A 67,921-nucleotide genomic window follows, 5' to 3' on the forward strand; every position below is an offset into this window, starting at 1 on the left:
GGCCTTGAGGGTAGCAGAATCACCCAGTGATTCCTGCCTGGTTTCTCTTTCCTTCTTCTCCAAAGCTGAGAAAGCCCCTGTAAAGCCAAGAAAGCAAAGCTGTAGGAACAGTCGCAGTCAATACCTTTTCAATAAACAGTCTCCAAAAGAGCATGCTGGAGGCATCTGTGCTTCTCATCTGCCACAAGTGCCTCCAGCAGCCTCATCACCCCACCCCACCCCCAGAGCTGGCACATAGACATTGCTGAGGGATGGGGATGTTACAGGGCCCGTTAAATGGCGGCACTCACCTGCAATTAGACTCTTTGGGAAACGTCTTCACAAAGGGGATAATTAGCATGCCCCTAATTGCCCCCACTCCCTCTGGTGCTGAAAGTGCATTGCTAAAAAATTTAGTTTTACTCTGCCCAGGAAGAAGACAGTCTGCAAGTGCCTAATGGTGCTTTCTATACCTTCAATGCCAGAGGTTGCACAAGCAACATGGGGCAAAAAGAGAAAAAAAACCCAGTGGGTTTAAATGATGTTAATTTAAGAGCAACTTAAAGCACTGGTTTGTATCAGGTGGGGCAGGGAACAGAAAGAGCCAAAGTTGGCTTCGGGTACACAGAGGTCAGGTGAGACACGCTCACTCTTCCTGCCTGGCCTTGCCATCCCCGAGTGTGTGGTGGCCGTCACCGGTCCCACTGGTATGGTGAAACTGTGCCCAGGGGCCTCCTGGGCTCCTCCCTGCTTTTGCAGTTCTCTGCTGGGGAATGACCTAACCCTATTGAGATGGTCTACAGAGCCCCAAAAATCTCGGGAGATCAGTTGTAGAAAAACAGGTTGCAGCTGACTTTCAGGAGAAAGGGCCCTTCTGCCTGAAGCTGCTTTGAGTTTGAGTCTCTCTAGGAGGCAGGACTTGATACTGGATCAAATCACCGTCTTAATGCAGAGACATTAATTAAAACAAGCAGCCAGGACCATGCTTACAACCACTCAAGTCATACCTGCATCTGCATGTCCCAAGTTCCCACTTTGTCTCCTTCATTTACCAGCACATGTGCCAGGCACAGAGCTTGCAAAATTGCTCAGTCCCACTTTCTCCACAGAAATCCACAAATCAGGCCACCTCCTCTACCAACTGCTAAATAGTTGCAGCCGGAAAAGGGAACGAAACTGAAAAACCCCACGTGGTTCATTTTGATGACTTTTGAACTCACATTTCTCCACTTCTCATTGTGACAAAGTTCTCCAGGCTTTGCCTAAAAATAAAACATCCACGAGGACAAAAGGGTTGTTTCTTGTAAAAGTATCCCCTTCCCTTTCAGGTTTGTGCATAGCCAAGAAAAGCTTAAATATCTATATGGGTGGGTGTGTATATATAGATACTAACTCTTTGTCTATTTATTTATTGACATGATATATACACATTTTTTCACCAATGCTAAGCAATTTCCATGCTTGGGGCTGGGCAGCAATCCAAGCCACCACCAACCGCTGGGCAGCGCAAGCCCTGCTTCCTGTAGAATACCTCGTGCTTTTCCAAGTTTAACATCATTCTCAGGTGATCCCCACAAGCTCTTAAACTCATATTGCTCAGTGGTTACAATTTCTGTTCGCTGAGTAACAGTCTCTGATTCCTCCCAACAGGAACTTTGCTGCAAACTGATATACTTATCAGTAGCCCTTGGGCATTTTTCTAAGGCAGAGCATTCAACTGCACTGCCTTCCCAGCCCGATTTATTCTTCACTTTCCAGTGCCGTGAACAAGTCGCAGGATGAGGCTATACAACCTACCACTGCAGGGAACACCAGCCCACAGGAAGCACCGGCACAATGATGATGCACAAGCCTGACACACCGGGGCATCATGTCCTTCGGGCTGGAGCCCAGGTGGCCAAGGGTCCCCACCAGACCCAGCAATGGGGCCAGAAGTCAGACCTGGCACCCAGTAGCCCAGAAGTGGCATCAAAAAAGGTTTTCCATTGCCTGTATCCATCCCAGGCCCTGCCGACTCAGGTTGCATGCGCGCCGTGGCTTGCCAGGAGCAGCACAGCCCAGCCTTTGCCCCAGCCCCAAGCATTTAATGGCTCTGCTGTTTTCTGGGGGAGGTCCAAACCACATTTCCTCCTCCTACTCCAGCACCTGCAGCTCTGCTGGTGGCCATCCTCCCTCGCTTCCCCTTCCTCATCCTCTGGATGGCGGCAGCAGCAATCCTGCTCAGGGCTCTGCCTCTCCTCCCAGCACCCACCAACTGGTGAGCATGGTTTGCTCTCCTGCTTTGGCATTTGCTCATTCCCTGTGGTTGTTGGGAAGGAAATTTATTCTTTCTTGTCCCCGAGCTGGGTGAGGCAGACAGGTTTTGCCTTGCTCTACCACATTTTGATCACCATGGGACAGGATGGCTCATGGCACCAGACGCAGCACAGAGAAGCCCTGGTTTCCATTTGGGAGCTGCTTCTGCCTGGTGGAAAGACAAGGCAGCTCCTGTCTGCCCCACGGGGCTTCCCTCCCTCCTCTGATCCTGGTGGCTGCAGCCATTGCCACCCATGGCTCTCCACTGAGGAGCCACTGCTTAGGCATTGCAATTGGGTGACAGAGAAATGCATGGCTAAATTTTAGGTGAGGCAACCTCACAACCTGGTCTGAAATGCAGATGACTCCAGGTTGGTGTGGGAGCCTCCAGCAAGGGGCTCCACACATCAGGGTTTTCCAGCTGCTTTTGGGCCCAAGCCCCACAGTGGGACCAGCAAGGCCGTCCCCAATGGTGTTTCTGTGGTCTGTTCTACCTACACACGCCCCCCCCCCCCCCCCCCCCCCATCCCCCGGTATTATCTTGGCAAAAGCACACACGCATCTACAGTTGCCCCATCCCCCCTCCCTCACAGCTCTCGCTTCAGCCTCATCCATGCCAGAACCATTCTGGGAAGAGGAACTAACCAGCGAAAAGAGGGGAAATGAGCCTGTGCACATGGAAAGAGTCACAGCTTTCACAGCAGAAGATGCTTTAACTGTTTATTCCCTAAAACACACAGCAGCTGCCGTGTGCCACTGAAAGCAGGGCCCAGCCATGCACCAGCATCCCTGGGCAAAGCCAGCTCAGTACCACTGGGACCAGCTTCCTGTGGCTCAGCAATCTCCAGCAGGAGGTGCTTTTCCCAGCTGGGGGCACTGTGGACCCTAGGGGAAGGACAGGTATGGGGTAGAAGAGGATGCAGAGGGCCCTAATGTAGATGTTGGGGGCAGGGGGGGAATGCCTATGCCATGGGCTGAGCCCCAGGCGGGGAACCTCCAAACCCACCAGTGCCTGCCACAGGGTCTCAGGCAGCCTCTTCCCCAGGAGAGAAGGGAGACAAGCATTGCACTGTCCTCCACACTGAAACCACACTGCACCACCTCCCTGCTTCCTCTCCTCACTTCTGTCACAGAGGAAGGCCTTGGAGTCAACAGCAAAGCCCATGCGACCAGGGCCAGATCTCACCTCATCACGTGAGCAGGATCCCAAGGCCACAGGGCCAGGGACAGGTCCCTTGTACAGAACAAAGGAGCCAGGGTCACCCAGGGGCAGGGGGAATTCATCTGTGTGGAGTCACCCAAGCATGGCCAAGGGAGATTCACACAGTGAAACTCCCTGGGCACAGTGAAGAGCTGAAAGCAAGATTTCTCCCTGCCCCATCCCCAGCAGAGCAGCTTTAATGGGGAGAGGGAGCTTTTACAACATGGAGGCAATGAGCTCCAGGCACCTCTGCGTTCTTCTCCCCACCCACTTGTCTCAACTCCACTTAGTCATTTCTCATATTCATCAGTTCTCACTTCTCCTTTCCCTTTTGTTAATTCAACCCCCAAAAGGAGGAACCGCCCAGCAGCTGCACTCCCAGACAGCTCATTTCCCCAGCTCCCACCTCACTGCTCAGACGTCTGGTGAGGGTCCTGCGCCGGTTCAGCCATGGGCTGGGTGCTGGGGGGGGTCCTGCTTGCCTGGATGTCAGTGGCTTGGGTGAGAGGGGCTGAGCAGTCCCAGGAGCTGTCCTCCTCTGTGGGGTTTCTGGAGTGCAAGAAGGCCCTGAAGCTCCCAAGTCTGGAAGTCCTGCCGGGGGGGGGCTGGGATAACCTCAGGAATTTGGATATGGGGAAAGTCATCAACCTGGGCTACTCGCTGTGCAAGACCACTGAAGACGGAGCTTATATCATCCCAGATGAGATCTTCACCATCCCCCGCAAGCAGAGCAACCTGGATATCAACTCTGAGATCATCGAGTCCTGGAAAGATTACCAAAGCATCACCTCCGCCTCCATCAACCTGGAGCTGTCCCTCTTCTCCCCCATCAACGGCAAGTTCTCCTATGACTTCCACCGGACCAAGACCCACCAAGTGAAAGACCATGCCGTCACCACCCGCGTACAAGTCAGGAACCTGGTTTACACTGCCAAAATCGACCCAGGTGCAGTCCTGGACAAGGGCTTCAAGAAGCGGCTGCTGACCATTGCCAGCCATCTAGAGAACAACCAGACACGAACGGCTGACTTTCTGGCCGAGGTGCTGGTGCTTAACTATGGCACTCACACCATCACTTCCGTGGATGCCGGAGCCAGCTTGGTGCAGGAGGATCAGATCAAGGCGACCTTCCTGAAGGACAGCTGGGCCAGACGGAGTGCTGTTACTGCCTCAGCTGGCATGGCCTTCCACAGCATCATCAGCATGAACAATGAGGAGTCCCTGGATGTCAGCTCTGGCTTCACTAAGCAGTATCTGGAGAACCGCACCAACTCCAGGGTAGAGAGCATTGGTGGGACCCCTTTTTACCCAGGCATCACCCTCAAGACCTGGCAGGAGGGGATCAGAAACCAGCTAGTGGCTCTTGACCGCTCAGGGCTTCCCCTGTACTTCTTCATCAACCCCAGCACCCTACCAGAGCTGCCTACCCCCACAGTGAAGAAGCTGGCCAGGCGAGTGGAGATGGCTATCCGCCGCTACTACACCTTCAACACCTACCCGGGCTGCACTGATGCCGCCTCACCAAACTTCAACTTCCATGCCAATGCCGATGATGGCTCCTGTGAGGGTGCCATGACCAACTTCACCTTTGGGGGAGTCTTCCAAGAGTGTGCTGGGCTGGCTGGCCCTGATGCAAGCACGCTGTGCCTGGGGCTCGAGCAGAGGAACCCCCTCACTGGAACTTTCTCCTGCCCCACTACCTACACTCCAGTGCTGCTGGGTGTGCAGGAGCGGGAGGAAGGCCACAGCCATCTCGAGTGCCACAACAAGTGCATCCTGGGCATCTTCTGCCACCGTGAGTGCCGGGACATCTTCTGGCTCTCCCGGGTGCAATTCAGTGCCTACTGGTGCGCCATGAGTGGGCCAGTGGCCCCAAACTCAGGATACCTCTTTGGGGGGCTGTTCAGCACCCACAGCGCAAACTCCATCACCGGTGCCCAGTCCTGCCCCTCAGGGTACTTCCCACTGAAGCTCTTCGATGAACTCAGGGTGTGCGTGAGCCAGGATTACGAGAGGGGTGGCCAGTATGCAGTGCCCTTCGGGGGCTTCTTCAGCTGCCAGGCAGGAAACCCCTTGGTGGGGGGGTACCAGGGCACCGCCGAGGACCATCATGCCAAGAGTTGTCCCCCAGGCTTCAGCCAGCACTTGGCGCTCATCAGCGATAGCTGCCAGGTGGAGTACTGCGTCCAGGTTGGCATCTTCACAGGGGGCTCACTGCCACCCGCCCGCCTGCCACCCTTCACCCGGCCCCCCACCAACGTGCCGGCCATCGATACTGTGCTGGTGAGCAGCGAGGATGGAGATAGTGCCTGGGTCAAGGATGGGCAGAGCCACATGTGGCGGCTGGCCCAGCCAGAAGAGATCCAGCACATGGTGGAGACGGTGAGGGGCCAAGGGATGACAGGGGGCGAAGTGGCTGGTGTTGCTGCGGCAGTCCTGGCTGGGCTGGCCACCATCCTGGCAATGGTGTGCTACAGCCACCGAAGGTACAAGGCGAGGGGGTACCACGCAATGGGCGAAGCAGACAGCTTGGCCCCCGCAAGCCCCAAGGACAGCACTGTGCTGAGTGTGGGTGAGGGGTACCAGCAAGAGCCAGAGGGGGTGATGGCATGAGAGTCTTCCCCCTACCCTGAGTTGCCAGGCAATGCCTTGTGCCCCAAACCCAGGCAAAGCCCCCTGCCCACCCCCGCTTTCCAGGGGCAAAGCTGCACAGCGCCACCAGCCCCCTGGCCACCTTGCCCTGGAGCTAAGGGTCCCTATCTCCACAGAGGCCCCAGGCTCACCACTCCATGGGGCGATGCATGCTCTTGCCCTCCAACAGACCCCTAAGCTCCAGCCTCGAGCACCTGGGAGGCTCCATGACCCTTCAGACATCCCTTCCTGGCTGACCTCAGAGGCCAACTCCCAGGGTCAACCTGACATCACTACCCACCACAACATCCTTCTGCCAGCCCCTGCACCTCCACGGCTGCATCTCCCCCTCCAACCAGTCCCACAGCCCTGCCCCTTCAGAGATAAGTGAGTTTCCCCTTCACTGCAGACCATGCCCCAGTTGTCCCCCTGCCCCAAAACCAAAAAAGGGGACCCATGTCTCTTCAACAAGCCACTAGGAACACTGGAGTGCCCGAGGACAAAGAAACCCTGAGCACAGCCATCTTCTCCCCCCCGCTCGCCCCCAGTTGGCCCATAAAAAAGCCAGGGGAAGCTGTGTAACCTCCCTACTCTCCCCGAATACACAGGAACACCAGCAGTACTCAATTGTGTCCATGGTGGAGACCTGCTACTTGTAAAATAATTGGGTCAGGATGTGCTGGGGCCTGACTCCTGAGAAAAGACCCCCAGTCCTCCAAGCCCAGAGCCCCCCCCCAGCTACTGCAGGCACCCAGGGCCAGCAAAGACGGCATTCGCAATGCTTTGCCTCACGGGAAAGGAGAAAGTGGAGGTGCTGCATGGAGATGTGCGTGGGGTTAGTCACAGATTCCTGCCTGCTGCAACCAGAGGGCAACCCCTGTCTCCAATGTATATCTATCAGGATAGATATACACACACATGCAGAGAGGCATGGATCGGTTTTATTTCAGCCAGCAACTAATTCTGTACGCAACACAGCATTAAAACAGAAAAAAGAAAAAAAAAAAGGTCATGTTGTGAAAAGACTGCATCACATTTAGAGCTGTCAGGTCAGCACCTGTGGAGGGTGGGGGACTCCTGCTTCCTTCCCCAGATCACGGGAGGGTTTTGCATAGCTCCAGCCAGGGTTTTTCTGCAGTGGAGGAAGCCCAGGACTCAGGTGGTGAAGATATCACGCTGTTGCAGCTCTCTTGGCTGCAGAGCCACCCACAAAGGGATTTTTCCTGGGTAAAGAGGTTTTCTCCCTTGAGGTAGAAAGTAACTCCCCATGCTAACAACAGCTGGGGACAGACTAGTGCAAGGGGGCATCAGGGGGATGAGAAGTACTTGGCCCTCCCCACAGTGCCCTCTCACTCGCCTGGCCACAGAGACGACAGACAGAAGACAATGAAGAGGCCAGGCTGTGCAGGGACAGCAAGTGTCCCCTGCCATCCGCTTTATTGGCCCCCACCCCCAACTATATGGGGCGGCCGGCTGAGGGCAACGCACTGCCCCCAGGCCGGGGATATGAAAACCAGCAACAACAGAACGATGCACAGCAGGACAGGTCCCCCTCCCGCACCAGTGTCCCCTGGGACAGAGAGTGAGGTGATGCTCCAGGAAACCCAGGAGGGGAACACAACAAAATGGACTAGGAGGCCCCAACCCCCCCCGCCCAGGGAGTAACAGCGCACGGCTGCGGGCAGCCTGGGCAGTGAGGGGTGCCACCCCTCACTCCCCTCTGCAACCCCGGGGGTCTCTCGGCACATGGGCCTGAGCGCAACCAGCCCCCATCAATGGCAAGAGTGCCCCCAGGGCAGCCCTCAAAGCTGTGGGGACCTACCGGCATCCCGGCACAGCTGGCTCCGAGAAGCCCTATGAAAGTCCCCCGGGGGCTGGTAGGGACCCCAAGATGCCATGCAACCCACACGCACCCTTATCACCCACGCACTTCGTGACAACCCCCCGTTGCCCCAGCCCAAAACCACTGTGCCAACCCACTGCCAGCCAGGCACCTCCACCTCTGCCCCTCAAGGCCTCCCCAGGGACCTCTGGGGATGCTGCTGGGATCCAGCAGGACTTTTAACGGGTCCCACCCACACTGCATCTGGCCCCACGGGGACCCACAGCTGACAGACCCACCACAGGCACTGATCCCTTCGGGGCAGGAGGCCCCCACAGTAGGGAAGTTGTGCTGCCACCATCCTGTCCTGTAATTCGCCCTGCTCCCCCACACCGCAACCAAGCACCACCAGGCTCAGCCTCCAGTTTGACCACAGCATCGCATTCTCCCAGGCCACCTCCCAAAACAGCACCATATATATATATATATATATATATATATATATATATATATATATATATATATATATATATATATATATATATATATATGTGACAAAACCCCAAAACATGAGGTATATAAAAATGAAACACAGGGACACCCCCATACAAAGTTCAAGGAACCCAATAACCCAATACTGGGGTAGGTGGGAGACAAGATATCTGCCCCCCACTGGCCCCTCCCCCGCACAGGGTGGGGGGCAGCCCAGACAAAGGGGACCCTGCAGGGCACAGCTCAGACACAGCCAAGAGGAGAAGGGGGCACAGGCCTGGGCGGCTGGCTGAGGCAGACTGGCCCCTCCTCCCCCCCCTCACCTCCATGGACACAGGAGACCTGTGGGGAGGTACCAGACAGGACAAATGAACAAACAGAAGGCTGAGGGTCGAGGTGGAGTGAGGGGGACTCCCATGGCCCCCACTCCCACCCCAGGCCAGTTCCCAGCCCCAGGTGGATGTCAGGGACATTGGGCCAGGCTGGGACTGTCCGATGGAACAGGAGGGTGGGTAGTCTAGCACCTCCCAAGCCCTCGGCATGGAGGCAGTGGGGACAGGACACTAGTCAGACAGGACAGTCAGGCCAGCGTGAAGCCCCATGGCTCTACTGGGGGAGGCTCCCTCCCCGTGGGAGTGAAGGGGATGGCCAAAAGGACCTTCTCCTGCATTCCTAGCCAGCTGGGAGATGCTCCCACTAGGGGGGTGTCATGGGGAGTGGGGGGCTCCAGGTGCCCCCTGCAAAGTCCCCAGGCAGGTTTCTCCAGCAGCTTTATCCTCAGGGGGCAGAGGGCGGCAGTGGGGCACAGGTGCCCCTTCCCTTGCCTCCCTGTGGTGGTCTCAGTCCTTCTCCTGCGCCAAGCTCTCCTCTGTGATGCCCTGAGCCGCGAGCTCAGCCAGGACATTGTCCAGGTAGTTGATGTCAGGGTAGCCGTGGCCAGTGAGGTTGGAGCCGAACTCTGTCTTGTGGTGGATCTCATTCCAGATCACCGTGTCCGACTCGCCTGTGGTGCTGGAGGTCCCGATGGCAAAGATCAAGCGCCGGTCCCAAGCTACCAGCAACAACTTCAGTACCTGTGGATGGGCGAGATGGAGCAGGCAGCAAGGTAAATGCAGGGAGGGAAGCACCCACTTCTGCTCAGTGCCTGATCATCCTGACATGCCCCAGCAATGTGGGCAACCCACAGCCAAGCCCTTCAGGGTGCTTGGGATCCCAGCATGAGGTCCTACCCCAACCAAAATAGCGGGACCGGGCTGCAGAGCTCCCCCAGCGCATGGGAATGCCGCTGGGCTCCTGCAGAGCATGCAATATGGGCTATGGGGAAAACCTCCACCCAGATTTGCCTGCATAATCCCCATCTCCTTTTCCCCGTGCTCCAAATAGCTGCTCACCCCCTCAATACACCCTTGAGCATGCCTTGGGCAGCTTGAGCTGCCTGGGTGAGCCCCTCACCTTTCTGCCCTTCTCGCTGTCCGGCAGGTAGCAGTGCCGGGGGAAGCCGCGAGCGGTGAAGCTCTTCCCGGGGTTTGGATGTTCCGGTCCCTGCAGTGTGGAGTGGGAGAGGAACAAAACCCTTTTGGAGCTCAGGATGCTCTGAGCACAAGGTAACCCCCCAACCTCAGTGGGCACAGAGCTGCTCACTGCTGTGCTGGGCAGCCACGCTCCAGCACAGTGGCCCTAAACACCACCATCCCCCTCGCCACTAAGCAGATGGGGCCAACACTTTCATGCAGATGTACCCCAGACTTCCCACATCCCTATAAACACGCAGCTCCCAAGACATTGTTGAACCTGGTGCCCCGAGTCAAGGCATGAGCTGCATGATCCAGGGGTGACAAGGGCCACCAGCCCCCACAGGGGACCACCCACGTACTCCCCTGGGCATAGGGCCAGGCCGCACCTGCACCCCCGGAGGGATATTGTAGATGATGCGGATGGTTTTGCAGTCAGAGTGGCCAGGCAGCGCATGAGGGATGATGTGATACTCCATCTTCCCCGGGGGCTGTGTCCCCGTCTTTACTCCATAGATGGTTTTGCAGGTGGGACACTGCAGGCTCCCATCCTGAGAGCAGGAAGAGAGGGGAACATTATGAAACCAGCATCACCCAGCACTGAGCCAGACCAGGCACTTGTCCCTGAACAGCACTGAACGCGGTTTTCATCATGAAAACAGTCATTTCAAAAACACTCAGAAAGGAGGGGGTAGAGCTGGGAGAATTTGCTAAGCAACCCAATTCTAACAGAAAATGTGAGGTCTGCATTTCTCTTCCTCATCTGTTTTATAGCCCTCGTTACTTTCCCTACCTCTGTTTTGGATATTTTGTTTGTTTCATCAGAAAAGATAATAGATTAAAAAAAAAAAAAAAAAAAAACAGGCAACGTGACATGCATTTTCCTGGGAATGCTGAGCACAAGAGCCATTTGTGGGGTGCTCAGGAAAGCCCACATAGCTCTGTCGAAACATGCAGGGATCGAAGTTCACCACCACTAACCCTGGGAAAGAAAGCAAGGACGTAAAACTGGGCATGGTGGGGGAAAAACACACCCACACGACCCTGACGTCTGATTCAGCAGTCCCAAAATGCTTGCTGCTGATAAACTCTCTGTCTGGGCAGGGAGGTCAGAGCCCTCCAGGGCAGCAGGACTTGAGCACCATCCCACTGAGGGCAGGCGAAGCTCAGCATGGGTCACTGAGCTGGGGACTTGGGCATCACCCAGAGCTGCAGCCTTGCACCTTGTTGCCGTTGTTGTACATGGCGACCAGGCAGTGGAGGTGGAAGATGTGGCTGCATTTCACCAGCTTCCCCACCAGGTCGGGCTTGATGGCTGGCTGGGGTCCCTTGTAGCCAGAGGGTGCAGAGAGGCGCTCCATGCAGATGGTGCAGTCCTGCACAGAAGGAAGCAAGAAGAGTCGGATGGACAGATGCAGCCAGAGCCTCGCCAAGGACATGGGGCTGATGAGATACCCCGCTCTTGCCCAGAGACCCACCCCTGGTGCTGTGCCACCACCCTCGGTCACCGCAGGGGCCAGCCAACACATGCAAATGGCACACAGCCCCTCTTCAGAGGGGGTCAGGGACAGGGCAGAGCCACGACGGGCGGCAGGAGACTCCAGCACAGCACGGCAGCATTGCCCGTGTCCCCAGTTGCTCCTCCCAGAGTAAAGCACCCCAAGGAAACCCCAGTGTGCCCCCCACGGCTCGCACCTCATCTGGCGGATGCCGCACCTTCTGCAGGTATTTTTTCAGTACCTCCTCTGGGGTTTTACCTGCAGGAGAGCAAGAGTCAGAGGAGCTGCAGGGCAGTGTGAGGGAAACCCACTGCTGGGGACAGCAGGAGGGGATGGGGGGTACAGGGGAACCAGGTAGGGAAGGGGGAACAGGAACAGGGGCCAAGTGGAAAAGTGCCTCTCACCCTTTTTGGCCTGTTTCTTGGTGGTCTTGCGGCAGGTGTGGGAAATGCCGGGGATGGACTGGATCTCACTTTTGCTGACGGGCGGTGGGTGCAGCACCAGCTTGGGGGGCCGTGTCAGGCAGACAGGCAGTCCGGCCGCACTCATTAGGATCCCTGTGATCCCTGAGCAAGAGGGTTTGAAAAGGCACTGAGGAACCAGAATCATCCCAAACCCCAGATGTTCCCCCAAAAAACACCCCGCTGGGGCTGACTCCCCCCAGGGAGGCCAGCACCCATGGGCACTGGACACCCTGCTGCAGCCTCATCCTCACCTGCCAGTGCTGGGTTGACAGGGCTAGAGCCGGTGAGGTTCTTCACTGGGACAGTGGGGACCCTGCGAGTAACCAGCAGAGATTACATCAGGGCTGGCGGCCCGGCACCCACATCCCCACAGACCCCGGGGGCCAGACAATAGTTGCCTGAGCAACTGCGCGGGTCCTGGCTGGAAACAGAGAATCCCCCGATGGGGAGACATGCTCCCCCTGCCCCACCACCGCCTTTTCTCTCGCTCTTTAGAAACCCCGCCTGCATCTCCATTTGCGGCCTCTTTTTGTCACCACTCCCCGGGCCAGTCTGTTGTTTGTTGGTTGGTTTTTTTTTTTTCCATCTTTTCTCCTATGGCCACCTCGCTCTTCCCCCCGCCCCGCCTTGGGGCTCTATACCATGGGAAAGTTTCCTGGCGGGTCAGGAGCAGAGGGAAGGGGGAGGATTGAGAGGGAGAGGAAAGGGGCCAGGCTGTGACAGAAGGCTGATGGCAGAGCCAGACAAAGGGGAGAAACAAGCTCATTAAATGCCCACACCCTTGGGAAAAAAAAAAAAAAAAAAAAAGTGTCTTTGGAGGGTGGGAGTCTGGAGGGACCCCTTCTCATGGGCCCTTAATGGCTTTTCTTTGGGCCTTTCGCAGTCCCCCACCCATCTCCTGCCACCAAGAGAAAGAGCAGCCTCAGCCGCCTCATTGAGATGCAGGAGCCACCCTGTCCCTGCTCCAGTCCTCAGGCACGCGCGGGGAAGGCGAGGTGCCCAGCAGAGCCCTCTGCCCGCAGGAGGCTGGGGAAGGCCAAGGTCCATCTCCCATTAGGCTCAGGGGTGACAGCACCCCTGCAGTGGGGAGCCCCGCAGGGCTGTGGCCCCTCTGTGCCCCGGGGGCGGGCGGGGAACACACTGCCCCTGTTCTCCCTCCCCAGCTACCCTCTTGCTCACACGCAGCAGGACTCACCCAGAGGCGATGAGCACCCGGGACTGGGCGATGGCCAGGCGCTGGAGGTGGCTGCGGTTCAGAGTGCCAAGGCTCGGACGGGATGCCTTGCCACTGCCTGCGCCAGGAGGGCTGGCGGTGGAGCTGGCCGAGCTCAAGGCGGGCGTGCTGGCTGCCTGCCGCCGACCCCCTTGGGCTGCCAGCGGCTTCAGCGAGCCACGCACCGCAGCCAGACCATCCGGTGCCTTGGCTCCTGGGACTGGCACTGGCGCTTTGGGGGCAGCAGGTGGCGCGGGGGGTGCTTTGCGGGGCTGCAGGGTGGCGGTGCCGGGGCCAGCAGCTGACACAGCGGCTTTGACGCTCATGACCAGGAGGCACTGGGGACAGGCGCAGGCGGGGATCGGGGGGGCTGCTGCTGCCCCAGGGCTGGCCGGCCAGGACTGTGACTTGGGCAGGGTGCCCGAGACCAGCGGGTAGACCATGTCAAGGCGTCGGCGGACACGGCGCTTGCGCTGGGTCTGCCGGTTGATCTGGCCCATGGTGGCAAAGTCGATGACATAGCAGAAGCCAATGGCGCTCAGGTCCACCCAGGGGTGCTGCTTCTCATAGGCACGCTGAATGGTTATGCCCACATCCATGTCGTAGGGTGTCCATGACCCGCTGTCGTTCTCCCACTCCCACACGACTCCCTTGCCTGGCGCTGATGACGGGTCGTAGTAGCTGCGCCGGACAGGGCGGATAGTGCCTGAGGGAGGGTGAGAGATGTCGTCAGACCCTGGTGCCAGCACCCACCTGCAGGCAGGGAGCAAAACCACCCCAACCTGCCCCACTGGTGCCATTCGGCACAGGGATGTGACTGCTTTCTGGCTCAGCTGTTGTCCCTGCCCTGCCAGGGGACCTGTGTGCCTCGGTTTCCCCAGGCCACTGCCTGCAAGCCGCCCTGCCACCAGCACACTCAAAGAGCCAGGGAGCCCCTGGGCTGCACCCTCCGTGTGACCAGGGTGAGGGAAGGGCAGATTTTACCCCCATCAGTCTACGGTGGCGGCGGCCCTCCCAGTCCCAGCACGAAGCCACTCAGCCCTGATGGGGAAACACAGAACCACAAGCTTGGCTGCTCCAACCTGCTCCCAGGGGCCTCCTGTGGGAGCCTGATGAAACCAGGCATGTAGGCACCAAACTCCTGCAGTGCCCACCACGGCCCTGTCTGCTTCTCAGCTCTGGACGGGGATGGGGGAATAAAAGACTTAAGAGGCAGCTCTGAGCCCCACAGTGGTGACATGTGCGGGCACCCAGGGGAGCAGGGCTCACACCAGCCCCGCTGTCTGCAGCTGCTGAACTGCTCCGCGATGAAAACCCAGCCCATGGTCCAGGGAAAATCCCCACAAGGCTGAGCAAAGGAGATCGAGCGCGGCCCCCAGCCCTAGCTTCTGCTCTCCTGTCAGCGAGCATTAAGAGTGGGATGAAAGCTCAAAGGCTTTGTGGCTTGCATCCTTATTTTTGCTAGGCATTTCCTTTCCCACCGCTCCCAGTCAACTAGGACAACACATTCAAAGCATGGACCCAAAATCTGGAAACTCCTATAATGAAGAGAAAGCCTCCCTCTTTGGGATGTTCCATGGCACAGCAGGGCGGGCTCAATATAGCTAGGCTTAGCCTCGGTGTCCCACCCTGAGCATGCTACTAGCACCCAGAGTTGTTTGGTTAATAGGTGGGATGAGCTCACAAGCATCGCTGCCTCCATGCTCTTCTGAAAACCCCATGGTTCAGCCCCACTGCCAGCAGCAAGAACAAGGAAGCTCAAAGAAAAGAAATAATAAGCCTGCTTTTTCAGCTTTTCACCACGTGTCTTGCAAAGCCTGCAAGAATTTCAGTCCCTTTTCACCCCCACCTCTCTGCTGAGAGCAGCCAGCACCACCAGTCCCAACACAGGAGCCCTTCCCACAAAAAAGTAGGCTAAAAAGGAAAAGCTGTTTATTAGCACTAATGACAGGTGCACGTCGAGCACCTTGCTATGGAGAATGGGGTACGGCTGCTCCCCAGGCCACCCATCCCTGTCTTGCAAAGCAGTACCTGGGGGAGAAAAGCCCGCCCGCGTTGGCGGCACAAAGCGGGGCCGGAGGGGAGCGGGGCAGTGATTTATCCTAATCCGGCGCAAGGCGGGGAGAGTAGCAGCAGCAGCATGCGGCATCTGGCGGTCCCCGGGCGGTGGTGTGGGAATGCCATGCATCCCCCCAGCCCAGCATAGCCAGCCAGCCTCCCATTCAGAAGGGGAAGAAAAGGGACAATAGCTATTCAGGGCCTGCCAGGGTCGCGACCCCCCCAAATCAGAGCTGTTTAATGACCCAAAATACCAACATCCCCAGCAACCCAGGGAGAGACAGAACAATCCTCCTTTCAAGCCTCCTCCCTGGGCAACAATAGCCCTCAGAGGCTGGCCCCCAGCCCCGCGGCAGAGGTCCCTTGTCCCCAAACCCCCAGGCAGGGGAGGGTCCCCACCACCCCCCAGGGCTGCTGGGGGAAGGAGGACAAAGGAGGGTGGCCAGCACCCCACTGCACCCAGCACCCCCTGTCCCAGGGACAAAGGACGTTGGCTGGTCCCCTTCCCATGGCCATCAACGGAGGTGTTGGGGGGGCACAAATCCCCTGTGCCAGCCTCTGCCCCATGGGTGCCTGTGCCCCACATCCCAGGGCCATATGTGCCCCACCACCTTGGGAATCTCTCCACACCACCACCACCCTGAGGACTCCCGTGCCTGCTCATTGCCCCCGCCTCCCCAGATACACCCCTCTACCTGTACAAGCCACCACCTTGGAGATCCCCCATTTGCCTGTGCCCTCCCTGAGTAGCCCCCCCACCTGCTTGTGCCTCCACCCTGGGCTGCCCTACGGGCTGCCATGACACAGGGCAGGATTTGGCCCCCAAGCACCGTACAGCACCAGGCCTTTGGGGCTGATGGTGGCTCAGAGGTAGCACAGAGGGAGCTGGGCATGGTGGGGCAGGGCCCTGGGAAGGGTCTGCAGGGAAAGGGCTCCATGCAGAGAGAGGGGAGAGGAAAAGGCCATAGCATGCAACAGGACACAGAGAGGTGCAGCTAGGAGGAGGCCGGGCAGCACGACCCCCTAACGGACCAGGAATGTGCGGGCTGGGCCAGGCAGCATGGGATATGGCAAGCACCTGGGGACCAGGCAGGATGGGCAGCGGCAACGCCAGGCAGCATGGGCTTGGGCAGCAGCAGGCAGGGCTGGTGGCAGTGCGGGACTGGGCAGCGAGGAGCAGAGCTGGTGCAATTCCAGGGCAGGCAGAGCAGGGCAGATGCAGTATGGGACCGGGCAATGCAATCCAGGATCAGGCAGTGTAACACAGCGCGACGCCCAGCAGCACAGCGCAGTACAGCCAGCAACGTGATGGCAGAGCAGGCGATGGGACGTAATGCAGGGCAAGGCAGCACAACGCAATAGGGGACCGGGAAAGGCAGCGCAGTACAACCCAGCACCAGATAAGGCAGTGCAGTGCAATATGGGACCCGGCAGCACAGCATTGTGCAACACCATGCAATGCAATTCCAGGTCAGGCAGCACTGTGCGCTACTGGACCTGGCAGCAAAGCGCTGGACGGTGCAACTTTACACCAACCAGTGCAATGCAGTAAGGGACCTAGAAATACAGAGCGAATCCAGACCAGTTGTGCTAGGCAGGAAAGCACCCGACCGGGCAGGGCACCGCGGGGCCTGGCACCGTACCCCTGTGCAGTGCGGTGCAGCGAGGGACCAGGGCAGGGCAGCGCCGGACCTGGACGGGACCCGGCGGCACAGCGCGGTGCGACGCAACTACCGAGCAGGGAGCACGAGGCGATGCGAGAGCAGGCCGGGCCGGGCAGCGCCGGACGGCACAGCACGGCGCAAGGCAACCACAGAGCGGGGAGCGCTGAGCAATGCCAGGCCGGGGACCCCCGACAGCAGGGGCCCGAGCAGCGCGGCGCCCAGCCACGCAACGCCAGACCGCGGAGCCGGTGCAACGTGCCATCAGGCAGGGCTGCGTGGCAGCCGGCGATGCAAAGCCAAGCAGCGCAAAGCAACGCAGTCGCAGCCCGGTGAGACCGGCGCACGGCCCGCGCCGGGCACAACGCGCCGGGGGCAGGGGTCGGCCGTTGCGTCGGCTCCCCCCGGGCAGACTCACCGGTGTCCTGGCGGAACTGGTGCATGGACTGCAGGTCGATGATGTAGGGCGCCAGGCGGCTATCGGCCTGGCCCAGCACCACGCTGCCGCCCGCCCGCGGCCCGGCGCGGGCCACCGCCTCGATGTGGTGGCTGACGGCCGGGCTGTAGGGCCGCCACCGCCCGTGCTCGTTCAGCCATTCCCACACCACCACGGCCGAGGCCAGCAGCATGGTTGCGCCGCTCCGGCTGGCCGCCGCAGACGCCCCCCGGCCGCTGCAGCCCGCCCCGCCGGCACTCGCATGCTCGGCGCGGCTCAGGGCTCTGCCCGCCCCCGGGCCGGCCGCCGAGCGGGCGTGGAGCCGAGGCCGCCCCTCAGCGCCGCGGCGGACCGCAGCGCCGCTCCTTGGGCGGTGGCGGCGGGAGACAGGGGGCGACTCCGCCCCGCCCGCGCCGAGAGCGCGGAGGGGCGGGGCCGCCCCGCCCCTGACGTCACCGCGCCCGGCCCCGGCTCGGAGGCACCGAGCGTCCCGCCGCGGGGCCCGGGAGGAGAAAGCGTTCCCGCCGCGGCAGGGGGGCTAGGCGGGGCTCGGCCCTGCTCACCCCGCGGAACCCGCACCCCGCCCCAGGGCCTCCTGTACCCCCACCCTGCACCCCTGAGACCCCGGTGTCCCCGCACCCCCACCCTGCACCCTTGGGACCCCTCCCAGTGCTCACCGCATCCCCACCCTGCAGTCCGAGGGCCCCCCAGTGCTCCCCACGCCTCTAACCGAGGCTGCAGCCCAGATGCTGCAGGAAGACCCTGGTGTGCACCCATCCCTGTGCGCCACCCCTCCCCAAGCCTGCCAGGGATGGGAATCGGGGTGTTGGGGGGTCGCATGCCCATCCTAAGGCAGGACCTTGAGGCCAGACCCCGCTCCACGGGCTGTGACAGAGAAACGTGGTCCGAGGGCTTCGACCATCCTCCCTCAGGCTGCAACGCCTGTGGAGAGCAGGCCAGTGAGATGCCCCTGGCCATGGCCCGTGGCAAAAATGGCTTCAAGGCCCAAAACCGCTGTGTGCCTTGAGGGGCACCCAGGCCGTAACGCCATTTAGTGCTCCTGTCCTCAGACACACCAAACGCTCATTTTCTTGTATATGAAACAAAACACCTATCATTGTCCGGTTTGGGGAAAACTGTAAAAATTGCACCCGTGTCCCACACGCACAGGTTTGCCAGTGCCAGCAAATCCCCCGGTCTGTGTCAGATCAGAGGGCGACTAATCCCCAGGACACAGGAACCCACAGTGTTGCTGCATGATGTTGCTGACCTCCTGGCAGCCAGTGCAGCTCCTCTCCTGACAAACCTGCTTCCTGGGCTGCTGAGTGTGCCAGCAGCGCTCGCAGTGAGAAATCATTAGGCAAAATCTAAATAGAGGAAAAAAAGAAGGAAGGAAAAAAAAGGGGGGAAGAATCAGGTGGGGACTGACTGTGGTGATGCCAGTTGGTGAGCACTGCGGTGAGAGAGGAGGAGGTGAACTGCAGAAGTTCAAGCAAACCTCTCTTCCAGCCTGCCCTGAGAGACACGCAGCCACGGCCACGCTCAAAGCACCTTTTCCCGCAAGAAGCGAGGAGCTCCCAGCCCTTCCCAGGAAGGCAGCGTGGCAGCAGAGAGCTGCTCCTCTGGGTTTTCACCTGCTCCTTTGGGGCAGGCGAGTGCAGCCAAGGCCATGATGGGGGAAACCTGAGGAAATCCTTTCCGCTGACTCAGGCAGGAGGAAAAGGGTTTCCTGCTATTAAAAAGCAAAGTGTTGGTGAACATTCCCCCCTCCACACCCTGGCTCAGGATCAAAAAGTCAGGAGCCAGTGCTGCAATGCTGGCATGGGACAGTGCAAGGAGATGGGTGAGACGGTGGGACTGGCACAGTTGAACCCCACCTGCCTCTGGTGCGTGGTGGGCAAGGGGTCAATTTATTTTCTCCCAGCACCCAGTGCAGATGCCAGCACCCAGGTACCGGCATGCCTGAGGTCAGGGAGCAGCCTCGGTTGGCTTAAAACCTTTCCAACCCCACAAAGTGTGCCTAACCCAACCATGCGCTAAGACCAAACATTTATCTTTTGAAATTAAACACAGCTGCGGGTTGGTTTTGGTAGCTCCTTCCCCACTGCAATTCAGGAGTGCAGCACCCCTCCCCTTCCTGGTTCCCATCAGCACTACAAATACTTTCTCTCTTCCCAGAGCACCACCCTGCATGGCTTTTTCTAGGGTTTTTAGTTTGCAGGAGGCCATTCAGGGTCCTCAGCAGCATTAGCCGTGTGGATACAACTGTCGTCCCCCCTCAAGCTCTTAATTTCTGTCTCCAAAATCAACAGCTTCAGTCACCACCAGCCACCTGGATCAACTTAACTTCAGCCTGCACCCATGCAAGTCCGAGCAAGGGAGCTCGGCTGTCAGATGCCCCTGTTCTTGCCAAATCAGTTTAAGAGCGATTCCCTTTGGGGGATGCAGCTGGAAAATAGCATTAAAACCCATTGGGCTCAGACGTCACCACCTCTCTACTGCACAGTGGGGGCTTGCTGGTGCAGAAAGCTTGAGCAAGACCTGGAGCTTGTCACTCAGCCAGACCACGGAGGTTTGGATTATGGTTCGCTTTTTTACATTATTTCCATTTACGGTGCCCATTTCAAAGCATTGCGGGTCCTTTGCAAACACAGATGGACCCAGCGCCACTGGCAAGGTAGCGAGGAAGGACAAAGGAAGGCTGCAAAAGCGGCAAAGCGCGCTGCTGGGCACAGCCCAGGGAAGCCTCCGGAGCAATATCATGGTCCACCTTCAATCCCCACTCCTGCTTTGACTCCCAGAGCGTGGTTGCAGCAGGCAGAGCTCAACTCACAGAGATGCCAGCAGCCGATCTGGAAGGATCAAGTTGCACGGACCCGTGCCAGTGCCTGGGGCCAGCTCCCTGGGGATGTGAAGGTCATCTCGTACCAGGGCTACTGCAGTGGGAGAAAAGGGGTCTGTTTCTGCCTGCTGTGGTCACGAGGTTCAGAGACAGACATGCAGTGTTTGAGATGTATGTGCCTGCCTTCAGGAAGGTGAGGGGTGGTGGGCAGGTGAGGACGTGAGCACCTGCCTACTGCTGAGCAGGAGGGTTCGAGGGGAGAAAAGCAAGAGGGCTTCAAGCACACAAAGTAGACAAGACTGGGAGAGCGAAATACTTGCTGGGAAAGGGACTAACTTTGACTAATTCTGAAAAAAATGAAGGCCAGAAATTGTTATTCCCAAGTGCAGGGAAGCAGAAACATTGCAAATAATCCAGTCTGAGCTGCAAAGCTGAGGTCAGGCAATAAGTAGCAATGAAGAAGGTGCACATTCTTCCTCTTGGAAGTCACCCACAAAAAAATGGGCACCACCAAACCACCCTTGCCCTGACCCTGTGGGGCAGCCTTATGCCCACACAGACGCCACTGGTGCTGGGGCAGGCGCTGTGCTTGGTGCTGTCACCACCTGCCATGACAAAGCTGCTTTGTGCAGAGCTGGCTGGGCACATCCCCAGCCTCCTCTCCACCTTGTGCCCCCAGCACCCCCGTGTTGTCTTCCCTCTCGCAGGTCAGTGAGTAGTGGGCAATGCCTGCCACCTCCTCCTCATCCCCCCACCACCTCCATCTCCTTCATCCCCGGCTCCTTCCTCTTCCCCACAGCCTCCCAGGGGGTCCCATCCCCCTCAAACCTCCCACCCCACTGGGACCGACCCTTCCTTGGGGTGGGCATGGGACAGCTCTCTGGAAAGGTTAAGCCCTGTTGTCCCACCTCCCCCAAGAAGTCATGTCACCCCGGCAGATCTCCCAGCCCTTTTATTCGCTCATCAGCCATCACATACATTCAGCAAGAAACTCACAGCCCGGGCAGCCGCAAAACCTCACAGCATTCCCTGTCACAGAGTGACCAATGTGGTTGGGGCTGTTTAATCCTCCATGCAGTTTCCAGTCCCAAAATAATCCCTGGAGGCACAAACCTGCTTGTGGGGAGTCTTCTGAATCACAATCTTCAGCTAAAAGATCCTCTCCATTACCTTGTCCAAGCGATTAAGAAAACCCTTCCTGATGGTACCTCCATCCCGAAAAAGCCCCCAAGCAGTTAAAGCAGAAATTCAATGTGCAGAAATCATAAGCCAAGCAGAAAAAGAACAGTCCACATGAAGGAGGCGAAGCCTTGCGTGGTACAGCTGGGGGCAGGTCCCAAGACGCCTTTCACCAGGCAGTATTTTTCTGTCCCTTTGCTCCTGCCTTGCCTCTGCAAGAGCCCCGAGGCAGCTTCCATCCGCCGGAGACAGCACCTGGCTGTGGCAAACTGGGCAGTGACCAAATTTCAAAGAAAAGGCCAGCACTGCCACAACCCGTGACAGCCTGCAGGCCCCGGGATGAGTGGTAAAGCTGGCTCCTGAGGGATAATTCCAACCCTCAGCAGAGCCTGAGCCACTCCCGAGGCTCACCCCACTGGGGGATCCCTGCTCCTCTGGGGTGGAATGCAGCCAGTGCATTCCCCACAGTGAAAGGGGCCCACAGAGTGGCAACAAAAGCATAGGGGTCCCGGGGGTTAATGACACAGTACCTCCCATCCACACCCCTCCCTGAACAACACCCTTCGCTGTCAGCAGCCCTCCACAGGGGTGGGCAAGGTGCCCCCCACTATGCCCCAGCAGGACCCAAGCCCCCCCACCACCACGCGCCTGCCTTCAAGGGCTCTCAGCCAGGCTGGGGGCCGAGCTGCTGCCCAGGCTGGGCTTGGCAAGCTGCCGCAGGTCCCGTGTGGACCTGACGGCCCACTGGGCCAGCTCCCGCAGCACCCCCAGGCCCCACAGCTTCCTCTCGAAGAGGCTGAGGTGGGGGGGCGGGGGGGGGCCAGCCCCCTCCTCAATGGGGGGCCCACGGCTCTCCAGCCGCAGCAGCTCCTCAAGGTGGTAGGTGAAGGCTGAGACCTGGAGCAGGACGGCCGACAGTGCCTGGGCCAGGGCAGCGTCAGCCTCACCCAGCTGCTCCCGCTGCTCTTCCAGCATCTGGGCCAGCAGGGCCCGGAAGGCTCGGTACGCTGCCAGGTTCTCCAGCAACCGCTGGGTCCCCGTCTGCTCATCCCAGTGCTCCGCTGCTGCCGCTGGCACCCCCTCCACTGCTGCCACGCTGGCTGAGGCATCCAAGCCCTGCCGCTCCACCTGCAGGGGCGAGAGCAGCCAGGCATCAGCAGTGGCAGGTGAAATGGGGGGACCCTTGACCCTTGCCAGCGCCGGCTCCGGGGGGCCCTGATTCAGCTTTGGCACTGGCCAGGAGGCATTCAGGGCAGGGCAAGACCGGGTGCTCAAGGTTTGCCCAAGCATTGGCAGGCAGCACCAAGGCCCAGATACCAGCAGCAATTCACCCCCCATCTCTACCATGGGCCAGAGCACTCGCAACCTGGCACAGCTGCCAGGAGCCCCCTGGACCCCAGTAGCGGTGGCCACCCCACCAGAGCCCCCAGCCTTATACGGACAGCCAAGGCCCAGGGCAAACTCACGTAGGTGTCCAGGAGATCAATGACATCTGAGCGCATCTTCCCGGCCAGACGGATACCTCGGCTGCACAGGTCACGGCGCCGGAGGGCAGCTGAGGGGCTGTCTGCTGCCGCCATGGCCTGGGTGGCTGTCACGGGCACCAGGCTCACCACACAGCGCCTGCCCGGCTCAGGGACAATCCCTTGCTGAGCTGGTGCATTCCAGCTGGGAGCTCCACTCACGCTTTCGCTGGCCTGGCTCTCCCCCTCTTCAGTGCCTGGGGCCTGGCACGACACTGCAAATTCCCGCGTCTGGGATCAACAGCGACAGATTATTTCCCTAATTCCCCCACGCATTGCTACTCCAAGCACCTTGCCCAGAACGGTCTCGCCCAGCAGCAAGACTCCCAGCCCCAGCTCTGACCCATTCCTCCCTCCTGGACGCAGAGAGATTAGCAGCACGCTAATCCCCTGGCTCATACCGGAGCGCGGGAAACCACTGCCGGGAAGAGGCAAGCAAAGCCCGGACGTTGCTCAACATCTCTGCCTGGGCAGCAGGCTGGGGCCTGAGCAGGACAGAGTGCTCTGGGTTTGCCAGGGAGGGACTGAGGGGAGCCCCTGGGATGGAGATCCAGCACCAGCTGCAGGCCGGGCTGCAGCCCAAACCCCGACAGAAGGGACCTGTCCCAGCCACCTCCATCCCTCATTCCCCCATGGCTGCGTGGGACTGGGTCCCCCAGGTCTAACTGCCATTTTCCATATGGGTCCTGCCCCAAAGAGGGGCTGCAGACAAGGGAGGAGGCCCCAGCCACCCCAGGGCAACACCAGCCAGCTGCCACAGGTGAGCTACATGCACCAAGACAAAAACAGCCCTTTTTGTCGGTTTGTTTTTTCCTCAGTACGTTTATTTTGGTTACGCATTACCCAGATTAAGAGAAAAAACAGGAGTTGAAAAGCAGTTTCCCTTTAGTATCACAGTACACCGAGCCTTGCCCCAGCCGCTCAGCCCAAGCTCCCAGGGCCGGTGGCCAACCCAACAGCGTCGTTGCCACCTGGTGGCTACTGCAGAAAGCGCTACTGAGCTCCGGGAGCCCCCCAGCTCCAGCTGGTACAGCCCCCGACTCAAACCCTGCGCCCCAGGGCACCCGGAGGGAGGCCTCTGCCTGCACGCCGCTGCCCACGCTGGGCAAAGCACCCGCAAGCTCTCTGGGGCACCGACAGCAGGTGAAGGGCCCTGCACCCCCTCTGTTCCCTCCCCAGAAGGAGAAAAAAAAATAAATACAGGGGAAAAAAAAAATACAAAAATGTTTATTGCAAACTACTACAATAATTTATTGAAGCAAACTGCATGCGAGTGAAGGAGAGACAGCAAGGGGAGGAGGAGCTGCAGGAGGGCTCTGTCAGTTTTAGGGTTTCAAACAGGAGTGGGAAGGGAGCTACACCAGTTGCTCCTGCATCAGGGGTTAGCAGGCTGTGGTTAGAGGACAGACGGGCAACTGGCCGAGACCAGTAAAAGAAAAAGGAGAGCTACAAGAGATGTGCGCAGAAGGACAAGGCAGGGAGTGGCAGGGACCAGAAGTGTCTGGGCCGGGAAGCAAATGAGCTGCTCTATTCTGCATCTGAGAAACACAGCTGAGGGCAAACTCTTTGCTTTGCTCAAGGCAGCTGGGGCAGATACAGGAGGAGACAGCCTCCCTCACCTCCCAGCCAGGTCCCAAGCATTGTGTCACCAGAGGCGATCAAGCCCCTGACCCAAAAGCATTTTAGTGCCATCCCTCAGAAAACAAAACCCCAAGCTCTCCATTTAGTGTTCTGTGCAAGGCTCTGCCTGCTCTGCACCTCCCACGGGGCACAGGAGCAAGGCATGAAAAGCAGCTCCAGCAGCACGGTCTGGAGCAAGCATGGGACTGGCACAGCCAACCCACACCACATGAGCACATCTGCTACCAGTGGCCAGGATCCAGGCCAGGAGACACGCCACCACACAACGTGGCTTGGCCAGCCTCAGGTCTCCCCAGACAGAAGACCCACACTGCTGGGGGGTGAAACCATCGCAGTTGGGTTTGAACATGTCTCATAGTGCTGCTGCTCTTTAGTTTGCAAGGGGAGGGGACATGCTGGCCACCTGAAAGCTTCCTGCTGGAAATCACAATAGTTTGATCCAAGCAAGAAATTGGATCATCCCAATCAGAGAAACCGGTTTAGTTTAACACCGTACCACCATGGACCTGACTGACATACACTGTCCCAAGAGACCCGCGTTCGGGTATGCTGGGCCCTCATCCTTATCCTCAGGACAGGCTTGTGGCTGGATGCATCTCCCACAGGCTTGGGAGCCACACTGCTGCCACAGGGCAAGAACGTGCAATGCCCACACCCAGGGCATAAGACACCAGGGTTGCAAACTGTTCAGCCACAAATCACCCCAACACCAGAAGTGTTTCAACTTGCTCCAACAAAGCTATCAGTGTAAGGAAGGGAGGGGGCAAATCAGGACAAATGGCCCAATAAAGGCTGTCAGGCTTGGGCCACAGCTGGATTTCAAGGCAGCACAGGGAACAGAGCGGGTGTTCAGAGTCAGTTTCCAACTAAATTCCATATTTTATTGCCATTCTCCAGACCCCAGGTACCCAATTCTGCCTAGCTGCTGTGTGCTACAGACCAATTTAGCTGATCTTGTGCTCGGACAAGATACTTCAGCTCTGCTCCCAACCACATAAGCCAAACTGAAAAAAACAAGCAAAGAAACAAAAAGCCCAGGTTATTCTTCACCTCTTCCAAAAACACTAGGAATTCAAGGCCACTGAATCTCCACACAAAGTTTCAGATAAGAGCACAAAGATCCAAGTCTCCATAGCAGACACATCACATCCTATGTAAACTTTTCCAGGGACTCAGAGCTGTGCTAACTACACCAGCAGGCAACACTCGAACCGCCACATTTCATGGAAAGCAGGGGTGTTTGTGCAGAACAGAGAAGCTTTGAGAACACAGCTGCACAACACCCTCCCCCCAAACAGGGGCAGAGAGAGAAGCCTGAGAACCATATCCAGTCCCTGTTCTGTATCTTTGTCTAGACCTGGAAAGGAGGAGGAGCACAACACCCCCCAGCAGCAAGCAGCTCACAACTGTCACAAGAAAAAGTTCCTGGCTAACGATGCTCCTCCCTGGAGGGCTATGGAGCAAGCGGGAGGCAAAAAGAGCATTTAACTCAAGGAGCTCACCCCAACCTGGGACTACAGCCAGCTGTTCCGTCACTCACCTCATCCTCCTGCTAAAACACCACTGCAGAGACTCCCACTGCAAACAGGCTCTTCTCCAGGGGCTCTTTCTCTACTCTGGAAAAGCTGCGAGAGACATCTGACTCCAGAACACTGCCTTCACCTCGGCTCTCCCACTGCTGTTACGATGGCATGACGTGCTCCCTGCAGCTCAGTAATGTGAAGGAGCCTGCTGGGAAATAGCCTGAACCCCTTTCACCCCCACCTCTTAAGAACATAACTAAAAAACACCGACCCTTTTTTAATCAATAAATAAGGAATCTTGTTACCACAACACAAAAACGAAGCATGTTCAAAGTGCAAATTACTGTCGTCAAACTGGGATGCTCCTCCTTGCCTCTCCCACGCAGGGCTCCCGTAGCCCCCGGGCCTCTCCAAGCAAACACGATCTATGAGCCAGGGCGTTCCCTCAACTTCCTGCCAGAGCTGGAGCAGAGGAGTGCGGTGGGGAGAGGGACGTGCGCTGTTTCACAGCTCACCCTGCTGAGGGGGCCTAAAGTGCCAAGCCAAACTCTCAGCCCCAGGAGGAAGAATGAGACTGCAAGGACCAGAGTGCAGCGATGCATAGAAGTCGCAAGGGACCGGGGGCAAGAGGGAGTCCTAAGAAACTTGTCCAGAGCACATCAAATGCGTTCTAGTTTGTGAGTGGTGCCACATCAAGAAGCCAGAAAGGCTGCTTTGGGGTAGAGCGAAGGGTTTCAACAGTCCCCCCTCCCTTGGAGAAATCCGTCGCTCAATCCAACTTGCTCTGGTAACGGCAGCACATGCCCCTTTCTACAAAGGAGCAGAGGGAGAGAGAGAAGTGGTTGGGAGAAAAAAAGGATGTGCTGTGATCCACGCTGGAGGGGAGCAGACCCTTCGGTTATTTACTAGTATTGTTAAGTTTTGTTTAACTTTTCTCTCTTTGAGTAAGTGTCTTTTTTTTTTTTTTTCCTTTTTTCCCTCCTTTTAAATACAGAGTCCAAACCGTCCCAGCACCCACGTGCTCCCCACCCACTAGGGTCCAGTGGAGTCTGAATCTTCAATAAGCACCTCTGTGGTGGCTCCCAGGATCTCTGTGTTCATGACCAACCCTTCCGGGTTTGTACTGCTGCCGCTGCCCACGAAGAGCTTGCCGTCAGCCACCAGGCTCACGCGCTCTGTCCCACTGCAATATGTCTTCGCCATCCCGTCGGGGTTCAGCAGCAGGCACTCTGCCGGGGCAGCGCCTCCCAGGGGGTCGGGAAGAAGGGGGAGGCCCTGGCCATCAGTGGGCGGAGCAATGGCCTCAGGATTAGTGCCCAGGATGTCGGTGCTGGTGATCAGGGCACCCGCATTGGCAGCCAGTGCTTCAGCAATAAGCACTTCAGGGTGGCTCTTGGCTTTGTGGGCCACAACGCTGTCCTTCTTCTCAAATTTCTTGCCACAAATGTTGCAGGAGAACTGGTAGAAGGAGTCTGCATCATGCTTCTTCATGTGCCAGTTGAGGGAAGCCTTCTGTCGGCAGGTGAATCCACAGATCTCACACCTAGGAGGGGAGAAGGGGGAGGTCACAACAAAGGGACATCCACACACACTTGTGGGGACAGCAGTAGCAAAGAGGCAGCCCAGGAAAACAGCAGGGGCTCCCCTCCAGCTCTTCCAGTTTTATCTGCAGAGGGCTTACGTTCCTCAGATCTCTACTGAGACACTGCCTCAAGGAGCAGGCAAGACAAGTGGCAGCTCAAATGCTCCTACAGGTGCGCATTTGAAAAGAGCTGGGACACCAAGAACAGGTTCCAGCCCTGACTTCAGAGCTGCCCCTGCTCTCGGTGCAGTTCAAGAACAGGTGTATCCAAGGGTCCCTCAAAGTAGGAGAGCAAGAGACAGGCAGAGGTACTCACTGCAAGGGCTTCTCGCCCGTATGGATCATTCGGTGCACCGCCAAGTTATGAGAACTCTTAAATGCCCGGGCACAGTACTCACAGATGTAATCCCTTTGATCTAAAAGGCAACACCAGTTGGAGCATTACTCTCCTGCAGACGTGCTCCCTTTCCCAGCTCTCACATCTTGCAGGTAAAGCTGCCCAAGAAGCAGCAGAACAAGAAGTGCTGGGAGGCCAGCAGGCATAGCAAAGGAGGAGGTGTTCCACAATACACCACAGCAGCTGATCTGGAGAGTCAAGGCATGATTAAGACTCTCCTAAGAGCTAATTATCCATTCTGATCAATAGTGAAGGACTAGCAAATTAGGATAAAGCTTGGCCTTGTTTATTCCTCTACAGAACACCCAAGTGACACCGGCCAGGGGGTGAAGTAAAAACTCTATAGCCTATTTCTTTAATTTCCTTAAAAGATGGTAATCCAGATGGAAATAATACCCTGATGCTGCAAATCTAGGCCACCTGCCTTGGCTTCACTCTCCCCAGAAGTCTTAGAGGCTTTTCCATCCCCCACTCCCCCCCTCTCTGTTCACTGACCTGAGGAGGAGTTTGTATCTACTTCCCACTTCCCTGTACCTGTGTGGTGTTTGGCATGCCGCAGGAGCTGCTTCTGGAGTCGGAAGAGACGACCACAGGAGGGATGAGGACACACGTATTTTTTCTTCAGCAAGTGCTGGTACTTTATGTGATGCTATAAAGGAAGAGTGAAAGGTTGTAGACTCCCTCTTTACCTAAGAGAGCAGCTGAGACACATCGATCCCAGATGGCCCCTTAACAGGCCACCGGACTCCAACCATTGACAAGACACCCTTATACCATGAACACTTCTCTCCATTGAGAGAAGAAAACCAAACAAGTGTGGACATCTAGCAACAGGACAGATACAGAGAAACGTGTGGTCACAACTGGCCACAATTGATTAAGTCTACTAAAAAGACAGCATGAGAAAGGAGTGCTTCAGTGCCAGCAGAGGATTAGCTGCCTGTTCCAAAGGGCCCTTCCCTGCCCTCACACATGCCATTCAGGAAGTGAAAAATCTCAACCAACCTGCAGGTAACGTGGGTGAGCCAAGACTGTGCCACAGCCTTCCATCTCGCAGCGGACATACTGTATCGGAGGCTTCTTCCTAAGAAGTCAGTAAGGAAATGGACAGAGAGGTTAGCTGATGCATCTGAAGCCAGGGCAGCAGGAAGACAGAGGAGTATGAGTGCCGCTCGGTGATGTGAGAGCAAATGATTACTGCTCCAATATTCCTGTTTGGGTTATGCTGATGGAGACTCTGTCCAAGGGTTCCCTCTGCTCCTAGCACTACTTGAGGGCTCTCCCCAGAGTTGAGAAAACCTCAGGAGACATAGAGCTGCCAGAAACATATCGCTGGGCAATGCCAGGATAGGGATCAACTCAGAAGTGGTGAAGGGGAGGCTGGTTCAGTTGGAAGAAATCAAACCCACACCTACAGGGAGAAGGGGGAAGGAAAGGAGGGAATCAAGGCATGCTGCTATTTTTTTCCCCCCCTTTAAGACAGATTTCTGTACTGTGTAAAAGACAAGGCTTTAAGGCAATCAACATCTCTGCGTACGACACAAGGGAAGCAAGTCTTCAGAACAGAACTAAGTAGAGGGGACCATTCACCTTCTCTTGGGCAGCCTTGGGCTCTTGTCATCCTTTCTCCTCCTTCCCCTCCTGTAAAAGGGTTACAGAAACAGAATTGAAATAAGCTTCTTTACATGGGTAGCGTGCAGAGTTTTTGAAGTGTGTACTACAAAGCAGGAGCATGCTATCAGAAATACTACAGAACTCTTCTATGCTTTTAGGCTGAAAAGTAACACTGCACCCAGCAAGTTAGCTGCTCTGGCAGGCCAGCCACCTCCTCTGGATCAAAACGCCCAAAGAGTTTCTAAAGAAATGCTCTTGTAATAGATGGGCAGGTTCCCTAAAGAATTTAAGTAACCAGGCCTCCATGCAAATTGTCCCTTCGCTTTGCAGAACCGCCACATCACAAAGGCGATTGCTCCCCGTAGAGCTGTGGTCCCCATGTTTCTGATACCTGGGGGACACTTTTTTCTGCATGACATTGGGTGGCATGTGGCAGACCTCAAACCACCCTGCCTCTGACAACATAGTCAGGCTGCGGCTGCATGACTACCTGCTAGGTCTAGCGTACAACACATTTTTGAACATGGTTGCCTAGCTCAAACGTGTCTCAGCCCACCGTTCACAACTGTGCAGATACCAGTAACAAGGTATCAGAAAGCCACAGCCCAACAGGCTGCAGTTAGGAATTACCAACTCTTCTGCCACGATGGAGTGAGGAACAGCTATTTTAAAAAACCCTCAACCAGGAATCACATGCTTCACATTTTTTCTTTTAAGCCTGCAACTGTCCAAACAGTTTGCGACCTTATAATTAAATCCATCCCTTTCCAGGTGGCACATCAGCATACAAGATTCTGCTGCAAACAGTTAGGAAGCTATTGCCTCATCAATTGCAAACTCTAGAAAAATCAATCGAATGTAAGCTGGAGACAGATTCAGAGGAAGGCAACATTCTTGAGAAATAAATGCTTTGTGTGGTTTGCTCTCACAACCCCTCCCATTTCCTAATGCATTTTTTTATAAACACGTAATTTCGCCAAAACAGTCCAGAATTGATGGTGTACCCTATTTCCTCTGCTCTGTTGGGTAACATTTCATACTACCTGAAAAGCATCAGTCTGCATGACTAGGAAGAACAGGATTAATGATCTAGCAGCTATTTTACAGTCCTCTGAATTAACCATAGCAGCTTATACACCTGTCACGACAAAAAAAAAAAAAAATCTATGCTCCATCTGAACAGACCTACACTTACAGGTAAAATGCATCCTCCCAAGCAATAGCTCTGCCCAGAACATCATCCCTGCTTGATCACACTGCTGCAGAGACACAGTAGATTGATGGAAGTTTTTTCTAGGCCATACCAAGACATCTTTATTGATAGCAAGAACATGCCAGTAACATGCTGAACAGGCACTCAGCATTCAAGCCAAGCCTTCGGAAGAGGCACATGTTTTATTATGCACAAAAGTAGTGTCTGATCCAAACACCACCACCACAAGCCTCAGAAGGCCATCTCTAACACACAAAAAAAAACCACCTCAAAATATCAGCATCCTTGCATCCTTACTCCTCTCCAATGTAAAGCAGCTGTGCAGCAGCTTAGAAAGAGCAAGAGAAATTAAAATGAAGGTGTGCAGAGCCCCACGCTGCAGACCAGAAGGGGGAGCCCCATTTGTTCCAATTGCTCACAGAAGACCTAAAGTACAAAAACTGCCTTTCCCCCCCCACACACACACGCTATCCCGAAGAATGGCTTTGAGACAGACCCATAAATCCAGTCTACCTCAGTTGCCAGGAGAAAAGCTTCAGTGTTGAGTTCCAGTGACAGCATACCCAAAGGTGCTTTGAGTGGAGACTCAAAGCACTACTGACTGACTAGGTAGCAAAAGTTTGTTTGTTTATTTTTCCAAGATGAGGGAGAACACATCTGTTTTTCCTGAGCTCTGGTATGCTAGTCCCAAATGTACAAAGAGGACATTTATCCCATGACACATACAAAGTATTCCCATGTATGCCTCCAGGCACAATAGAAGAGATGTTGCCTTCTCAGACTGGCTTTCTAATACAGTCTAATCCACTTCAGACACCACAACAGAAACCCATTTTAGGAATGCTCTAAAGTATTTCATGTTTGTGTGGCCATATCCAGGTAGGCTGATAAACCACAGCATGGAGAAAAACTCCTCAACTTAAACTAAGTGAAAATACCAACTCTTTAATTTTTCCTTGCTGAACATGCACAAGACACAAGGGAGCAGGACTTCTATCAGAACAAAAGGTTCTGTCCTATTACCTTTCAGGCCCAGAGGAGGAGGGGGGAAGTCAACAACAACAAAACACTGTCATAGACTAGCTACAATGCAAAATATGCAATACACACTGCTACATGTAACTGCAGAGATTTACTCACTTCCTTGGTGGTTCTTCATCTTCCTGAAACTCACTCTCTTCTTTCACTTCTACTTTAATCTCTTTCTGTTTCTCTTTTTCCTCCTTCCCCTTGCTAGCTTTTCTCCTTTGCTTTGGTGCTTCCCTACAAAGATACAAATACAACATGTTACTCCAATACCTTGCTTTTTACAAAGACTTAAGCAAAAACTGGATCAAAGTTCAGGTCTATTTATCAAGTCCCACTTTTAAGCAAAAGTATGACAAGGATTAAGGAAGAACCTGGCAGCCAGCAGGACTCTAAAGGCTTTAGTCTGTTAGAGAAGAACAGTCCCAATAGCTATAGGCAACGTTTAGAAAACACCGTGTCCAATGAGAGCCATTCCACCTTTGCAAATAGCACAGGTTCTTTGGGTCGCTTAAGCTCATTCAACTAAGATGTCACTTTTTTTTTGGTCTAAAATCACAGTAAGTATGTAATCCAATATACTTCTCTAGATGGGGCCTGTAGGTTTCATCTCTTGGATCATCTTTGAAGGGAACTTCTTCCTCACTGATGAGCATCTCTTCCTCATCATCGCTGCTGGGAGAAAAGGAGAACAGAGGATGTTAGCAGCAACAGCTTAAGCACTACTGCAAGAATATTTGTGCATCATCCCCTAGGATGGGAAAGACACAATTACACCGCACTTTCTCACCCAGCATGACTGGGGAAAGCCAACAGCTTGCCCTGACTAAGGAGCATGATCACAGCCAAAACAGACAGGCTAGGCAAAGCAGGCTCCTCTTGTGAGCCCACCTAAACATAGCATCTGCTCCTGAAGGAATAAAGCTACCAGGTGAAATGCCCAGGTAAAATCTTACTATCCATTTCTCCTGACATTATCTGATGACACTATCTGCAATGCAGACTGAAAACGCAAAGGTCCAGGACCGAATGAAAACACAGCTACTATACGCCCCATAAATCCTCTCACAGAAACATTTATTTTGAATAAAACTCAGGCCTTCACTTTCCCTTCTTGAGACACTAAATAGGAAGAAATACCATAAAATAGAGTTTCCTACCTTATTCCAGCTGGAGACTGATGCTCTTCTGTGACCTCTGAAAGGAAAAGTCACCATTAGGTTTCAATCTGTGTTCGCTGCAGTGAGCTCATCTGTCTCAAGATACCTCCGTCGACATTCAGTGCCAGGAGTGCTGGTGGCAGAAGGTACTCGTGACCAAGAAGCACCACGCCTGTACCAGCCACAGTCTGCATACAGCTCACAAAGTTACGCCCACATCCAGCTCCCTTCAAAGGTTCCCAGGACCTGATTATCTCCACGATTTTCATGCCAGGGCTTCCCACGTACCGTATTCAAGCTGATCTGTGTTTGGCTCTGACTTGCAGACAAGCTGCAGGGAACCAGTCTTGGATCTGGAGGCACGCGAATTCTCAGTGTCACGCTGGCGGGCCGCAGTGGCTGACCGGCTGCTGCGCCAGCTTCTGCTAGGCCTGGATGTGCTGACAGGAGAGCCACGGCTGAGGACACTGGAAACTTCCTCCTCTTCCTTCTCTTCTTTGGGATCTGAAACACCCGTTGCAATTGCTTTAATAACAATAAAAAGCATAGATCCCATTATTAATTCGCACTCCTCTGTTGCACAATGTTGAACAGCACAACTGCGCCTGTCTGACAGGGTAACCACTACCTCTTACAGATTTGGAGCGTAGCCCTGCAAAGCCAGACAGGACACACCCCAGGGCCTTACCTCAGCAAGACTTCATTTAAAACTCTCATCTTGTTTCCTGCTGTCTCTAAGACAAGACACAAATATTTTAAAACAGCTTACATTTCCCTCTGATAAAGGCTTCTAAGATGATTATTTGCTGGCTCTGATCTCCCCTAAGCACTACAAGATAGACACTCATAAACTTCAGCAACTGCTTTATGAAAGACTAGCTTCAGAATTGGACCACATTAAAAGTCACGTTTGAAGACTCCCCCAAACACATATTTAATCAGAATTGTACACCTGGTAATAACCCCAAGGAATCAGAGCTGGATGTTTCTGGTCTTACAGTAGAGCAAAAAGCATCACAAGCTCTGTCAGCCTGAGGTCTTTGCACTCATTTATAGCTTCTACAGCTGGTTTCTTTTTGGCTGATGGCTGATCTCCAGATACGTTTTGGCAAGATAACAGAACTGGCTGAAATGCCTATAAGCAAGTTCATCCCTTAAAAACTGAAACTCCCAAGTACAGCTCACCTGATCTCACTTTTTTGTGTTTGTTGTGACACTGGGCCTTAATGAACTCAAATACATTTTGAAATTTCACAAATGACCTGCTGAAGAATTTAATTCCAAGTAGTGGCTACGCTCAGTACCCCAGGTTTGCCACTGCTTTAGTACACAAAGGCACCTGCAGCACCCAGCAGTGCCAGTGCTCTAGGCTAAGCTCTGACCCACTCCTTCATACCCAAATACATTTACACTTCCGTCTAGTTTCAGGTGGGTTTCTGCTGCCTAAGCACCCGCCAGCAGTACTACTGAGATGCCTGGGAGTTTATCAAGCATCTACTGGCAAGTCAGTGGACAGTCCTCTAAGGACTGGCTGGGGAGCAGCTCTGCTACGCTGAGAGTACCTGTGAAGATCTAACTGCACATCAAGAGCCAGAAGTGTGCCCTGGCAGTGAGGGAGGTCCACAGCATCCTGGGTGCCATTCACAGGAGCAGAGTCAGGAAACAGAGGGACACTGTTAATCCCCTTTACTCAGCACTTGTTAGACCACATTTGGATTTCCCCTCCAGTTTTCGACTCCCGCCACAGGTAGGTTGTCAACATGTTTGAGCAAGTCCAGAGGGGACCACCAAGATGCTCGGGGGCTGAAACAAAACCTGTGAGAAGCTGCTGAGGGAAACAGTGCTTGTTCAGCCTGGAGCACAGAAAACCCTGGGGGGACACAACAGCAGCCTTACAATGTACAGAAAAGTTACCAAGCAGCCCAAACCCTCTTGCTGAGGTACACAGCAGGCAGATGAGGGACAGTGGTCATCAACTGAAACAGGGAGGTCTGACTGGATAGAGGAAAAACATTTTTCCCCAAGAGGACAGTCAAGCGCTGGAAGAGGGGCCCAGCAAGACTCTGCAGCCTCCAGAGAATCATAGCATGCTCTGGGCCGGAAGGAACCTTTAAAGATCCTCTAGTCCAACCCTCCAGCAACAAGCAGAAATATCTTCTACTAGATCGGGTTGCTCAGAGCCCCGTCCAGCCTGACCTTGAATGTTTCCAGCATTGCTCAGAGCCCCATCCAGCCTGACCTTGAATGTTTCCAGCGATGGGGCATCTACCACCTCTCTGGGAAACGTGTGCCAGTGTTTCACCGCTCATTGTAAAAATTGTCTTGCCTGTATCTAGCTTGAATCTACCTCTAGATCTAAACTCTTTTAGTTTAAAACCATTACCCCTTGTCCTATCGCAGCAGGCCCTGCTAGATTGCCCCCATCTTTCTTATAGGCCCCCTTTAAGTATTGAAAGGCTGCACAAAGGTCTCCCCACAGCCTTCTCTTCTCCAGGCTGAACAACCTCAATTCTCTCAGCCTTTCCTTGTAGGAGAGGTGTTCCAGCCCTCTGATCACTTTTGTGGCCTCCTCTGGACCCGCTCCAACAGGTCCATATCTTTCTTGTGCTGAGGACTCCAGAGCTGGATGGAGGACTGCAAGTGGGGTCTCACCAGAGCAGAGTACAGGGGGAGAATCCCCTCCCTCAACCTGCTGGCCACACTTCTGATGCGGCCCAGGATACAGTTGGCTTTCTGGGCTCTGAGCCCACATTGATGGCTCATACCCAGCTTTTCATCCCCCCAGTACCCCCAAATCTTTCTTAGCAGGGCTGCTCTCAGTCCCTTCATCCCCCAGCCTATACTGATACCGGGGGCTGCCCCAACCCAGGTGCAGGACCTTGCACTTGGCCTTGTTGAACCTCATGAGGTTCACGTGGGCCCACTTCTCAAGCTTGTCCAGACCTGACTGGAGAAAGCCCTGAGAAACATGACATGAACTGTGTTGCACCCATGTTAAGCAGCAGGTGGGACCAGAGATATTCTGAGGTCCCTCCCAACCTGAAATCTCTAATTTTGCATCAAGCCTTCTGAAGCAAATGATCCTTTTACTTCTAGCATGCAGTTTGCTTTGCATGACTCATTCCCCAATCCTTGATTAACAGGGTGGGAATAATCAACATTTGACTGAAAAAAATCTGACTCTAATACAGGATATGAGGCACCACAATTTCATCGCATAACAGCAACCAAGTCTGATGTCTTGCATGTATAAAGCCCACTTCATCATCAGAGCATGAACTATGCCTTCTTTTTGGCTTCCTGGTTCAGCAGATCTCAAGGTGAACTATGACCGCTTTAAGTTCTTAATACTAATTGTGAACATCCTCAGTTTTTTTGAATGCTAGATCAAATACAAAGACACTTGAAACCATTCTCTCGAAACTTCCCCCTCAAATGCTACCATTTAAGCACACACTGCTGCTCTTGAATGAGAGTTTATTCCCTTGGAAGATCAGGCATTCAGCTGATTTCGTAGCAAGAGCTAGTATTTTAAAGATTAGACTTATGGAGTTGAAACAGACCTCCCTCTGAATACACTTCTACAAAGTATACCACTCGCCTAGCAATTTTGCTTCATTTCTCTGAAGTGAAGGTGTTTAATAAGCCTTTCCCCATGATCTCTCCTTTTTACTTCTTCCTCTACTTCAGCATGCTTGTCTAACATATTCATTGCATTTTTACATGCTGGGAATATCTATGTACCTCCAAAAAGCCCATAGTTAGGAGAACCATCAAATATTTACTTTGCAGAAGAACTGCAATAGAGAGTGATCAGTTAAAAATCCTTACAATTCTAGACCCTCCCAACAGAGGACACAGGTCCCTATGCAAGGGTCAGAGCTGCACCAGGAAACTTGTATCTGCAAAGTATTCAGCTGCACTAGCAGCTGCAATCAGCACTCACCAAGGCTTTGCCCAAAATCTAAAACCACAAAAGAAAAGTCCTAGATTTTTAACAAATTTTATGTCTCTTCCACACCTAAACTTCCTTTTTCCTTCACAAAAGCAGCTTCCTGATGGATCCAGCTGCCTCCCCAAAAATAAAATAACAATAAAACCAAAAAACCCAACCACCAAACAAAAATAAAAACCCAAAACCATTAAATACAGAGACAGCAACTAGCTTAGAGAGAAAAGCAGCACTTCCTCCTCCTGCTGCTTTCTTGTCCAACATACCTGACCTGGCATTAGAGGTAAGCACAAGACTGTCACTGGAGGTGTTGCAATTTTAATTGTGTTTGAGGATTCCTCCCCAAACTTCTGATGTTAGGCAGGAAGTAATAGGAGTCACATCTGCATTTAGGTTAGGAACATGACTATCCTTGTCTCTCTATATCACCAGTGGAAGGAGTTAGGAGACTCTTATCTCTCTCAATTGACTATGCAAGGACCTTACAGCTATTTTCAGTCCTGCCTTGGGTACCACACTTAGCCTCATTAAATCCAGGCCCTGTGGATGAACACAGCACTAGCCCTCTCCTCTCACAAATGTCTCTTACACAGAAAACCACACTTCCCAGTTAGCAGGGTTTGGCTAATGGTACAAAGAAGCAAGAGAAACAAGACAGAGTGAATAAACACGGCTATTACAGATAATCAGGCTCTGCTCTTCCAACAACAACAACAAAAAAGATGCTGCTTGAAACTTTCATCACTGATTGTAAATTAGAAAGGCTGTAGTCAAGTCTGCATTTAAAACTGTATAAACTTGCCAACAGCAGTAGCTCTGGCTAGCCGCAATTTCTCTGGAACGTTCCTGTCCTCACAGAAGGCACACGGAAAATGGATTATAGGCCGACACCCTGTTATTTCATTGCAAGTGTCAACAGTGGTGATGGACACCGGGTCGTAAGACCTCAGACTCCAGGAGGACAAAAGAATATGTGAGACACAATAGGTATCGAGGCAGCCTCAGTGCAGTGCAGTGCAAAAAGAAGCAATGATCATTTGCTTTTCAGATCAGCAGCTGCAAAACGAATTACATGCCTGCCTTTTACCAGAGTCTGCTGGCCAGTCAGCACATGCAACCTCAGATTAAGACCCAGCACTGCTGTGTTTTGCCTGAATCACATTTCATGGAGAAGGGGCACCAGAAGCTACAACTTGGCAAAATGAGTCTGACAAGAAACGCCCCCTTGCTCACACTCCCCCGAGACTCTCCAATACCGACATTAATTATCACCCACCTCATCCCGTAGCCTCTGCAGAAGTTAGTTTCGGAAACTGCATGGATGCCTGCATCTTACAGGAAGCAATTCAAGAGAGACAGCAAAAATCCACTTTCTGAAGTTCTATCAATCCTTTTGATCTTTCGGCTCCTGGGGTTCTCTCTACCTTGAGCTCTCCCATAAGTTAATCACTTCATGATAAACAGCTTTCATTTCGAGGTACTTTCACCATTCTGCTGATTATTCCCAATAGCCTTTAAACTTTACAGTGTCCAGGACGGAAAACACATATAGATTTGAGTGGCGGTACACAAGAGGCATCAAACATCCTTTAATCTTAAAATTTGTGAAGAAAACACCAGTCACTGGGAGAAGGGACAAGAAAAGGAAAACTGGGAGGAAACTAGCTACAAAGTTGTAGCTCTGTTATAATTGTTTAGACAACCAAAAGACATGACTCTGGGCTCTGCTCTGCTTCTTAACAAAGCTTACCCCAGTAACCCTCCATCTCTACCCAGCAGGCTAGGCAGCACAGACTCCCATTTCAGACGTGCAGCAGAAATGTATTCTCATCCACACTCTAATTCTGGAGCACTGCACGCAGAGTTACCAAACTAGAAAAGCATCTCCATCTCAGAACCCATATCATATTTTTCCACACATACAAGCATTGCCATGAACTGAAACGAAAGGGATAAACACCAAAGTTTGTCCACCGTCTCCTAGCCCAGGAGATGAACTCACCAATATGAGTCTCAATTCCTCCCTATATCATAAATCCACTTTGCAGACACGATACTCACAGGAAGCCAGGGAGACCAGCACTTGCACTTTCTCGTGCTTTATTTGTTGCTTCATCTACAGCCACATCACCGCCTGGCCCCACAGCATTTTCTTTATAGGAGACTGTTCCAAGGTGCTTACTGCTTCTTTTGTACATCACTGGATGCAGCAAGTGTTAAGGGTGTGTCTGGGTAACTGCCAACAAGCCGACAAGGGCCTGAGCAGTAAATACACATATCCCACATCCAACACCTCCCTGACCTCCTTTCCAAGCACTGAAGGACAACAAAGTCCCAGACACATATCAATTACTCATTGCAAAGAGCAGAAAGGGAAAGCCCAAACCAACTGCATTTACTTCCTGAAGAAGTAGTTCCTTCATCACAGGACTTGTATCATCATGCTCTGTCTGTCCACCGCTCCTCCTTCTACCCCTGTTCACGCAATAACCTGCAGATGCAGTGGCTACGTTGCTCTGTATTTAGGGAAAGATAAGCATGTAGCCAGAGCACGGAGACCCAAATTACCATTCCCTGCACAAGTAACGCTAGCACAGATGCCATTTTGCAAAGCTGGCAGCACTGCTGGGAGATACCGCTGTCCTCAGATTTCACTGAGGACAAAGGATGGAAGCCCTCTGGAAGCCGAACTTCTTGCTTCTGCTGCTTACAGCACAACTTGTAGACTTGGCATAAACCAGCCTTTTGTAACTGGCACATCACTATACGCCAGTCCTCCTATACTGGCAGCTCAAAAATCCACTCAACTACTCTCAGAAATGGGAGTTGTTTGGTACTTCGCAGCTAATTTTACCAGTCACACTTGTTCACATGTTCAAGCTTTTATTTGCCAACCCCCTTTCAGCCTGCAGCTCAGAGGCAAGCTTATTGTAATAACAGATCCCTCTTTTTTTTTTTTGACATCACAACAGTAACAAACACCCATGCCTCTTTATCTGTCCTTGATGTACAGAAAAATGAAACTTCCAACTGTTACAAATTGAGTTTGTTGATTACAAACAAGACATTTTCTAAACTCTGATTTATAAAGCTTTTGAAAGCATCTTACTAACACTGCAACATAAACACTTTCAGAAAATATCCATGTACAATTAAGTGAAAGGAAAATAAACTCTGAATTATTAAGTTACAAAACAACTATTATGAAAATAAATGTACCACAACATACATATATCTCAGACTGTGACTTAGATTTAACATAGTAGCCATGCAACAGATAAGGCACCGAACAAGTAATTTTATAACGGCACAGACAAAAATGAAACTCAGGGAAAAAAACCTAGTGTAAACCTCCATCCAAATGGCTCCCACACCCCTCAGAGCTGTGAAATTGTGTGTATGGGACACAGGAAAATCCTTGTAGGAGTCAAAGCAGGTTTGGGCAGAATTATTTAAATTCAGTACATTTTAATAAGGTTTGATTTTAAGCAATGACATTTCTCTCTCAAACCACTGACAAAGTCTTAAGGGAAAGCAGTCATTACCAAAGCAGCACGAAGCCTTACGAATACAAACAATGAGGTATAATGCGAATTATCTATGCTACAAAACCGTTTTGTACAACTAGAGTCTTGAAGTTTTCCATCCTTTTTTAATCTGTGGAACCTTACAGTTTTTCTAGCAGTTAAAAGTGGACTGCTACAGAGCAAGCTTGTATTTACAACTCGTTTACTTTCATACTCCTTGAAGAAATGGCCCTCTGATGTCCCCTCTCCCCTGAGCCGTCAAATCACAGCCTGAAAGCCACTGTGGTGGGAGAACGGCCGCAACACCAGCCACCTACAAAGTGTATTACAGAACCCTCATACGGAAAGACTGGGCGGGGGGAACAATACACATCACAGAATAAATCACCGAGATAAATACTCACACACGTGGAGAACTAACAAAAGTATCCCACACGTGACACTGCTCTAACACACCGTTTCTATAACCGATCGCTGAAGAAGTACATAAATACTGCTGGCATTGCCCGCTAGCCCGTGCTGTGCAAAAACCACTTCGATTTCGGAACAGACTTCCAAGGAGGTGGAATGCACCGGGCACTACATCCCTTTGATCACAGCTCAAAGTAAATAAATGCGGCCCTATTTTACCTCTCCACCAAACTCTCCCTTCCACATTTTAACAGCACTACTGCACATCTGTGTACCTACATGCGCTTAATTACATCGGATCTCATTCTTACCATTGCAAAAATGCATCAATACCAACGTAAAGTTGCAAGACTAAGACACGCAAGAAAAATAACTTGCATAAGGACGTTTCAGCTGTGTGACGCCAGCAGAGCAGTATTTGACAGGGAGATTCAGTTATCTGAGTGTTCATTCACGGCATACTATGTTTGTACAAATGCTTCCAACCCCACTCTCTCTCTTCTTACTGCAGGGGAAGTAATCTTCTTGCAACGTGCTGCTCAAAAACCTCAAAGACAAAGCACACCTGTTTTGGGAACACAGTAAGGCAGGGACTCTACCACCAAGCACAAACCTAGCTCCTTTACATTCAGCTCTGCTCCAACACTCCCTCCAGAATAGGTATGCAGCCCATTTTCTCAACTGTAATTGATGGGAAGATTTCATCCAAACTCTTAGAAATGGCTACTAAACAGCAGAGGTAAAATCTTACAAAAAAACGTGGAGAGAGTCAGGAACTAGTTTGGATGCAAAATTAAATTGGAGAAGCGGGTTTTGTTTAATTGCTAACATGATTTTAAGAATCACAGTAAGCACAGAATTTCCAATCCAGTGATGGAAGGACATGAAGTGTATTTGTTAACTCTATATTCCAATAATTAAAATTATTCAGGCCTAACTAAAATGAAAATTACTTCCACAAGAATATACAGTGTCGTGGGAAGTCAAATGTGAATTATACTACACAGCCTGATTCTAGCTACATGAATTCATTTATAAGCCGAGATTAAATGTTCTACTTTTGCAACTAATATTTCTACAGAAACACATCAGGGAAATATTGCGATTGCATGACTAAGCAGACGAGACAGGAAATACAATCGGTATGGCTGACTTTGCAACTGCTTTCCTGCACACTGGTATGGTAACATTCACATACTAATTCTGACACAACACACACCTTCGACTTTAACCTTCCCGTAATCTTCCCATCAGACCTGCACAGTCAGACCTTTGTACCTGCAATCCCAAGTCAATGAGCAGAAAAGCCCTCTGATCTCATGGCACTATACAGAAGAACGTGCAACTTGGCGAGACACTTCCACTCTTACAGCATCTCAGCTATAATCGATAGCACAAGTTCAGCCGCGACCGCACCCATCATCTCCAAGCTTTCTTCACCAACAGCAACGCTGGTGATTTTACTTCAAAATATAATCCCAAACATATGGCAACAAAAACGTACTGAACAAACTTTGGTGCAGCAAGCACCAAATAGATACACTGGCTGTGTCACCAGGTACACCTCACTCCCACAGGCCACTGGCCCTGTATACAGAGGCTAAGCTATGGCTGAGCTCACGCAAATTTAATATTGTAAACTGGATTTAGTGTTTTATAGCAAAGGATAACAGTATATTGCAAATCACCATGCAGATTCAAGTTCCATGTCAGAACTCACACCAGTAAACTCTACCACTAAATGCAAAGTCTTCACCAGAACCACCCAGCAGTTTTACCAAATTTCTTCCTCAACCCAGCTCCATCCAGGGGTGAAACAACAACTGGTATTTTACCATCCAGAATTACAGACTCCTAGCTCCAAAAATCCTACCGTGCAATGAAAGATGCAGTTTGCTTACACCTAAGTGGGCTTCTTCAAACGTTTTATGCTTAATGGGGGGAGCAGGAGAGAAGTTTCTCTCCTGCATACTGCATGATCTGTTTGAGGAAGACATCTATTCAGTCTGTTTCCATGTCTTCCCCAATAGGCACAAGCATACAGCAAGGACTTCATCCAGTGCACAGCTGCGACACAGAAGTGCAACTTTCTCACTTCTGCATTTTCAAAGAAACAAACAAACAAAAAAATCACAAAGGCAGATTTCCTTTGGACTAGAAGTAGTCATCACTTCTCAGTGCCAATTTCTAAGCAAACATTCATGCCATCCATTTTGGCTGCAAGGCCAATCATAAAAAAAGAGCTCAAGAAATTTAATAAATACTTTTTCCACTCTCACATTCAAGGACAGCTGAATCTCTCAGAGCCCAAAGTTCAAGTCTAAAATGGCTAGAGTGCAGAGCGCCATCAAACTTGGGAAATTCAGACTGACATTTGCCATTTCCAAGCACATCCAAAGGAACTGGGGTAAAAATGGGACTATTCTGCCTGTTTTCCACCACTACCACGTAAACACTTCTGCTTAAGGGTATCCAAAACACTGAGAATCACCACTAAAATGTGATGTTAACACTATACACCTATTAAGTAACAACATCATGCCTTTTTACACATTTCAGCAACTTTGCTTTGACCTAAAAGGTTAAAGCTCTTACGATACTCTACCCATCCTTTACGCAGTAAGGAGTCAATGCACACAAGGGGCATCTGTGCTAAACACACCCCAACTAATTCCGCTTTGGGCTGCAAACATACACCTTGCCAGCTAGAACTGTTGACGGATTTCAACACCGAAATGGAATAAAGCTATAGAATTGTAAGAATACAGTTTGAGAGCCACAGAATTACAAGAACAAAGGCAGCCTTCAAGACACAAATACCTGCTAACAAGAACCAAACAACTCCAGCAGAAAGGTGAGCTCATTTGCCCAGGTGTATGACCTTCTTTCCTCACTATTTAATTCTGTGACAATTCTCTAGTCCCAGATCAAAACCAACACTACACAAAGCCTTTTACTTGGAACAGTTTCAGAAGTCATCACTTGGTAAGGAGCAAAGCCCTCTAACATTTCTTTGCACAAGCAGCTGTTAAATAGACGCACAGACTTCACATAGTTCACACCAGAAGAACAAAAGTTCTGCTCCTGCTCACAGCTCTCCACAGCTGGGGCTTTCATGATTAGACCCATTAAGCTACCTTCTCCCCTTCAAAACTTTTCTCTTTCATCCCTGAAGATATAAGCATAAAAAATTCTGCATCCACTAGATGCAGAAGCTAGAAAAGGACAAAGGCAAATATTTGAATACTCTTTTTTCCACATCTCTTTCACATGTCTCCCACGGACCTGTATCTGTATTTGTGACAGCAGCAGAACAGACTTGAGCCGTTTTGCCAGCTACTCAGGACCACTGTGTAACAAGAGCTGTCAAACTCCAGTGCAGTGTGGTTGCAAATCGTGGTAGCAAAGTAATACCCTAGTGGTTATTTGGAAGAATAAATTTCAGTACATTGGGCACACACGAACAGCAGCAGCAGTTTAGCACAGTTCCACAATCTTGAGACACCCTGGAAAGAAACTGCATGTCATCAAGCGACAAAACATTCTTTAAAAGGAAGATCCAACAGACGTTTAGCTACCTTCATGGGAAAGCCCTGACTTTCTAGATGGAATACAAAGTAGGAGTGACTAGTTCAGCTCTTACCTTTACCAGCTGCTTTATCCGTGCACCTGAAAAAATACAAAAGGCAAGCATAAGAGTCAGCTTCCGTGGCACGGCAGCAGAAGCAAGAAACTGAATGACATCGAGAATGAGCCCCAATTCCCAGCTGTGGGCAGACCCATCACCTTGTTCTCAAATCACAGGTTTCAACCCCATATAACAACACGGATTATTTCATCCAGGGAAAGCTTTGGTGAACTACAGTCACACATCAGCAAAAGCCCAGTCTTGCTTGTAGTAGCTACATCCAAATCAGAGGGACTTTGTCGTTAGAACAAGGTAGATCAGCTACATTACCAAACGCTCCAAGCATGCACGTGGCTAGCTGTCTACTCCAGAAATAAAGCAGCAGTGAGATGCAGTCATCTCCTCACGGGAAAACAAATCCTGCCACCTCTTCGACTGAGACTTTTGGCATACGGAGCCAAAACAAGCTGGGGACCGAGGAGCACCGGGTAAGCGACCCCCGAGGAGGCGGCACAGCAGGCGCCTCGCACAGAGGCACTTGCGGTTTCGCTCGCAACCGAAGGCGCGCCTGCTGCAATAGCCAAGGCGGCCGAGGGCGCTCGGGACGCTGCCTTTCCTGGGAAGGGACCGGCGGGCCGTCCCCAGCTCGGCCCGGAACAAAGAGGCGGAGGCGCGAGGCACCCCACGGCTGGAGGCGGGCCCCGGGGCCTGGGGGCCACTCGAGCGGGACGGGGGAGAGGCCGCCCGGCCAGTGCCGCCCGCCAGCCCCCCACCCCCGGCCCCAACCCCGCGGAAGACGGGGACCAAGCCCGGCACCGCAGGGCACTCACCCGGCCCGGGGGGCCTTCTTGGCCGCGGGCGGCGTCTCGGCGGCGGGTTGCTCGGCGGCGGGCCGGGCACCGGGGCTGCTCCGCCGGCGCCGGGGATACTCGGCCTTACGGCGGCGAGAGGCGGCGGCGGTTCCCCCCGCGGCCGAGGCGGCGGCTGCGGCCCGAACCCGCTCCCGGCCGCCCCTCAGCACCCGGCTGCCGCCGGACTCCTCCCCCTGCTCGACAGCAGGCAGCGGCGGGCGGCGGCGACCCGAGGACGGCGGCCTCTCCGCCGCCCCCGCCAGCGGGCCCTGGGCAGACGGCTGTTCCTCGACGCCCGCCGGCTGCTCGGTGCCCGCCGGCATCAGGGCGGCGAGCAGCGGGGCCGCGGCGGCTGCTGCGCGCTCCACCCTCCCGCCCGCCCGCCAAACCTTCCCCCGCCCGCCTCAGCCGCGCCCAATCACCGCCCGCTGCCCACCTCCAATCCGCGCCCGCCAATCCGCGGGCGGCAGGCACGGAATGACCCCCGCCCCCTAGCCCCGCCTCACCCTGCCCACGGCCCTCCCGCCTTTCTCCGCCGCTCGCGCGCCGCCCGGCCAATGGGCGGCCCAGCTGCGGCGGGGCCCGTCCCCCCGCTGCCGTGCGGCCAACCAGCGGGCCGCGCCCCGCGCGCCCCGGGCGTGCGCCACGCCGCGCAGGCGCGGCTGGGGCCGCCGCGCTCGCTCTCCCGCTCCCCCCCCGGTCGGCCCCGCCGCGGCGCCCACCCGAGCGTGGTCCCCGCGGCTGCCCCTCCGCCGCACGGCTCGCTCGTCCGCCGCGCGGCCGCCGCTCGGCCCTCGACGGTGCCGTGCTCCCTACCGCCGCCGCTGCCTGCGCCCCTCCGGCTGCCCCCGGGTCCCCTAGCCCTGCGGGCGAGGCCTGGCGGGGGAGGCCGCTCGCCCCCCGCCCCGCGCCGCCGCTCCCTGCCGCGAGGCTGCGGCGCCACTCGCGGTTCCGGCGAGGCCTGGCGGCCGGGCCTGCTTTTGGCTGTCGCTTCTCCTTTAAGAAAAAAAAAAAAACGCCCCGTCGGGCGGCGGGTGAAAGTCGGTGACAAAATGGCGGCCGGCGCAAAAGGGGCGGGGCTTACGGTTACTGACACGCCTACTTCCGTCCGGAGTTGCGCATGCGCGCTGCTTTCTGGGAGTTGTAGTTCCCGCTGGCAGCGGGACGGGCGCGGCCTGGCCGGAAGCGGCCGCGGGGCACGCCGGGAGCGGCGGTCAGCCGCCCTCCGCCGGGCTGGGCCTGCGGAGCCGACCTGCCCGCCGGCGGCGCTATGGCGGGGGGCGGGCCCGGCCAAGGGTCCAGGCTGCGCCCATGCGGCCGCAGGATCTCGGTGGCGAATGAGCACGACCGTTGCGTCCTCCGCCTGCGAGCGGGCTCCGGCCCGCGGGACTGTGGTGCCTGTGCCGGCACGGCCCCCTGCGCTGCCCGCCTTCGCTGGGAGCACCTCCACGCCCTGCTGCAGGCCCGGCCCGCCGGCAGCATTGACGCTCCACCAAGCGCTGGCATGAGCTTGCCTTCCCTGCTGGTAGCCATGGCTCCGTCACAGCACTACAGCCGGCGACCGCGCTGGGCCTTCCCGCAGGGCCTGGGAGAGCAGCTCTCCTGAGGGACCCGGTGGTCTCCAGAGTTACCGCCCAAAGCAAAACTATCACAGTACCTGACCACACACGCTCCCTGCCAAAGAAACACCGTCATGTAATAATGAAATAAATCCAAAGCTTGAAGCCTGTGAACACTGAAGCCACCACCTTCAAGCAGTTTTGTGTCCCAGTCCCCACGCCATCCCCTCCACCCGGTGTCTGCCCCTCAGCCCCCCACAAAGCTCCTCTGCATAAGCTAACTTTCACATCCACTGTTTGTTTCAAGGGTGGGCAGTGCCCTTCTGGGTGCTCTTCATCCTCTACAGCCAGCAAAAATAAAAGGAATTCAGAGACCCGGAGGCATTTAGCTGGTAAGTTATGTTTGGTAAACTGATACCCATCAGTGAGATGACTTGGTCTGCCTTTTATTTCCTCCTGCTTTTAAGTCCTAAGCATATTATGTATGACTAGAAAACAGAAGTGTGTCCAAATCTCCATTCCTCAGTTCCTGAGAGCACTCTAATAAACCACCTTATTGTGGAGAACGACGTACGGTCTGATTCCTCTTGGCAAAGACACGGGGCCATGGGTGTACTCCTGTACATCCTGATGTAAAGTTAAAGAACCAGAAAAGCTGAAGACACTTGCACAGAGATTCCTTCTGTACCTTCCAGACCAAGGCAAGAGGCCACCAATTCAGCCCCCGCAGGAGCTGCGGCAGTGGCAGATTTTAAATGCAATGCACAAACCTTCTCCAGAGCTGGTTACTGAGTAGTTTGGGGCTCGTTTTCAGCACAGCGACAAGCTCTTGCTTGTTGTTGGTCCAATGTCAATCTGCTAGTTTTCTTTCAATTGAAATGTTCTCAAGAAGGAAATCTCAGCAAGAATTTAAGTAATGATGTCTGCTGCTGCTGTTTGTATTGTAAGTGGTTGAAAATACTCTTTCTCTCCCCAAGGACTTGTCTAGCTGGAAAACTGCTTGACACTGCTTTCCAAACTAACTGTTCTGCTTCAGTTAACCCATACTCTGCTATGAAATGACTTTGTGTTTATTCTTAAGTAAAATCAATTTTATTTCAAACTAGAGAGTCTCGATGCGGTAAGTTACTCTCACGTTGCTATCGTGATCAATTTCTCCTTAGGCAAGGCATGGTGTTGCTTAATTCTCATTAAAATAGGCTGGCTGAACCATTACATGGAAATACAGCTCAGATAGGAACACAGCTCAACCATTTGCATCTGTTGAGCTTATGTTTTATAATGAGAAATATTATAGTACCAAGTTACAGCTCCAGATACTTGTTTACACTAGGGCTCACGTTATCACTGGAGGAGAGCGGGGAGAGTAAATCACTGAGAAGTCTAAAAATAACCGAAAACCTTCCGCAGACAGGAAGGTTGTGTTATTTGCAGAAGGGGAAGCGTCTAATGCAGTGATCCTGTCTCAAAGTAGTCATAAGGGAGTAAGACAAGCAGTGCCTCATCCTGTCTTTTGGGTAGCTCTCAGTATTGCTTGTCCTGAACCATGCCATGGGACTCACAGTTTAGCTCCCACATGGCTTTTCCCAAGGCGGCACCCTGCTGGATGTCTCTACTTCGAGCGGGTAACAAAAGGGCTGTCACCAACACGGGGTGTCAGTAATTAAGTGAGCCTGGGCCTGCCAGCTTGGTACAAAGGAGCTTAATTCAGCCCCATTCCACCCTGATGGTGCAGGTGGGATCAGCAATGCGTGAGAACGGGTGGCTGAGACCGCATCAACTTGACCTGTGCAGCAAGCGTTCATTCCTCGGCCCGGCCGTGCAGGACACTGCGGCTCCCGCTGCGTGGGATGTCAGTGGGCCCATGGAGAGGATGGGCTTGGCAGGGGCAGGCTCAGCCCAGCTGTCGGCGGAGGCTGCAGGTGCCGGTGAGGATGTTTAAGGTCCCAGCTGCAGGCCCTCTTCCAGGTGCTGGCGGATGGCTGCATCCTGCTGGTCTGCTGCCACAGAGACCCACTTGCTTTTATTTGGCCTTGAGGTGAACCTCTCCTTCCACAGGGCCAGCAGTATTGCTGAAGCAGCCACATCTTGTATTTCCAGGCCATTTTGTGGCAAATCGCACATCTGGAGGCAGCAGTGCTTGATTGCAACCCTTTCTTTGAGGATCTCCTGAAAGCTTTCCCAATGAGGCATAAAGCTGCCACAGCAAAGCTGCGCACAGGACGGGCTGCTTTCACCTAGCAGTGCTGGGAAAAAAAACTGAGGCTTATTTGGCTTTATCCAGAATGTTTGGGATTTTTTTCTGAACAAGCCTCTTCCCTGGGGATGAAACGGAGGGTTGGCAGGAGAGAGGCAAAGCCAGAGTATGAGAGCTAGCTCAAAGAGATGCCCACAGATGGGAGGTGTGGCAGAGGTGAGACGTTGCAAGCGTCACAGACCTACAGGAAAAGCAGCAGGGAGCCACGGGCTCTGGCTGCGTGGCTCATAACTTTTATAGCATACTTGAAACCCCTGGTTGGCCTGAACTCAGAAGGATCCTAACAGGGTTGCAGTGAAGCTTGCAGGTTTGCATGGGGCAGGTAACCAAGGTGTCGGAGATGTTATGCATGCGCTGACAATGTGATGCCTCCTCCAAAAATCCAAGCAAGGGCACAAAGGACATGTCAAGCCACAGGCAGCCTCTCCTGCCTGCGCTGTCTAGAATTAATCACCACACCCAGCGCTAAGGAGAGTGAGGCAGGGGTGTCGCCATGGGATGACAGACCAGCAAAGGGGAGTGCACCAGCAGCAGTGTGGGGGAAACTGGCTTTGCAGCAGGTTGGAAAAGCAGCTCTGGGGGAGAAACTGGGGCCAGAGGGTTGTGGTGGGACAGGGGGAGCATCTTGGTGCCATGCTCCCCCACTGTGCCAACCCAGATGTCTACACCTCAGGTCTGGGGCATGTTTTGATTGCAGGCACCATCGCACTGCCACCTCCTGCCATTCCCCTGTCCACTAGTGCAATGAGTATGCCAGTTCTTTACCTCTCACCACTGCTGCAGCCTCTGCTTCATCCCCCCCACCCCATATTACTAACCAGGTGCTTGGAGTTGTTCCAGCATCCACTGGCTGCTCTCAGTGGTGCCAAAAGATTTCTCTGCTAAAAAAACGAGCTGTAAACATCAGCCGGTGGTGACGCGCTGAGTGGGTATACCCCCATGCCTGTAGCATCAGGGCTGAGCTGTTCCCAGCAGCCATATGTGTGACATCTCTGGGAAACTTTTAAGGGATCCAAAGCATTAATGCAGGGAGAGCGTGGCACAGCCACCAGCTCCGGCAGTGCCACCACTGCCTGCACTGCTGCAGTAAGCCAAGTCCTTGTGCTTGCGCTGGCTCTAAGTGACACAAAGGGATTTGCCATTACCTGGAAATCCAAGATGAGGCTCCAAAAGCATCCTGCCAAAAGGTGAGGCTGTGTTGGAGCATGCTGGCACTGCAGGTCCTGTGCCTGGCTCCATCCCATCACCACAAATGCATTTCCACCCAATGCAGGGATGCTGTCCTTCATCACATGTGGGCAGTGGCTTCTGGAAAGGGCCTGGGTTGGCAGGTCACATATGCTCTGCCTTCCAGCCAAGAAGCCCAAGGAGCTCTGATGTTTTTGTGAGTCAGGAGCTCCCTGGACAACCTGCTGGCTAATTTCTTCCCTCTCCAGCCCCAACTCGGGGCTGCTCTCTGCACCCTTTGCCCCAGCCTCTGCCACCACTTTCTGCCTGCTGCCTGTCACACGTGGTGCATAGCGCACAACCCACAAAGGAAAAACCCTGAGCGACAAACCCCATCCCTGGAGGGCGGAAGCAAGTCTGAAGAGCGGAACCAAAAGTCTGCACAGCCCAGCCTGCCAGCTCACCGCTCTCCGGTCACTGCCCCAGCTCCCCGGCTGCCGGGACCCCATGCCAAGGCAGGATGGAGGATTTAGGTAAGCCAGGCCCCTCCGGAGCCAGCCCAGCACCCAGGCTTGGTGCGGGGTCCCGCCTTCGGCAGCTCGGGGGAGCCTTGCCCTTTCTCTACCTCAGGGTCAGGTACAGATGCTGCAGAGAGGGCAGCAATGGAGCTGCGCTCCCTGCCATGCCTTCCCCCATCTCAGGGGACAAACGGGGCCCAGGTGGCTGAGCAAGTGCTTGGCCAAAAATGGAGAGCGCTAGAAGGCAGGAAACAGGCTGGAGTAGCGATGCAATCCTGGCTGCACGCAACGGGGCCAAGCAGCCCGAGGGTGTGGCACGATGTCCAAGGGTGCTAGAAGTCATCCTTAGCCTGGAATGGGGGAGATGGGGTCAGGGAAGCAGCCACACTGTGGGGGGCATCCCCCCTGTTTCCCAGCATGAGGGCAGAGAGGTGCCGAGGGGCAGCCAAGGTGGCGAGGTGAAAGCAAGAAGAGAAAGGACTTTGTCCTTCCTGTGGGAAGTGCTGCTCTGGGTGCGCAGAAAGCACCGAAGTTTAGCTCTCCCATACCAGGGCTTGTGCTGGGATGAATTTAAGGGCTGATGAATGTTTCTTCGTAAGCCAGAGGTTGCGTGGAGGGGGAAGCAGGATCCCTGTTGCCAGCAGTCCCCCACGCTTCAGGAAGGCTGCGCAGTGCGGCGGCACATCCTGTGTTGGGGATGGGGGTTCAGATGAGGGTGCTCAGGGCCGCCACAGCCCCTCGGAGCCCTGGCACCTGGCTGGCAGAAGCTACTGTGATGCTACTTTTGCTCATGAGATTTCAGGAGTGGCACAAGACTGCTTTGGGGGGTGCACAGGCAGGAAGGGCAGCCAGTGGCTGGGGTGCCTGACCTGGGTCTCTCCATGCAGATGCTTTGCTGGCAGAACTGGAGCAGAGCTCTCACCTGGCCTCTGAGGACTGCATGCTGCAAGTACAGAGCACCTGCAAGCAGGACCCAGCCACAGACGACCCCCCAGCCCCCCATTGCCATGAGCCACTTGCCTCAGAAGCCCTGAAGGTAATGCCTCAACGCGGTAGGGCTGGCAGCTGAGACCCTGCTCAGCTCGTGACAGGACGGGTGGTGCTGGGCAGGCAGTGAATGGTGCCAGGGGAACAAGGCTGTAAGGGTTTGTCCTTCCAGGTGCAGCTGCTGCCTCGGGCTCAGCCTCCAGGAGAGGCCTTGAAGACAGTGTACAGGTAAAACATAGCCTTGGGAGGGCAAAGCCATCTGGGGCTACCCTTGGCCACCTGGCTTCCTACATGTACCCACAAAAGCAGACCCTTCCACGAGCTGGGGCAGGGCCTTGTATCCTGCAGCACTGCAGCACCACTGGGGTGAGGGCTAGGTTTCCAGCAGCTCCCTCCCTGCTGCATGTGGCCCCCACCCCCACCCCCCCACATCCCCAGTCCCCACCAGCATGTCCCCAGGGAGGCCCCTTGTCCCTTGCTGTGGCCTGTGGAGAAAGGGCAGCATCTCACAGGCATGGAGGGTTCTCAGCCCCAGGCACACTCCAGACTCAGGTTGGAAGCTGCAGCATCCCTCACTCTCTGCCGTGTCCAGCAGCCCAATACCGGTCCCACAGCCCCTGCTCCCCTCACCCGCACCAACGGTGGCTGCCCAGCAGCTGGACGAGCTCCTGGCTGACCTGGGCCACATGCAGAGTAAGGTGAGCCTGGTCCTTAGGGGAAAGAAGGTTGGGGGCCTTGCCCTCGCCCAGCCTTCACCATCCTCCTTCCTGGCAGCTCACAGCTGCAGGGCAGGGAGCCAGGGTTCCAGTAGAGCCCTCCTCCTTGCTGGACAGCATGCTGGGCAGCCTCACCCGGGACTTGCAGGAGCTGGGCATCACAGCGGCCCCCGCTGCCATCTGCGCCGCCTGCTGCAAGCCTGTCGCCAGCAAGGTGAGCCCCATGCCTCTACCCTGGCGTCCCTCTCTCCTTGGCTCATGCCATCCCCTGGAGCTGCTCTCATTGTCCCCCGCCTCCTCGCAGGTGCTCACGGCCCTGGGCAAAGCCTGGCACCCTGAGCACTTCACCTGCGCCCGCTGTGGGCAGGAGCTGGGTGGCCAGCCCTTCTTTGAGCGGGGCGGGCTGGCATACTGTGAGGAGGACTACCACCAGTCCTTCTCCCCACGCTGCGCCTACTGCGCTGGCCCCATCCATGAGGTAAGCTCGCCCGGCCTCCCACACCACCCCCCACACTGCCACCAGCCACCTCACCCTATGTCTTCCTGCAGAAAGTCCTCACGGCCCTGGACCAGACCTGGCACCCCGAGCACTTCTTCTGTGCCCACTGTGGGAAGGTGTTTGGGGATGATGGTATGTCCCAGGGGTCAAGTGTGGGGGTCCTACCCCCATTGCCCTCACCCCCCATAGCCCAGCCCTTGCACCCGTTGCTCCATCCGATATCCTCCATGGTCTTTCCCTTGCCTGCCTTGCCTCCTATCATGGGCACTCCCATGGCCATGCACCGCTGCAAACCTCCCCTCCCAGGCGAGTGCCTATCCTGACGCCCTCCCCACAGGTTTTCACGAGCGGAACGGGAAGCCGTACTGCCGCCAGGACTTCCTGGCCATGTTTGCCCCAAAATGCCAGGGCTGTGAGCGCCCCGTGACGGACAATTACCTGTCGGCCTTGCAGGGCGTCTGGCACTCCGAGTGCTTCGTGTGCGTGGTGAGTGGGCGGTGGGACAGTGGGGACGCGGGGTTGAGCACGTCCCTGAGGCCATGCCAGCCTTCCCCATCTCCTTCCCCCAGGAGTGCCTGAGCAGCTTCACCAGCGGCTCCTTCTTCGAGCTGGAAGGTCGGCCCTACTGCGAGCTTCACTTCCACCAGCGGCAGGGCAGTATCTGCCACGACTGCGGCCGCCCCGTGACCGGCCGGTGTGTCACAGCCGCGGGACACAAGTACCACCCTGAGCACTTCATCTGCACCTACTGCCTGGGTCAGCTGCAGAAAGGCACCTTCCGCGAGCGCGGCAACAAAATGTACTGCCAGGCCTGCCATGACAAGCTCTTCCTCTGACCTTGAGCCTCCCCTGGCACACAGCCACCCTTCCTGCCTGGCTGACCCTACCATCAACATCCCCAGCATCTTCCCTGCCAGGCCAGGCATCCCGGTATTGTCCCTGCTGAGCCAAACATGCCTGGTGGTGTCCCAACCACCAATGTCGCAGCATTGTCTCTGCCAAGCCAGACATCCCGGGCATCGTGCCCTGACCCCCTCCCACAAGACATTCCTGGCATTGTCCCTGCAGCCTGAAGCAATAAAACACCTGGCCCCGCCTTCATTCTGCTCACTGGTGGCTTTGGGGACCAGGGTGCACTGCTAAGTGGGAGGGCTGGAGGTCTCCCCTAGCCAGGCGCATCCACCAGTGCTCCCCACCATCCACAGGCACAATGGGCCTCCATCTCCCAGGGTGCTGCAAGCCAGGGGTGACACTGTCCCAGCTGTGTCACCCCCATCACCCAGAGGAGAGCAGCCTGGGCTCGCTGGGGGAGCTGTTCAGGCTCCAGCCGTGCTGCACCATCAAGGAAATCAGCACCACAGGGCAAAAAGAGCTGCTCTGTGCCCCAGGGAAATCTTTCCAACATCAACACAGCTTCAATAAAAAGCTGGTTTGAAGCAGAAGCCAGAAAACTACTTCCAAAAAAGGTATTTCCACATTTTTTCATTAATTCCAATTTCCTATTTCCACAGAATTTCACAGGTGAAAGCAGAGCAAGTTAACATAGTGTTTCAGCCTGGCTTCAGTATTCCCCAGGAAGGGATGAGCACATTTGCAGCCTAGCCCTGCTCTGCAGGGGCAGCCCTTGCTCCAGAGGGCTCCCCCAGCCTGTTTTTTGAAGGATGCAGTCAGCACTAGAGAAATGAAGGTATTTCTTCACTTGTGCAAAGTCTACCAAGCCACCAGAGGAGAGGGAAAATTCAGGGAAAGGCTTCCGAGCAGGAAGCCCCAATGCACCCTGCAAAAATCATTGGGGGCTCAGTACAAAGCAGTTACAGTGCTTTTCATTTTTCCTCCAATCTTTTGCTAGAAAGAGGAAATGTCACTCCAGCCCAAGAAAGTGCTTGTCACAAAGTGGCATCTTTCAGAGCCACGCAGACAAGCACAGCACTGCCCCGACAGAAGACACTTGGTTCCAACTGCAAAGCTAAAAATGCCAAGGTGTAAGGCACATAGACACACTTTAAAAACTTTATTTATATAAAAAAATCATTTTGTTTTAAAAGCGTTACAAGAGTGTGCACAGGAATCAGACAAGGAATGACTTGTTGCTCCCCGTTCCCCTCTTCCCTAGCCCCTCTCCCCACCAGGGCTGGGGAAGAGAGAAGGAGGAAGCTTTTTTTTTTTTGGTTCATTGGAATTAAAAATTAAAAAAGGAATTAGTGTTTTACATATTTAAAGGAAAAGAGACGAGTTAGACCCCAGAACAAAACCAAACCGAGCTGAGGTGGGGCTGGAGCCAGGGAGGGCTCAGCCAGAGCTGGGAGGTGCTTTTGGGCAGAGCAGGCAGGAGCAAGGCACCAGTTCTGCCTGCTGCAGCCCACCCCTCCTCTTGAGAGCCCACACTTGAGGGGGAGCCCCAAGCTGGGGAGGCTCCTGCTCCAGTTCGTAGCCTCCTACAGAGGCTTCCAGTCGCACAAGGAGCCCAAGGGCTCCCCAAAAGATCACAGCATTTCAAAGTAACCCCACCACCACAGCAGAGAGGAGGAGGAGGATGTGTATGTCCCAGCTCCTGTAGCAGCCCAGTCTCCCCAGGACAGGATGCAGATGAGAGCCCTGCACCCCATCAGTGAGGACAGAAGGGCTGGGATCCCCCCAAAAAACAGGCTCCCAGCCCCACTGCAGACAGTTAAGGCTGCCAGCGGGGAAGGGAAGAGCTCAGCCCTGCCCAAAACCCAGGAAACACCCCTTCCCCAGCAAAGAAGCCAGACAGTACGATTCAAAGAGCTATTTCACAGTGGCAAAAGAAAGGCACATGTCAAGAGAGAGTCAGAGGGGCACCACCCACAGGCAGCTGGTGCATGGGGGTGACGGGGGGATCCTGGCTCTACCCGCCTACAGCCCTGCCAGTGCCTGCTCCTCACACCTGGCACACAGTGTGCCCCAAGAAGCCTGCCTCTCCCCAAAAGCCCTGCCGCATCTCCTCCTTCCACAGGGATCGATCACCTCCCGCACGGGGAGGCCCATCCCACACCCCCCACACTAACCATCTTCCCCACATAAGGATCCCTCCTCATGCAGTCACCGGGTGGGTGCCAGCAGCCCCATCCAGACCCCTCCATGGGATCCAGAGCCAGATTCCCCTTCCCATGCCCCCAAAGCCTCATCTAGAGCAAAGCAAGAGAAGTTATTGCTGGTTTTGCTTCCCCTCACCCCCCCATGACTCCAGCCCCCCTCACCCTGGTCCCACTGCCACCAGGGAGGCAAGCTCCCGTTGCCCCCTGGTTGGAGTGATCCCACACAAAAACAGATCCTGTAGGCAACAAAACAAGAAAAAAACCCCACAAAACAAACAAGGCGGCGGTAAGTGAGGTCCTAGTCTCTGTCCCTGCAGACGTCTCTGAGCAGAGGGAAGGCATGGGAGAGAAGGCAGTTCCTGGTCAAGGCAGAGATCCAGAGTCCTTTTGCAGCATCCGCGCCGGCTGATCCGGCAGAGTGAGGCAGGAGGGTTTTACTCTCTGGAGGAAGGAGGTGGTAGAGGACAGGGAGGAAGAGTTATCGGTCGAGGTGTCCCAGAACGGGGAGGTGCAGCGGTCTAGAAGAGGCAGAGTGGCCCGGGCTGCCGCTGGGCCAGTCACTTGGCTGGCTAGTTGGCACAAACAGTCCAGCAAAACAATCCAAAAGTAAGACAAGATAGAAGTCAGTCCATTCCACCACGAAGAGTTTTATATATATATATTTATATATATAATATATTATCAGCCCAAACTGAGTGGAGGCAGGGATGTCAGCTAGATCTTCTGCTGTGGAGAGAGAGAGAGAGACATTAGCATACCCAGAGAGCGAGCGAGCAGTCGAGGCATGATCATGGCCCCAGTGGGTCAGGCAGCGGTTGCAGGCAGCAGCAATCAGCAGAATTTGGTTGGCCAAAGCACCCCTAACAGCACAGCAGGATCTGTCACCGCTGTTCAGCTTGAGCAGGACACCGCGGGACATACCGACACAGGGGAAAACATGGCAGCAGCATCCTCCATGTCCTCTAACTCAGGCTGCGATTCCTGCCCCTCCTCCTGCTGCAGACACATGGGGGTTAGTAGGGGCGATGGAGCAGGGTGGCGGGGTGTTAGTTGTGGGAGCCCAATTCTTCCCTCCTCCTGCCAGCTAGGACAGTTGTGTCACCTCCTGCACCCCAGTCCTGCTCACTCTTCCCTCATTAGGAAGAGCTGCTCACCATCAACGGTGCTGCCTTCACTGGCTCCACATCTCCAGGGTCACCAGATCGGTCCAGTGTCCTGCTGTGGTCCCTCTCATTGAGTGTGGAATAGTTGTCTGGAGCAGGAGAGGGGACAGTCAGTCATGTCACCTCCACGGGATGCAGCATCATCCCCATAGATGTGAGCTCTGCCCCCTCCCAGTACACCAAGGATGCTGCCATTCCAGTCCCTTTCCTACCTGGTCCCATGTTGCTCATTGGGATCTCCTCCCGGGAGGATTTCTTGTCTACAAGCATGGGAAAGCAGCAGATCAGACACAGGCCCTGAAGCCAGGAGCAGCAGAGGAACTGCTGCCTCCCCCAGCTAGAGGCCAGACCCAGCTGCAGCCACAGCACTGTTCATCCAAGGACCCCACAGGACCTGTGTTAACTGCACCCATCATTTTTAGCCCTGAGAAGGCATCTAAAGCCTGAACCAACAGCCTTCTGTGAATAGCTGTGGCTGCCAAGAACACCAGGGCTGAAGAGCAGGGAGGGGACAAAGGCCAGCTGTTCGGGGTACCCACAAGGTGGAAGGATGACAGCGGGGACAGGTGCTGAAGGGAAGGCACGTACCTGTTTTTTGGTTCCTGTCGATGAGAGGCAAGGTGCTGTCATCAAACGAGTTGCCTCCCTGGCTCCGAGAGGCGTTGCTCAGGTTCACCTGGAGCATCAGACAGTGACCACTCACACCCTGGCCCAGACATCCCTTCCCCAACAGCACATCCCACCCCTCCAGCCCCCAGCACCAGGAACCCTCCCACAGCCCTCAAGCAAGGGGCCTGAGGCAGCCAGGGGGTGCTTCAGAGCCCCCAGCTGCACTCACACTAGAGAGCAGAGGTGGCCTGCCTGGACTGGGTCCAGGCAGCACCCAGCCTTTAAGAGCAAGAACAGCCCCAGCTTTTGGGAAAGAAACTGAGCCCTGGAGAACCTTGCTGTTCAACACTGCCCCAGTGGCTTTTAGTGCTGCAAACCTTCCTGCTTGCAGATCTACAGGCTTATGTGTGGGACACAGGGCTTAAAGCTTTACAGTATTTCTTCATTAGTAGATGGCCCACAGGAAGTCTCTACTGAGAAATAACAGAGTAGACACTTTCAAAGGTCTCCAATCCCACCAGCAAGGTAAGAGCTGAAATCCAGTACTGCCGAGCTGCAGGAACACCCTTCTCCCTGCTACAGGTCCCTTACCTACTGCCCTGGCCACAACAGGACATCCCCATACCTGGAAGTCTGACTTCTTCCAGCCTTCCTTCTCAAGGGGCTTCCGCAGCTCTTTATATCCCCAGACTGTTTGCAAGACAAGGGCAGCTGCTCGGACTTCTCTCTCTGAGCGGTTCCTAGAAAGAGGTGAAGGAAGAGATGTTTGGAAATACCCAAGGCCTCAAGGAAGCTCGTGGAGAAGCCCCTTGCATTATTCTTCTTCGAGCAGAGCCTACCCAGATTTGTTGATCAGCACCAACTTCTCAATCCCCTGCGTTTCCCGCAGCTTCTTGGCAGCTTCAAGGTTGTCTACAATTACTTCATTGATGGTGTTAAGAACTGAGACCACTGTGTCCTCGGAGAGGTTTTTGGCTGGGGTCTGCTGGCCTCCAGGCAGGTTCTTCACTAGGTTGGGGATGGCATGTTTGCCTGTGAAGGGGAAAGAGCTGGGCATGAGCAAGCGAGGAAGAGGACTACAAGGGAAAAATCACCGCAGAAGGATCAGGGATGGGTGACCAGTTTTGATGTCCCTCTCAGTGGAGCTCAGCACACACTACTCCGGGAGAGGAGCAGCAGACAGACACTGGGCTGACACCATGCCCACACACTTCTTCAGCTGCCAAGATCAGGAGGAAGGTCCTGCCTAACCCGGATGGATAGGAGAGCATGACGACCTCCCCTCAGCAGCCTCACCTATCAGCTCTTTGTTGCGTAAGTCGACAGCCAGGTTGCGCAGGGCTCCGGATGCCGCTTTCACCACTCGCTCGCTGTCGTGGCTCAGGAGGTCAGCGATGGCAGAGAGCCCCTTCTCCTGGCGCAGCGCCGAGCGGATGCACCGGCCGTACTGCAGGGGAGATGCAGAACACCAGTGTAACCTGGGCAGGCATAGTCTCTCCTCGCTCTCCGGGTTGGGGACACCACTGGGAGCCTTGCCTGCCACCCACCCAGTCTTGCGAACTGAGGGTCCTGGCTTCACCCACAGTGAGACAGACTGCAAAGGCTCCATTCCTGCCCCCAAAGATCCCCTAGCAGGCCAGGCAAGCAGAATTTCCCAGACAGTCTTTCCATACACACCAAGAGAATGCAGGCCAAGGGGCTGTTGAGCAGCCCCAAAACGTCATCCCCTGCCCCCAGCCTACAAAAAGGAAGGAACGGCAGGGAGCTGGCTGCAGGCAGGGACACAGACAGGCAGCCCTTGGGAAGACACAGCTTGCAGGGAGCACAGAGCCCTTAACAGCACAGGAGAGACCAGGTCTGCACCTCAACTATGCTGCTGAACACTATCTTCTTGGGCAGTGAGCAATACATGAAGTGAACAGCCTGAAACAGCAGTCTTGGCCACCTATGGCTCTGCTGGTACCCCAAGGGTGATGCTCCCTGCTCCCCAAGGCCCCCTTCCCTGCACTACAGATGAACATGGACACGGACAGCTCCATGAGGCACTCACCGTCCAGCTGCCAGCACACAGGTTCTGAATGGCGCCTGCCGAAGCCTCCAGGATGGCTGGAGTCTTGCTCTCCTTTAGGAGGGAGATGTATATCCGGACCACTTCTGGCTGGAAGAGGAGCTCGTAGCCTGCCAGAAGAATGCAGGTAGGAAGCACTCACTCAAGGGTTCTGCTAGCATCTAATTCAAAGGAGCACTGCTGGGCAGATGAGGCTGGAAGCTTTTACCCAGGCTCGCTGCTCCCTGGAGGCTGGATCATTGGTGGAGAGGGGGCCAGGCTGCCCCACAGTGGCAGAAACCCCATCCACCAGCACCAGCCCTGATCAGGGATGCCATGGCTGCTGCCCACAGTCCCCAGCACATCGCTGCAGCTCAGAAGAGTTTTGGGCTGAGCTGCAGCATCGCTGCCAGCGGCAAGGAGACCTCAATTTCAGCGCCACGCCTGGCTGAGAAGTGCCCAACCCAGGCAAGGACACGTGGTGGGGCAGCAAACTTGACAGCTGGAGACGTTGCGGTAGCAAAAGGCTCAGTCCGCACTCTCGGTGGGAAGAAGGGCAAACACCCTGACCAAGAAGCCACCAACACCATGTTGAAGAAGTGTGGGTTCAGCTCATCCTCAGAGACTGCAGGCACCAGGTCTCCAGCTCTCCACCACCCTAGCAAGTAGGCAGGGATCAGGCCTTCAAGTATTAACTCTCTTCCATGGAAACACACGCCCAGAAGTGACTTCTAAGGCAGCCACAAGACTGCAGTTTACAGTTGCGAGGCCAGGTTTTCCATCCTGTTCTCTATCCTCAGCTGTGGCAAGGCAAGTCCCCAGCCCCCAAAGACAGAGCTGGTGGCTTCTTGGGCTTCCACAGTGCTGCTCGCTCTTCCCACAGCCCAGGTCAGCCTGAAGAGCCACCACCACAGGTTTTTGCTGCTCACAAGGTCAGGTCTGTCCTAAGTTTCCTCGTGATCCTTCTAGCTTGACTCTTTGTATCCCTGGGAGCACCAGGGTCCTCCCAGGAACCACAGGGTGTTTTGGGGCAGAAAGAGCTGATCTTGAGCCCTGGGCTAATGCCCACTGCCTGGCCAGCCAGAAAGAGGCTGTGATTCACAGCCCTCCAGGCAGCGAGACATTTGTCCCCAGAGGCTTCTTGGAATGACCCACACTGATGCTGGAGAATGCTTTAATGCAGAGGTTTCTGGCTTTAAGTCCTGCCTGTTCTTCATGCCCAGGAGAGAGGAGCAGGCAAGAGGGCAATTGTGCTGAGAAGTCCAAGACCACCATAGAGTGCTACTGTTCCTAGGGCTGTGCCACCATGCTGTCCCTCAGTCCCTAAGGCAACGGGTCCCTCTGCAGCCCCAGGAAGCCTGTTTTGAGGCAGCACTGACCTCCTCCAAGCACAACAAGCACCCTCACAACTGTGGCAGAGCTAGTGTTTTAACAGGCACCTGGGCAACCAGAAACATACCTCCTCCAAACCAAAACTCTGCCCATTTGAGAGACTTGCTTCAATTGGAAGTCAACTCTACTCACTCCTCTCCTGGACTGCTTGTGGAAAAGCAGCCCTGCACACCCAAGCCTTGCGCAAACATACAGAAGAACACACCTTTGGCTGGAGTTGTTCTTCTGGGAAAATCCACTGTTTCAGCACCAGGGTCTTCTGGGAGCTTTTTACCTTCAAAGGGCAAGCAGAGAGGCATAAGACACCTCCTTTCCCCACCTGTCTCAGCCCAGCAGCTCTTTGCCACTTGCTGCAAGAACAAGCCCAGAGGTGAGCTGAAGCTAAGCTACCAACATGTCCCAGGAGGGGACATCAGGGGCATTAGCCACACCGCAGGCAGTACGCGCCCAGCTGGAGGTGGGGTGGGGGGAACAAAGAGAGCTAGAGAAAGCACCCAATCAAATCATGGAAAAATTTAAACCAAGAGCACACTCACCTCTGGAGAACCATTCGTCTATTGGCGAAGCGGAGAGAAGGACAGGAGAGAAGGGAGGCAGGAGGAGAGAAGTGCCGACAGCATCATGAGGCAGATCATTTGGCAAGAAAGCAAAGGGAAGGGGCAACACAGGAGAAAAGGGGAGGTGTGGAGTTAGTGGACATCTATCCATCACCATCCCACCACCACAGAAACCCACCATCAGCTTGTGTCAAATGCTTTGAGTAAGCCAAGCGGTAGCTCCCAGAGCCAGGGGAGGCATGGACCACTGCGTCTCCAGAGAAAGGTGCAGTTTAGACTTCACACATGAGATGCCAGGGTAGGAGCACACAGACCCCAGACCACCCTCAAGTTCCACTGTAGTAGATCTGTCTTTATCCCACCTCCCTCCATGCTGCTGCCACCCAACAAACCTTTGCCCTTCTTGGCACCAAAGCAGCTCGCAGCGTGGGGTCCAGCATTGGTGGCAGGGGCCAGAGGTGTCTCCTGGTAGCGCTCGGCATGGGGAATCTCTCGGTGAACTTGGTAGGACAAGTTTCTCAGCAGGCACACACAGTTCTCCACCAGCTAGAGACAAAGTCAGATAGTTTGACGTGGAGCAGCACATTCCCATTGCACGTCTCTGAACGAGGGCCTCATCACAGCTTGCAACCCAGAGCCAGGCCAAGGGGGTCTGAACTGGGATCAGAGGGATACACAGCTCCATCTCAGATGGAGCTGGAGCATGCCCCCGTCCCAAAGCAGGCATGGCCAGTTCTGCAGGCATGAGTTCATACTTTTCTGGGCCAAAATCACTCTGCTATAAGCACAAAAGGTCCAAACAAAGGCTTAAGGAAAACTCAAGCCTCTCATCAAAGCAGATCAGGAAGCCTTAAGCCAGGGGATACCAGCATGGGCATGAGCAACACCACGAGATCCCTGTTGGAGAGCCAACATTCCTACTGCAAACTGCAGGCTGAGTGCCAGATAACTCCTGGTCAAGCAGTACCCAGGCCAAAACCCACACAGCCTCTCTTCCCAAGTGGAGATCGTGGAAAGGTGGGAGTATAGAGTGGGTTTTCCAAAGCTAGTCCTGTCAGACCAAATCCCTCTCTGGTGAAGATATCCCCTCCGACCTGTCCATTCTTCATTTGACTTGGGATGAACCCAGAGCCAGCCACCACAAACAGCAGAGCACTGCTAGAGCTGGTTGACAAGGGCAGAGCTCTACATGTGGCCCAATGAACCCCTGCTGTGGTACCTTGCTGTCTGAGTCCTTCTGGCCAATCTCAGACTGGACAATGTAGATCAGGGCATCCACCAGCCCGTCACATTCCCGCAGCTTCCGACGGGCCTCGCTCCGCTCAGAGCTCACATTCCTGGGAGACAGGAGAACAGAGTCATGGGAGACAGCTGAGGGCAGGCGAGGAGCAGCCCACGCTCAGCAGAGCTCAAGCCAGAGAAAAGCTCCTGTAGCTCCCCTCCACCAAGAGAAGCTCCTCCAAAATCAAGGACTGCATCACCAGCAGCTGTCCTAGGAGAGCAACTCCTCCACAGACCTCCTTTGGCAGTCCCAGAAAGCTACCAGGAACAGCTATGAAGGAGCATCACAGCAGCCCCAACTCATGCCAGCACTCTGCCAGCAGCTGGTAGCCCCCGTCCCATACCTAAGGCAGCCAGCAGTATTGGTGAGCACCGACTCCCACTCGATATGGCGGGGTTTCGAGTCCTCATTGGGTTCCCGCTCCCAGCCTGAACGGGGAATAACCACCTCATCGGTCAGAGCGTGTAGTGCATGATCCACAATGGCCATCTTGATGGAGTCGTGCGAGGACAGGTTCCACAGTGTTCCTGCAATGCCACAATCAGGAGGTGATCAAATCAGACCATGTGGGCTTAAAAACCCACACTGGGCATCCCTCACGACACAGATTAGTCCCTCCTCTCCTCCCTGGAGCCATTACCTGTGATGACCTCTGTGAGGTCCATGTCATGGGCCTTCCGCAACAGGCGCACCAGAGCAGGTACCCCATCGCAGTTCTTGATGGCAATCTTATTGTCTTGGTCCTTGCCAAAGGAGATGTTCTTGAGGGCTCCACAGGCACCATAGTGCACCTCTTTCTTGGGATGGTCTAGCAATCCCACCAGCACAGGAATGCCCTTGAGCTTGCGCACCTCCGTCTTCACCTTGTCGTTACGATAGCAGAGGTGCTGCAGGTAGGCGGCCGCATTGGACTTGACGGCGTCGAGCCGGAAGCTCAGCATGGCTATTACCTCCGGCAGCTCTGGCTGGCGCCAGTTACCTGGGGCCGGACCTCCCTTCCGCAGGCTGTCCAGACTAGCCAAGCTACCCCGCTCATGCTGAGCCAGAGGGGCCCAGTAGTACCGGTCAGGGGCCACTTCATCCACCAGCATATCTTCATAACTCCTAGGAGAGAAGACAGCAGGCATTGGCACGAGCCCTAGACCTAGGGGGGGGATGCTGTGCCCCCGCCAACCCACCAGAAGATGGGCCAAAGCGCACAGGGTGTCTAGACACCACTACCCTCCTGGAGTGCGAGGCAGGCTCCCATCGAGGGCTGGGAGTCAGGCGGCAGAGCAGCATTGGGGCCCCTTCCTGCTCCCCACACAGGGTCCAGCCGCAGCCCATAGCTGCAGAAGGCCACCCCCACATGTCCCCAGGCCCGCTCAGGAAGCGGCACTCGCTCCCCAGAAGAGGGCAGCCTCCACAGCTCTTCCAGTCCCTTCCCACCCACAGACCGGGTTTAGCTTTGCGTCGGAGGCTGGTTCCCAGTCTCTGCACAACCTCCGCGGAGGCAGGAGCAGCCCCGAGGCACAAAGCGCCACTGGGGCCCGCAGCCCCCAGAGGGCAAGCTCACCCCCGACGGCTGGGAGTGGAAGTCGCCCGGGAGCTGGCCGGGCACCCAGCGCAGCGCTGCCGGCACCCAGAGCCGGGCCGCCCCCGCCGCCGCAGCCCAGGACACCGGCTCGCTGCAGCCAGACCGAGCCGCTGTCGTTCCTGCAGAGCGTCCCAGCTACAGCAAAGGCGTTCAGCCAGGACAGGGCTCAGACTCTTGCCTGTGGATGCCGGGCAATACGCACAAATTGCACTGCTGCCCAGAGGACAGGCTTCGTCGGGCATCGAGACACCCGGTGTCCAGGGATCAACCTCGCTGCTCCCAGCTCAGGCACAGGGAAGAGCTGTGGTCCCGCACTCCTGCCCTGGTGAAGAGTGGTTCACCCACGGACCTAGCAGCACTGGGAACGGGCCCCAACAAAGACACAAAACTGAAAGAAAGTGCAAGTAGTCCCCCGTACACCAAGGTGACATTTAAACACTCCCAGAACATACACTACACAGAATCCCAGATTCTCACCCTGTTTTTATAATCACTGGGAACACAATCCTTCTTCCACCCAGGCAAAGGAATCCAGCGATTTCCAAGAGAAGTGGATGGGCACTTAAACAGAGGGGCCTGACTGCTGCTGTCACCCTTGCCAGGGCACTGGAGATGCACAACCAAGGTCCAAGATGAGGTAGCATCCTCTGGCTCACATCTGCCCTAGGGACTGCTCAGCCACCTTCTGAGCTCCCAAATCAGGTGCAGGCAGCCTCCTGCCCCTGAGCAGCCACGGAAAGTTGCAATGAAGGATGGTAACAGGTTCTGCTCCCTACACCACCACTTCCCATACAGCCTCTGGTACAGGACTCACCAAAACCACCAGCTCCACGTGGCAGCTACTTCCACAGCCACATCCCGCCGCAGGTGCTGCTGCACAGCTGCCCACATGGTGCCACCACAGATAGTGGCAGAGGGCTGCGAGGTTGGCTTTCAGCATGTCCCAACGGGGAAATGAGCTGCTTGCCACATGGCCTGGCTACCAAGAGATGCCGAGGAGTCTTCTCCAGGGAGTTGCTCCCCACTCTGTGGGGCAAGGCGCTCTGTGCACCACATCAACCACCACCACCATCCCCACAGCAGAACAACGCAGAAGCAAGACGCAGCCAAGCGCCAGCACTGCAAACAAGCCACTTGATAATTGTCAACACAGCTAGCAGCTGATCTTGCTCCCATGCCAAGACTCACACACCCCAAAAGGGAGCTCCTGCCCAGCAGTGAGAGTCATTCAGGGCTGGATCCCACCCTGCCCCTCCAGGAGAGATGGGGCTGGCAGGGAAGGGGGAGCATACCCTGCGTTGCCAGTGAACCCCCCCTTCCCTCTTCCTCTGCAGAGCAGGAGCTCCGAGAAGAGCCACCGGAGAGGGGACCCAAGTGCTTTGCAGCCGATGGCAGCCAGCACGTGCTGCATCTCAGCTCAACATGCTCCTTCGTCTGCCGTGTGCCTGGCAAGCTGCCTCCCTGAAGGAAGTCATTAACAGCCAGGCCCCTGCTCAAGACAAACATCTCTGAGGCAGGGGGGATGCTGATCTTGCCTGTTCCCGTTCCTGCAAGCCAGGCAGCTGAGTGTGGATGGTAACTGAGAAGGCAGGGGACAAGCCAAGCTCAACAGTGCCTGGATTCCATAGATTGCTGCAATCTTTATTGGTCTGCCTGGGGAGAGAGAGCCTGCTTCTGGGCTGCACCGACCTATCTTCCATACCCTGCACATCCCTGCAGGACAAGGCAACATCTCCACCAGGGCTGCTCTTTGGCCATGCTTGGAAGCAGGACCTTCTCCCTCTGTCGTGACCTAAGTCCCTCAGTCTCCCACCTGGCTGCAGCTCCTGCAACTCCTGTCCTCAAGGATCTGGAGGGGCAGAAGGAGCATGGACACCATCCCAGCAGAGATGACTCATGGTCTCAAAGGCCAAGCAGTTCAGACCAGGCCATCCAGGAAGGGCTCCTAGGCCCACATGCTGGGCAGGACATGAACCCAGGGAAAGACTGCAAGCCAGAGCCTTCTGTCCTGGCAGGCATTCGCTCCCTCCACAGCTCCTTGAAGGCTGGAGCAAAGCAGTGACAAGTCAGACAGGCCTGCTTAACCCCTTCTGCCCAAGCTGCTCACCTAGGGGCTAGCCATGACAGCCACATGCTCAAAACTGTTAATGCTGGCTTCGGCTTCTTGTAGGCTGCTTCAGACAGTGCAGGCAGCGGGGGCAGCAGCCTTGACTGCCCTCCTCTAGCTGGTACAAGCTTCCCAAGGCAAGGCAGGCTGGGGAAATCAATGTGGGTGAACAACCGCTCCGACTGGCTCAGCACAGCAACAGAAACACTTGTGCTGGCACAAGCCGGAAGGATAAAGCTCCTCCTCTACTCCCTTCAGCAGCCAGGAGCTACCCTGGGGGTTTACAGTACGCACCTCGAGACGGGCAGATCTCAGGCAGGGGCTGGCAAGAGTCTCCTTTCCCTTGGGTCTCTCCCTCCCGCCTCTGTTTTACGCCCTAGGAGCTTAAGCAGCCTGTGCTCAGCTTTACCTGTCTTCCCCCCCACCCAGAGACAATCAGGAGACGTACATCCACGCTAGCCTGCTGACACAGCACCCTCCCCATCTCTGGGACCCAGCTCAGCCCCTTGCTCCATTCCTACCTCACCACTCTCCAAGCTGTCCTCCAGCATCTCCCCAAACCCCACTTGACAGCCCAGGCAGCAAGCAGAGGAGGCCGAGAGGCTTAAGCAGGCAACAGCAGCGTTTGTGCAAGAGACATGTCTAGCAGAAGACACCAGTCCACAGGAATCACAGCCTCAGGCACGTAATACCCCAGGACGCCTGGCTACAATACCTGGCAGGGCAGTTAAAGGACCACCAAGACCCTGCTCTACGTGCCCAAAGGCAGCCGCAGTCTGGTGGGGCAGCTGCTCAGCAGTCAAGCTGGAGGCGCCGTCAATCACACACAAACGAGGGGGAGAAGCTCTTACCGCCAAACAGGTTGAGCAGCTTCTCCGGCCCTGCCCTGCACAAGGGCCGGGCTGTGCTGCAGGAACGCTCCCCGGGGCACTGCAGGGCTGCCTTCGCTCACCCCAGCCCGGGGCTCAGCCCCGCTCGCTCCCCGGGGCTGCTCTGGGTTCGGCAGGAGCTCGATCGCGAGGCTGCTGCTACTTCTGATGTGGGGCTGTGCTGCACACCCCCCATCAGGCACCGTTCCCAACAGGACCAAGCCAGGCT

At 54.8% G+C, this 67,921-nt stretch overlaps 6 protein-coding genes across 7 annotated transcripts in view; 2 read left to right on the top strand and 4 right to left on the bottom strand.

The window, feature by feature from the left end:
- The first annotated feature begins 3,925 nt into the window (after positions 1-3,925).
- On the top strand, positions 3,926-6,088 carry MPEG1 (macrophage expressed 1). The gene has a single exon (XM_009962108.2). It carries the CDS (start codon positions 3,926-3,928, stop codon positions 6,086-6,088), a length of 2,163 nt encoding a protein of 720 aa, XP_009960410.2.
- Positions 6,089-9,259: 3,171 nt separating this feature from the next.
- Positions 9,260-17,455, bottom strand: DTX4 (deltex E3 ubiquitin ligase 4). The gene is made up of 9 exons (XM_086472168.1): positions 17,245-17,455; positions 13,090-13,813; positions 12,146-12,207; positions 11,835-11,996; positions 11,627-11,688; positions 11,155-11,307; positions 10,321-10,482; positions 9,873-9,962; positions 9,260-9,493 (listed from the first exon to the last, which is right to left on the bottom strand). Exons 1-9 carry the CDS (start codon positions 17,453-17,455, stop codon positions 9,260-9,262), a joined length of 1,860 nt encoding a protein of 619 aa, XP_086328294.1.
- Positions 17,456-21,937: 4,482 nt separating this feature from the next.
- Positions 21,938-22,863, bottom strand: CNTF (ciliary neurotrophic factor). The gene is made up of 2 exons (XM_086472362.1): positions 22,750-22,863; positions 21,938-22,411 (listed from the first exon to the last, which is right to left on the bottom strand). The coding sequence occupies exons 1-2, from the start codon at positions 22,861-22,863 to the stop codon at positions 21,938-21,940; spliced, it is 588 nt and encodes a 195-aa protein (XP_086328488.1).
- Positions 22,864-24,016: 1,153 nt separating this feature from the next.
- On the bottom strand, positions 24,017-45,654 carry ZFP91 (ZFP91 zinc finger protein, atypical E3 ubiquitin ligase). Of its 2 annotated transcripts, XM_086472111.1 has the most exons (11): positions 45,311-45,654; positions 44,496-44,521; positions 33,251-33,466; positions 32,963-32,999; positions 32,385-32,477; positions 31,917-32,039; positions 29,540-29,590; positions 28,955-29,033; positions 28,484-28,598; positions 27,869-27,968; positions 24,017-27,513 (listed from the first exon to the last, which is right to left on the bottom strand). In XM_086472111.1, the coding sequence occupies exons 1-11, from the start codon at positions 45,652-45,654 to the stop codon at positions 27,003-27,005; spliced, it is 1,695 nt and encodes a 564-aa protein (XP_086328237.1). In that variant the 3' UTR covers positions 24,017-27,002. The 2 variants fall into 2 exon arrangements, with proteins under 2 accessions (XP_086328237.1, XP_086328238.1); XM_086472112.1 differs by lacking the exons at positions 44,496-44,521; positions 45,311-45,654 and having other exon boundaries at positions 32,385-32,474; positions 33,251-33,988.
- Positions 45,655-50,834: 5,180 nt separating this feature from the next.
- On the top strand, positions 50,835-53,870 carry LPXN (leupaxin). The gene is made up of 9 exons (XM_086472269.1): positions 50,835-50,847; positions 51,720-51,868; positions 51,992-52,047; positions 52,412-52,517; positions 52,594-52,749; positions 52,840-53,013; positions 53,085-53,166; positions 53,372-53,520; positions 53,604-53,870. Exons 1-9 carry the CDS (start codon positions 50,835-50,837, stop codon positions 53,868-53,870), a joined length of 1,152 nt encoding a protein of 383 aa, XP_086328395.1.
- Positions 53,871-56,731: 2,861 nt separating this feature from the next.
- The window catches only part of CTNND1 (catenin delta 1), a 14,069-nt gene continuing 2,879 nt past the window's right edge, over positions 56,732-67,921 (bottom strand). The window contains exons 5-19 of the mRNA XM_086472328.1: positions 63,781-64,244; positions 63,484-63,667; positions 63,078-63,195; positions 62,251-62,404; positions 61,838-61,855; positions 61,507-61,575; positions 59,913-60,040; positions 59,159-59,309; positions 58,702-58,894; positions 58,488-58,602; positions 57,842-57,929; positions 57,466-57,513; positions 57,245-57,342; positions 57,012-57,086; positions 56,732-56,816 (exon numbers count right to left, since the gene is read on the bottom strand). Coding sequence (XP_086328454.1) covers positions 56,805-56,816; positions 57,012-57,086; positions 57,245-57,342; positions 57,466-57,513; positions 57,842-57,929; positions 58,488-58,602; positions 58,702-58,894; positions 59,159-59,309; positions 59,913-60,040; positions 61,507-61,575; positions 61,838-61,855; positions 62,251-62,404; positions 63,078-63,195; positions 63,484-63,667; positions 63,781-64,244 — 1,915 coding nt within the window. The 3' untranslated portion in view covers positions 56,732-56,804. The remainder of the gene's footprint in view (positions 56,817-57,011; positions 57,087-57,244; positions 57,343-57,465; positions 57,514-57,841; positions 57,930-58,487; positions 58,603-58,701; positions 58,895-59,158; positions 59,310-59,912; positions 60,041-61,506; positions 61,576-61,837; positions 61,856-62,250; positions 62,405-63,077; positions 63,196-63,483; positions 63,668-63,780; positions 64,245-67,921) is intronic.

Source organism: Leptosomus discolor, chromosome 12 (genome assembly GCF_034619465.1).
Source record: "Leptosomus discolor isolate bLepDis1 chromosome 12, bLepDis1.hap2, whole genome shotgun sequence".
In the NCBI taxonomy this organism is placed as follows: Eukaryota; Metazoa; Chordata; class Aves; order Leptosomiformes; family Leptosomidae; genus Leptosomus; species Leptosomus discolor.

Excerpts from the sequence above, each read along its gene's own strand:
- CNTF (XM_086472362.1), bottom strand. The coding sequence starts at position 22,863 with ATGGCGGCAGCAGACAGCCCCTCAGCTGCCCTCCGGCGCCGTGACCTG. Across the intron at positions 22,412-22,749 it reads TTGATCTCCTGGACACCTAC|GTGGAGCGGCAGGGCTTGGA; the intron begins GTGAGTTTGCCC and ends TCGCCCCTGCAG.
- DTX4 (XM_086472168.1), bottom strand. The coding sequence starts at position 17,455 with ATGCTGCTGGCCTCGGCCGTGGTGGTGTGGGAATGGCTGAACGAGCAC. Across the intron at positions 11,997-12,145 it reads TGTCAACCCAGCACTGGCAG|GGATCACAGGGATCCTAATG; the intron begins GTGAGGATGAGG and ends CCTCTTGCTCAG. Across the intron at positions 11,308-11,626 it reads TGCGGCATCCGCCAGATGAG|GACTGCACCATCTGCATGGA; the intron begins GTGCGAGCCGTG and ends CCTTCTGTGCAG.
- ZFP91 (XM_086472111.1), bottom strand. The coding sequence starts at position 45,654 with ATGCCGGCGGGCACCGAGCAGCCGGCGGGCGTCGAGGAACAGCCGTCT. Across the intron at positions 44,522-45,310 it reads AAGAAGGCCCCCCGGGCCGG|GTGCACGGATAAAGCAGCTG; the intron begins GTGAGTGCCCTG and ends GTATTTTTTCAG. Across the intron at positions 33,000-33,250 it reads CACAGATCAGCTTGAATACG|AGGTCACAGAAGAGCATCAG; the intron begins GTACGTGGGAAG and ends TTTTCCTTTCAG.
- MPEG1 (XM_009962108.2), top strand. The coding sequence starts at position 3,926 with ATGGGCTGGGTGCTGGGGGGGGTCCTGCTTGCCTGGATGTCAGTGGCT.
- LPXN (XM_086472269.1), top strand. Across the intron at positions 52,048-52,411 it reads GCCTTGAAGACAGTGTACAG|CAGCCCAATACCGGTCCCAC; the intron begins GTAAAACATAGC and ends TGCCGTGTCCAG. Across the intron at positions 52,518-52,593 it reads TGGGCCACATGCAGAGTAAG|CTCACAGCTGCAGGGCAGGG; the intron begins GTGAGCCTGGTC and ends CCTTCCTGGCAG.